Below are 72,089 nucleotides of genomic sequence, written 5' to 3'. Positions count from 1 at the left end.
GTTGTTGGAATTTTTTTTGATACATTGTATGTAAGTCAAGTGGGTTTTCATTGTATTGTGTATTAGGGATGATGGATGTTTGCACCACTTGAGGTTGTTGTTTTTGTGGTTGACATTGTTGTTGATATGTGGAATGTGTTTTAAGTGGATGTAGACTTGGTTGTGGGTTGGAAGCGTTAAGTCCTTGTACTACTATAGGTTGATGTTGTTGTGGGAGTTGACTAAGTCCTTGTGAATTGACCATCATGTTGTTATTGTTGCCTTGGAACCTTTGTGTGTTAGAGGTTTCTCCTTGGGACATCATGTTGATTTGACAATGATGTGCATTCCTTTTGGGAATAGGTGTAATGTCAATAAGACTTTTCCTTTGTGCATCAATAAGGATTTTTTTAGTTGATGTTTCACATAGTGTACTCATGGGAGACCCCATAACATTTGATTTCATAACACTTGGTAGGGTTAGGAGCAAAGGTGCACTTTGTTGATTTATCTCCAAAGGAGTTATGTCTAGTATGCCTACAGAACAATTCCCTTTAGGTGCATCTTTTTGTTGCATCATGTGACTAAAATCAAGTCTTAATGTCCTCTTGGGATATTTAGGGAGAGTCTTGTTTCCATTCATTGGTTGTAGTTCATCAAACAATGGATTAATGTTGATGTGTTCAAACATAATTTGGAGGATTTCAATTATTGGTTCTTAATGGGACCTTATAGGTGTCATTATTGTATTTGAAAACTCCAAAGATTGTTTTCCCTTATCTAAGTCCAAATTGATCATGGGTTGTATGTTTTCAATTATTGTGTTGGTTTGATTTTTGGACTTAGGTCCCTCCACATTTGGGTTAAATTTGACAATTTCTTGGGCTACCAAATATTTGAAGTTCTTGCAAATTTTTTTGTCTTGACATGCCCTAGCCATTTCTTCATCAGTGATGCCATAGTTAGTGTTAGAGTCATCACTTAGGTGTATAGTACCTTGTTGTATGTTTGATGTGTTATAGTCAAAGGTACTTGCATTGGGTTTGTTGAATTCAAAGGAATGTGTTTGTTCATCCTCAGGTTTGGTTAGTACACCTCCACCTCCAGGTGGTATTAGCACAAATATAGGTTCAAATTTAGGACTCCATTGAGCCATCCCATGTGTGGGGGAAGTATTTGGAGGAAATCTCATGGTAGGTACATTGTTCAAGATTTGTTGCATTGTCTCTTGATTGTGGTGATCTTGTGGATACATGTTTAAGGGGTCCACAAGTAAAGGTTGTGATGCCTCAATTTGATCTTCATCAATTTTTTTTGGGTTTTCTTTCTCTTCTTTTTTCTTGGATGAGGTTTTGGTTGCATTGGTGCCTCAGAAAACAAATGTTGGTAAATTTGTTAAGGTCTCTGAGCTGATTGTGTCCTAGTGAGTGCTGGCATGATACCTAAGGATGTAAATATGAGTGTTTTTTTGGATTTTTAGGTGTTTAAGGATGTTATGCATTCTAGGAAAATGCCAAATGAAGTGGGGTTTTGACATGAACTATGAAAATGTCCTAGGGAAACTATGCAAATGCAAATGCAAAGTAAAGTTTTGGAGATTGACTAAAGGAGATGAAAATGACCCTATAGTATGAAAAATGAAGGTTAGGGTTGGATTTTTGACTTGGTAATGATGGTAGGGGTTGATGTATGCAATGTGGATTATGTAAGAGATGGTGTCCTATGGTTGATAATGACATTTAGGCTATGTAAAATGAGGATAAGTGATCAAGAAGACAATTTGGTTGATAGACAAGATGATAGGGTTTTATAGTGAGAATGATGCTAAGGTTTTGAAAAATGCAAGATGAGGGGGGATATACTATTAAGGTGAGTCAAAATTACATTTAGGGACACTAGTAATATGATTATGTTAATGAAAAAGGTATATACAAGGTTTTGAACTTAGGTGAAATATTTAGAAAGTATTTTGTCTAGGAGTTCAACCTTGTGATAATGGACTTTGGATCTTGACCAAAAAGTGATAAAAGAAAAAAATATCAAAATGATAAAGATGAAAAGGTCAAATATATCAAGACATATATATATTTTGACCAAATAAAAGGATAAGATAAGATAAAAATTCTAGTCAAGATCCATCATCCATCAACACTAGGAGACACCCTAAGACTCATACTTTGTTTTGAATTTTGACTAAATTCAAAGGTTTTGGGGTTCAAAATGATGTTTATGGACTTAAAATGGTGGTGATGCTGAGTGGATATGTGATATGCAAAGGTCCTAAGGTGTAAAATGATATTTTGGGTGCAAGATGCAATTTTGGGTCAAACGCAAAATGAAGATGTACATAGGCTTTTGGATGCAGTTTTAGGGTCCCAAAATGTAGATTGGAGGCCCAAAATGGTCATGCAGGTGCCCAAGTGCACCCTAAAAGTGCCAAGTGTGCTCCAAAAATACTAACTATGCCTATGGTGTAGTTGGAGCTAGTTTGGGTGTAGTTGGTAGTTTTTGGGCGCAGTTGGGAAGCTGGGTTAAAGGTTTGCTGATTTTGAGTAGTGTGGTTGCCAAATTCATATGCCAGAAAGCTAAGATGTGGGTCCCAAAATGGTCATGCAAGTTCCCAAGTGTGCCCTGTCAGTGCCAAGTGTGCTCCAATGGTACCAACTATGCCTATGGTGTAGTTGGGGCCAATTTGGGCACAATTGGTAGTTTCTGGGCATAGTTGGGAAGCTAGGTTAAAGGTTTGTTGATTTTGAGTAGTGTGGTTACCAAATTGATATGCCAGGAAGCTAAGATTTTGGGGTTGATGTTATGGTGGGATTTGAGGTTTAGAATAAGGGTTATGGGATAAGGAATGATGTCCTAAGTGAAGGCAATGAAAATTAGGAAATGCAGAATGCAAATTAGGGCATGCTGAGACTAGGGGACCTATCCAGGTACCTAAGGACACTGTTGAAGCCACAAAATGTTATCTGGAATCCAAAAATAGGTCCTTAGACAAAAAAAATGTTCTTATATAGTACCAAATATTTCTATGGTGCAATTGGGGCCAGTTTGAGCATAGTTGGTAGTTTCAGGGTGCAATTGGTAAACTAGGCTGAAACTAAGGCAATTCAAGGTGCTATATTTTTTAGATTATTGCCACAGTGAGCTAGATAGAAAAGGGAAAGACTAAGACTACAATGAAGGTTCAAAATTATGTGTATGACACCCATAATGATGGTTAAAGTGGTCAAGATGAGGGTTGGCTATGCAAAGATGCAAGGTGGGAGATGCAAAGTGTTGAATTTGAGGTTAAAATGCAAAAACCAAGGGATGTACACTAAAACATAATGAATGAAATATGAAAGGTAAGGGATACTAAATGAGGAATAAATGGTGCAAGATGAAGCTTATATGATGCAAGTATGAAGCCTAGACTGGGTTGAATGCAAGTGGATTCTATGCAAGGATGAAATCTATGTTTTTCCAAGCACATTTAGGATCACAAGTTGCCATGTTTTCCAAGATTTATATGTGTTGAACCAAAGTTTGTAAAGTTTTGACAAGGTTTTGACAATGTTTGATGTTTGAAAAGGTTTTGCAAGTTCCATGATGTAAATTTTAAATTGGATTTTATCTCAATTAATGTTTTACAATCATGCAAGACACATTAAGAGAAGAATAGTTTTTGTTAGAAGTGAACAGTCACACCAAAACCTAGGCCTTAGGATTTTATCCTTTGAAGTCCTACTTGAACTGAAGTTTAGCTACACTTATCTAGAGTAGACAACTTAGGACCTTGGCACCACAGGTTCCCCATTACAGCACACTCACTTCTCGAGGCTACCAAGATCTGGTTCCCAAGGGGCATGACTTCCCAAGGGACTGTTGTCTCTACTAAGGACCGTGAGAATGTAGGATGTCTTCACGGGCATGGGTGACCCCTTAAGCTAGTGGATAGAAAGAATTTTGGACACTAAAACATGGTATTTAGTAAGGGAATTTTGTTTAGCAAGTGAATGATAAACTTTCTTAGAAGGTCTCCCATCCTCGAGAATCGAGGTTTGACACACAAAAAGGGTACTAGAGGAGAGCTATCACTCAGGAATACCGCCGTTGTGACTATCACCGTAATTGAGTTTTATATAGTGGTAGGAATGTTGACCTGGCTTTTGGCTTGTTACTACTATGAAGTCATCCCCTGGAATACCCCATATCAAGTATCTTGGTCCAAGGCATGCTTCCTATAGAAGTTACACAAATTTCTCTTACTCCCAAGATCCATGAATTGCAAGGGGAGATGATACGTCCAATGTAACCCCTAGGGTTTTAAACACCATAGACACACCAAGCAGAAAAGAAAAAGTTCATTTTAAGCACCAAACAAAGTCTTGTTTAATCTAAGAAATCCACACACATGGTTTTGATAGACACACAAAGAAATTCACATCAGGTTCACCAATTGTAGTACCTAGAAAATGGACTAAATGCATAATATACTATGAGAAAATCACAAACCCAATCAACATATGCTAGCACTCACTAGTCTACCATGAAAGCTAAACTAATAAAGAAAGCAACACAAGGTTAGAAACCCCCTCTTTCATTTGTAGCTCCCATGTCCTTCTTTCTTCTCCAAATGATGTAGCTCCAAAATTGCCTATAGTGCACACAAAGTTGAAGCAAAGTCTATGATAATGGTGATGCTATGAGAATACAAGAAGTTGTGATTTTAGTGTGAGAGATGAAGCAAAAAGACTTCAAAACTAGGGACCAAAAATGAGAGAAACAATGCTCATTTTATAATTAACACATAAAGTGAGAGCATTGGATTTGTCACCTTGGATTTGAGATGTAGTAAGAGATTCCTTTGAGAATCCATGATACATATGACACCAGATGCCATGTATAATATTCTATGATGCATGGGAGTCAAACTTGGTTAAATGTGGGAGAGAATCTATGATGTGTCATAAGACACCTCAAGCCCACTTAAAGCCAAGAATCTATGACAAAGGGAGCTAAAGATAGACATGCATAAGGAAATAAGAATATTGGATTATGACATATCTTAGCCAAATGTCAAAGGAAAATCCATGATGTGTCATAACCAAGAGTCATGATGATGTCAATACTTCATGGAATATTTGAATTAAAAATCCTTTATTCCACAAAAAAGAAATTAGTAAAAATGGAATTAATGGAGGAAAATGTGACTTAGGAAATTGAGAATTTCCATGGTTTATGAACGATGAACCAATTAATTAATAAAATTAACTAATTGAGATGGTTAGTTAAGAAGAATAATTAGTGAAATGACATAGGATTAAATTATGGGTTATTTAATCCTATAGAGAAAATTAATAGATGATTGGCCTGTTCGATTTGATAAGTGTTAGAGTATCCTTTGACAAAAATGTGATGATGATATGAATTGAATAGGATGATGATAGGTAGACCAAAGCCATGGTCAAATTGATTGATTGATCAAAATTGATAACATGCCAAGGACACATGACATGAACTAAAGATATGTAACATTTAACTAACATTGTCAAATGCTACAGGATTGAGATTGGTTGATTTGGTTGATCATAATAATATCGATAGACACAAACAATATTATTAAAGTGGTTTGATAATGTCATGATCTAACACTGAGAGCCTTGCCAATGTCAAATGTCAAATGACATGAATGATAGTTTGACCTAGCAATGAGAGTCATGATAGTACTAAGCCCAAATTCATAAGATTCGATAGATTGATAGGTTTCCAAGACACTAAAAGCCACAACAATACCTAGGAATAGACAAATGATGATTGGTTTTGGATATTTAACATGTTTTGTGATAATTTAGACTAATTTTGGGTGATTCTAAGTTGAGCTGGGGTGATTTTGAGTTGATATGAAATGGTTTTGATTTGATTTAATATGATTTTTGACGATGTTGGATGATGTGAAATTGATGTGAAAGAGGATACCAATATTGAAATATGATCAGTTTGGCCAAAAGATTAGAGTTAGTGAAATAAGAAAATGGGACAAATTAGTACGAAAGAATTCATGAAATCATAGATGCGATCCATTTTTGAGCGTCTACACATGCAAGGTTGCCTTGTCCCTTGCTTAATTGTTTGAAGACTACTCCATGTGTCACTATATTTCTTGGAAAGAAATTATTTTTGAACATCAAACTTGTTATGCTATCAACTATTGTTAGACTTTGTCAACCAAGTCAAAGTATCAAGTCTTTTTGTTGTGTTGCTTGCTAAGGGGAGTCTCATCATTTGATTTTACTTTTTGTTATTGAATAGATTGTCCTCCAAAGAAAAATATACAAATTAACCCAAAAGCCCAAATAGGAAGACTAAATATACACTAACAGTTGGGCCATTTCACTTTTGAAAATTGTAAATGGCCTCTAAATTTATCGAGGTACAACTCCCCATACATGATTTACAATGAATTCAAATATAACCAGAAAGCACAAAAGGTTTACAAACATCTACTTGTAAACAAAAAATTGATGCAAAAAGATAAACTAACTGAAATGAAATAAATAGCAAATGACACCAAGTTCATTTGCTCAATCCTTACACTATTCAAGAAATATAGAGAGAGAGACAAATTGTCATTCTCAAATACACAAATAATCAAAAGCTCAAAGTCTGAAGGATAATCATGGTAATACTTATATGCATCAAAGCTATATTTAGAGGCAATAAAAATAACTCAAAGGTTGACATTGATCAGAAAACTAACATTCAAATTGTTGCCACAGTGAGCTAGATAGTAGAAGGCAAGGCTAAGACTGCAATGAAGGTTCAAAATGATGTGTAGGAGACCCAGAATGATGGTTAAAGTGGTCAAGATGAGGGTTGGGTATGCAAAGATGCAACGTGGGAGATGCAAAGTGCTAAATTTGAGGTTAAAATGCAAAAAAAACCAAGGGATGTACACTAAAACCTAATGAATGCAATATGAAAGGTAAGGGATACTAAATGAGGACTACAGGGTGCAAGATGAAGCCTATATGATGCAAGTATGAAGCCTAGACTAGGTTGAATGCAAGTGGATTCTATGCAAGGATGAAATCTATGTTTTGCCAAGCACATTTAGGATCACAAGTTGCCATGTTTTCCAAGATTTGTATGTGTTGAACCAAAGTTTGTAAAGTTTTGAAAATGATTTGACAATGTTTGATGTTTTGACAAGGTTTTGAAAATTCCATGATGTAAATTGGCTTTTATCTTGATTAATGTTTTACACTCACACAAGACACATTAAAACAAGAATAGTTGTTGTTAGAAGTGAATAGTCATACCACAACCTAGGCTTTAGGATTGTATCCACTAAATTCCTACATGAATCAAAGTTCAACAACACTTATCTAGAGTGGACAACTTAGGACCTTGGCACCATAGGCTCCCCCTTACAATGCAATTCTAGGTGCTATGTTTTTCATATTGTTACCACAGTGAGCTAGATAATAGAGGGAGGGGCTAAGACTACAATGAAGGTTCAAAATGATGTGTAGGACACCCAAAATGATGGTTAAAGTGGTCAAGATGAGGGTTGGGTATGCAAAGATGCAAGGTGGGAGATGCAAAGTGTTGAATTTGAGGTTAAAATACAAAAAACCAAGGGATGTATACTAAAACCTAATGAATGTAATATGAAAGGTATGGGATACTAAATGAGGACTAAAGGGTGCAAGATGAAGCCTATATGATGCAAGTATGAAGCCTAGACTAGGTTGAATGCAAGTGGATTCTATGCAAGGATGAAATCTATGTTTTGCCAAGCACGTTTAGGATCACAAGTTGCCATGTTTTCCAAGATTTGTATGTGTTGAACCAAATTTTGTAAAGTTTTGATAAGGTTTTGACAATATTTGATGTTTTGAAAAGATTTTACAAGTTCCACGATGTAAATTTGTAAATTTTCTTTTATCTTGATTAACATTTTACACTCACACAAGAAACATTAAGACAAGAATAGCTGTTCTTAGAAGTGAACAATCACACCACAACCTAGGCTTTAGGACTGTATCCACTGAATTCCTACTTGACCCAAAGTTCAATTGTGCCTATCTAGAGCAGACAACTTAGGACCTTGGCACCACATGCTCCCCCTTATAGTGCACTCACTTCTCAAGGCTACCAAGATTTGCTTCCCAAGGGGCATGACTTCCCAAGGGACTGTTGTCTCTACTAAGGACTGGAAGAATGTAGGATGTCTTCACGGGCATGGGTAACCCCTTGAGCAAATGGATAGAAAGGATTTTGGCCACTAAAACATGGTATTTTGTAAGGGCATTCTATTCAATAGGTGAATGATAAACTTCCTCAAAAGGTCTCCCAGCCCCGAGAATTGGGGTTTGATGCACCAAAAGCTTACTAGAGGAGAGCTATCACTCAACAATACCACCAACATAGCTTTCACTGTAATTGAGTTTTATATAGTAGCTGGAATGTTGACCTGGCTTTTGGCCTATTATCGTTCTAAAGTTATCCCTTGGCATACCCAATATCATGTATCTTGATCCAAGACAGGCTTCCTATAGATGTTACATGGATTTCTCTTACACGCAAGATCCATGAATGATGAGGGGAGAGGATATGTCCAATGTAACCCCTAGGGTTTTAAACACCACAGACATGCCAACCAAAAAAGAAAAAGTTCATTTAAAGCAACAAACAAAGTGTTATTTAATCTAAGAAATCCACACACATGGTTTTGATAAACACACAAAGAAATTCATGTCGGGTTCACCAATTGTAGTACCAAGAAAATGGGCTAAATGCATAACATACTATGAGTAAATCACAAACCCAATCAACATATGCTAGCACCCACTAGTTTGCCATGAGAGCCAAACTAATAAAGAAAGAAACACAAGGTTAGAAACCCCCTCTTTCATTTGTAGCTCCCATGTCCTTCTTTCTTCTCCAAATGATATAGCTCCAAAATTGCCTATAGTGCATACAAAGTTGAAGCAAAGTCTATGATAATGGTGATGTTATGTAACTAGAAGTTGTGATTTTAGTGTGGGAGATGAAGCAAAAAGACTTCAAAACTAGGGACTAGAAATGAGAGAAAGAATGCTCATTTTATAATCAACACATAAAGTGAGAGCATTGGATTTGTCACCTTGGATATGTGATGTGGCAAGAGATTCCTTTGAGAATCCATGATGCATATGACACAAGATGCCAAGTATAAGATTCTATGATGCATGGAAGTCAAACTTGGCTATATGTGGGAGAGAATCTATGAAGCATCATAAGACACCTCAAGCCCACTTAAAACCAAGAATCTATGGCAAAGGGAGCTAAAGATAGACATACATAAGGGAATATGAATATTGGATTATGACATATCTTAGCCAAATGTCAAAGGAGAATCCACAAGGTGTCATACTCGAGTGTTATGATGATGTCAATACTTCATGGAATATTTGAATTAAAAAGCCTTTATTCCACAAAATAGAAATTAGTAAAAATGGAATTAATGGAGGAAAATGTGACTTAGGAAATTGAGAATTTCCATGGTTTGTGAATGATGAACCAATTAATTAATAAGATTAATTAATTGAGATGGTTAGTTAAGAAGAATAATTAGTGAAATGACATAGGATTAAATTATGGGTTATTTAATCCTATAGAGAAAATTAGTAGATGATTGGCCAGTTTGATTTGATAAGTGTGATACTATCCTTTGATGAAAATGTGATGATGATATGGATTGAATAAGATGATGACAAGTAGACCAAAGCCATGGTCAAATTGATTGATTGATCAAAATTGTTAACATGCCAAGGACACATGACATGAACTAAAGATATGTAATATTTAATTGACATTATAAATTGCTACAAGATTGAGGTTGGGTACTATGGTTAATCTTAATGATATCGACGAGCATAGCCAATATTATTAAAGTGGTTTGATAATGTCATGATTTGACACTGAGAGCCTCAATAATGTCAAAGATCAAATGACATGAATGATAGTTTGACCTAGCACTAAGAGCCATGATAGTACTAAGGCCAGATTCATAAGATTTGATAGACTGATAGGTTTCCAAGGCACTGAAAGCCACAACAATACCTAGGAATGGAAAAATGATGATTGCTTTTGGATGTTTGACATGTTTTGTGATGATTGATACTGATTCTGGGTTATTCTGAGTTGATTTGGGGTGATTTTGAGTTGATATGAAATGGTTTTGAATTGATTTCATATGATTTCTGATGATGTTGGAATGGTTCCAAAATGATGTGAAATTGATGTGAAAGAGGATACCAATGATGAAATATGATTAGTTTGGCCAAAAGATCAAAGTTAGTGAAATAAGAAAATGGGATGAATTAGAATGAAAGAATTCATGAAACTGTAGATGCAAACCATTTTTTAGTGTCTACACATGGAAGGTTGCTTTGTCCCTTGCTTGATTGTCTAAAGACTACTCCATGTGTCACTATCTTTCTTGGAAAGAATTGTTTTTTGAACATAAAATTTGTTATGCTATCAACTATTGTCAAACTTTGTCAACCAAGTCAAAGCATGAAGTCTTTTTCTTGTGTTGCTTGCTAAGGGGAGTCTCATCCTTTGATTTTACTTTTTGTTAGTAAGTAGATTGTCCTCCAAAGAAAAATATACAAATTAACCCCAAAGCCCAAATAGGAAGCCTAAATATACACTAAAAGTTGGGTCATTTCACTATTGAAAAGTGTAAATGCCCTCTAAATTTATCTAGGTACAGCTCCCCATACATGACTTACAATGAATTCAAATATGAATGCTTTTAACTAGAAAGCACAAAAGGTTTACAAACATCTACTCATAAACATGAAATAGATGAGAAAAGATAAACTAACTGAAATGAAATAAACAACAAATGACACCAAGTTCATTTGCTCAATCCTTACACTATTGAAGAAATGGAGAAAGAGAGATGAATTTCTATTCTCAAATACACAAATAATAAAAAGATCAAAATTTGAATGATAATCATGGTAATAATTATATAAATCAAAATTATATTTAGAGACAATCAAAATAACTGAAAGGTTGACATTGATTAGAAAACTAACACACTAACTTAAAGTTTTGAAGTATTAAAACTTTCTTCCTCTAAACACAATGCAATACCAAAAAGATTTGTTTTTTGATATGTACAAATCATTATCTAGAAAATAATCTACTCTCCTATAGTATGAAGTCTACAAGAAGAGACAATCCCTCTCCTTTTTCTCTTTCTGCTATCTCAAGCTTTCCTTTTCAACCACAAATCTACAACCTCCAAGGAGAAAAGTGGAACCCTTTCCTTGTTATTGCTGGCTTATTTATCATCTTCTCTTTTCTTGTAGATTTTTAGTTACATAACTAATTCTTGGATATGCTCTTATTTTCATGTGCTCATATGATTTGTGAAAGAATATTACATATCCTGTTAATGACGGATGACAAAATATCATGGGTGATGATGATTACAATGTTTAAAATAAAACATTATAATGTTGTTTGTGTCTGCCTTTTGAGTATGATTAATATTTCCAAGTGAATCAAACTAATCATCATTCAATCTCTTCTTCTTAATTGAATTATCTCTAGAAACATTATAGATGTGGTGCTCATATAGCACTTTCCTTTATATACTGATAGGTGGAAGCTTTCTTTGCTTACATGTCCTCTTAGTCATAGAGCCATATCTTATATGGTGGTATGATTTTTGGTAGAAATGTTTAATTCTACATTATGTGAGAGAATTTTTGCATGCCACTTGTTCCTCCAGATCATTATTTCTATGAGACCCCCAAGTCCACATCTCGAGTTTTCCATCTTATGAAAATCCTCTTAGGTATCCTGTTGCACACTTAGTAATCACTCTCTATACTATGCCTTTTGTACATCCATCCTTGATATCTCAAAGAGTGGATGACTCTTGAATAACATACAAAGTCACTCTTTCACTTTAGAAAACTCGTGCCTACCCTTGTTTTTGAAGCACCATTGCATTCAATCAAACAAATCACACGTTTCATCACACTCTACATTGTAGTTCCTTTTTCATATCTAGGACTCCTTATCAACTCAAATTGTGAGTGTGAATGGTTTTGAAGCCTTTAAAAAATATCTTGATGACCTCAGTGCTTCCAACTAAAGTATTTTCTTTGTAATGATTGATTTCTGCTATGGGAGAGCCAGTGAGTTCCAACACCACTATCACCCCTTTTCCTTAGACATGATGTTTAGGTAGTGGCCACAAATCTATGGCACATGTTTAAGCATTTACCATTGGCTCAGGTGTCTTTGATATATGGCACTCCATTTTGTAATAAATCATTCATCTTCAATATTGAATGTTGTGGCTTCCACACACTTATCCATGATGGGACCCAATCACTACCATCTATAATGAGGTTTCTTTATTTTCTCAAAGGTTATTGATCTTCTTCCTTCAATTATTGGCGAGTACCAAATCAAAAGTATGAGTAGAAAGAGGATGTTTGCATTTTATCAAACAATTCACATTTGTTGTTGGTTCTTCCACCAAATTATTTATATACAATCATCGGTATCTTTGCAGTCGAGAGTTGATGAAACCTAATCTCTTTTTCTTCTCATTGTTATCATAGTGTAGAGGTTTGAAAGGTAGAACCAGCTTGCCTATCTTCATATTGATATGCAACACTCAATGTATTTATTTCATAGGCACCACTCTCTATGTTGAGCTACAAAAATGTTGATGATGCATAGGGGACATTGCCATTGATTTTGAGATTGCATGAAACATGATCTCTCTATGTTAACATATAGAATGCCAATATGAAACTCCAAGCACCAAGCCTTTGTATATGCATCATTCTAATAAATGGAGACATCAAAATTCATGACAGTTCTAATTTTTTTATAATCTTCTTAAAGGTTTACATACATTTCTATGCACTTATTGCTCATACGGATTTGCTATTCTATTGAAAAAGGCATGGTTTGAAAATTTGATCATTATAAGAGCTGAAAGTGTAACTCAGAAGAGTTGACATCCATATGGGGTTGACTTCTTGTGTTTAATGTGAGATGGTCCATTTGATGATTTCTTTACACACACACACACACACACACACACACACACACACACACACACACACACACACACACACACACACACACACACACACACACACACACACACACACACACACACACACACACACACACACACACACACACACACACACACACACACACACACACACACACACACACACACACACACACACACACACACACACACACACACACACACACACACACACACACACACACACATGTATGTATGTATGTATACATCTTTATTAAATTTCTATACCTTCAAACTACCAAAAATAATTTCCTAGTCCTTATTTTTGAAATGATATGAGCTACTTTGAATTGTAAAATTTGGACTATTTGACTATACATGTAGACTAATGGCATTTTACTTTGAATCATTGATTTGAAATAGGAGATTATCGAATGATTCATGTTCATTCTCTGTTCATGATATTCTGATCATATTTAGGAGTCGTGAGCATTCAAACTCCATTGGGGTCTCTTCTTTCATTTATGCACACCACATGCCCTTCAAATCCCTAAATCCCTAGATCAACATGTTGTGATTTTTGAATAAATTCTAGAACTTGAATGTGGAATTAGATGGCTAGAAATCTCACAATATTGAACTTCTACACTAAATTTTCAATTTCTTGAAACCATTGAGCTAACTAAATGTGAACCTAAATCATGAACCAAGATTGAATTTGGGTATTAAACTAAACATGGATTCTAAACTTTTACAAATTGAAAAGTCTACATTTTGAACCATGAAGCTAAAAGCTGCGTGCACTGAACCTGCAAAATGAACCATTTGAACCACTAAACCACTTTGAACTACCTTGAACCTTGGTTCAAAAAGATTTGAAACTACAAATTGAAAATTTGAATCACTAAGTCCATATAGGTAATAACATTTTTCTATGTCTCTAGTGCTTGAACATGTTTAAAGTGACTCTTTGGTCTTAGTGCTCTTGGTCTTTCTATCTTCATGGTCTATGACTACTTGCTAGTTATCTATTTTCTAAAATGGTTACCTTGATTTCTTGACTACACTTTTAGGTTGGGAAAGTTGTTCACTTGTCACCTTGATTGCTCCATCTACTTGGCAATTTGGCTTCTTTCCTAGATCTTGACTTGAGTCACTAGTGTTCTAAGTTTCTTGGACACTTTCTTGATAATTCACTTTACTCCATCTTTACTATTTTGGCAAGTGAGCACTCTACCTCTTTAGTTTGGACATCAAGTTATCTTGTGTCACCTTCTTATCTTCCTCTAGTCTCCTTCAGTCTTGATTATCTATCTAACACTATGGAATTCAAACCTTGTGCGACCAAACCTCAACCAAATCTAGATGATCATGATATCCTCCATGCCACTAAAGAGTTTCAAGATCTATACTCTCAATAGAAAGAACTAGAAGAGACAAACAATCTTTCTTACCTTCATCTCTCTAAGTGTATGATAGAAATAAACTCTAAACTTGAGAGAAGATTAGAGGAGAAGATTTTATTCTTAAATGAATCTCCCTTAAGATCTTTACATACATGGTTAATCTTATTTAATGTCTACATATTCTACTCCAAGACATCAAATGTGTTCATCTTGTAGATCTAAAGACCTCCTTAGAGAGAAAGAAAGTGATACCTCCTTTGAGCCTATTCCAAGCTATCATGGTGGACCTGTCTTGGACCAAGACAATGATGAATACATGGATGCATACCATTCACTTGAGAAACAACAAAAGGACTCTATATATACTTTTTTATAACTTTTTCTCCCTTGGAAGATTCTTATGATGACACTTTGCGAACACTTCTTGGCACCAAGCTCTTCATGTTACCTAAGTCTAGCTCATCTGGAAATCCTTTATTGGATATCTATTGTGCTTATCATCAACATAATGAGTGTAGTACTTCATATTGTACTAAGCTGAAACATAAAATCCAAGATCTTATTGATAATGGGATTATTGATACCTCTAATGACTCATGTTATGAGGATACTTTTCTTGAGAAAGATCATATTAATGAACCTATGTCTAGTGATGGTTTCCTTGATACCTCCACTTCTTCCAACACTCATGAACCTATCAATACTTCAAATCTTTCCAAAATTTATCTATAAAATAAAGAACCTAATTCTTTTCAAGTACACTATGCCTATCCTCAAGGGTTACCTCTAAAAGAAACTCAAGCTAACCTTCACTTGGCTACAAACCTTTTTCATGCTACTAAGCCTAAAGATCCAAGCACTACTCCATTCACTCCTCATTCTCCCTTGTCCTTTGAAGTGGGTCCATGTCAAGAGTAATCTCAAAAAGAAAAAGCTATAAATGTCAAGAAAGATCAAGATCAAGCACCCTTTCATCTCCTTCAAAATTTCACCCCTTTGTATCCTATGTCTTTCCATCCCCAAATTATGATGAAGATACCACTTTCGTTATCTCCCTTGAGCTTATTGAAAATTATGAGAATGTTTTCTTCCTATGCTATCCAAAGCTAATTGTGAAGATCAAAGTATCCCCTCATGTTCTACTTCTCCATATCCACTTCAAAATTGTGCTCAAGCTTCAAGTGTTCCTATTAAATATGTTGTTCCTATCAAAGCTACTCATGAGTTTATTGATGGCTTTTACTAATGTTTCTCACTCTAGAGATGTTGATATCCCTATTCACTATCCATTTTCGTATCAAAATTCTATCCTTGTTCCTTATCCATCAAATCTAAAGCCTTCAAACATTCCATCTATATTGGGATCTTATGTTCCTTCATCTGCTACATTTTCCACTCCTAGCTCTCCCATTATACGTCAAAATCAACAAAGATACTCATCCTTGATGAATTTTCACCCATCTATCCATCAAAACTAGTCATATCATCCTTATTCATCCACAAATCCCATGTTTTTAAAAGCGAGAATAAACATAAGAATCCATTGAAAAATAAAGATCACTATGTCCCATCTAATCAACATGTGAATGCAAAGAATAAATTCAAGAGACTACAAAGGTCCACTACTAAAAAAGCTAAATCAAAGCAAATATGGTTTCCTAAACCCATTATTGAAGAAATGTGTTTTGAAGTATCCAAAGGAAAATCTAAAGCTATATGGATTCTCAAGTCTCTCTTGAAAGACTTGAATGTTGAAAAGAAATCAAAGTTGAAATTCAAGCTTCCAAAGGCTTCCATTCCATCTTCTTCCAAAAGTCTTCCTAAAAAAATTCCAAAGCCTTCCACTCCAATTTTTTCCAAATCTCTTCTACCACCTCATACATCTAATCCTCAAGCTATTTCATCCATGATTCCTCCATCATTTTGATACCTTTCAAGGTGTGTGTCAATGTTGATCTTGCCCAATATTTCAGCTAGCCTCATGAAATCCTCTAAAAATTACACTTGTTATCCATGCTTGTTCATTTCTTTCAAGACATGAACCCTTATCCTTTATATACTCCTCTTACTATCATCTCCCTTCCATCACCCTATTAGCATCTTTGAGCATACTTATCTATGGTCTTAGCTTATTATGACTTATCCTTCCTATAAGAGCATTATCTAAATTTAAAAAAAAAAGCTTGACTGATTTCAATAAATTCCAAAAAAGAAAAAGAAAAATAGAATTACATGAAAAAATGAAAATGTGCCTTGGTGAAAACCACTTCTTGTGGCACCTTAGTAGCAAAAGTAAAGATAGATAAATTTGTCCTTTGGTGAAAACCACTTATTATGGTGTTGTGGATTAGTACCATAATGAACACTTGGCAAATAGGAATCATGTGTAATTATTTCATAATCCATCCATTCCCTCTTCCTCTTTGATCTTGACAATGTTGAGCTATCCTTGTGTATTGGCTATTTTATCTATTAGATTCTCTATTGTGTTTTTTTCATTCATAGCCTTCATATCTAGCTTCATTATTATTTGTCTATCCCATTGTTATCCTATCTATTTGACCCATTGATCTTGATAACCACAAAGAAAAACATGGTTCTTATAGGTCTCTTGGCAAGCCTACTCTTTTGGACTACATGCTTTCATGCTATTGGCTTCCATGACTTATCTTATATGCTATTGCACTTATTGGCTTCCACTACTTATCCTACATCCTATCTCCTTTCATGGATTTCTCAGCTTATCTAAAACCTACTTCATATGGATAGCTTGGATACTCTTGAGGAGTTAGTCCTTGAGGATCACTTTCACTTGCTTCATACTCCTTTCTTATCCATCTCTACTTATCCACCAGCTTGTTGCTCTATCATGTCTTACACCTTGCTAGACATTGGGAGAAAATGATGTGATCTTGCTTGAGTACTAGTAATCTCTAAATCATTCTAAAAATAAAAATAAAAATAAATCATATATGATGCTGGAAAATCCTAAAAATAAGAAAATGTCCAGAAAAAATGATAATCTTAGTGAAAACCTAGCAATAGGGACTTTGATGTATCACTAAATTAATCAAAAAAATTCAAAATTTTTTTTTAAATTAAAAAAGTCCTAACTAAATTTTTTCCAAGTGGTGAAAACCTAGAAATAGGTGCTACATGAGACCCTTGAACCTATGTCTATGAGTCTCAATCACACACTTTGCAACACATTTCCTAGCTTGGAATTGTTTCTTGTCCTCATCTCAGGGGAACAACTACTTAGTCTATTGAGGTTTCCTTTTGCATTAGGGTTTCCTTAGCAACTCACACAATAGTGTTTCTCAACACTACCCCCAACTTGACATCAAGTGTTTCTCAAATTTTTTCAAATAGTTTACCTACAATCTCTGATGTTGCAATATTTCTCATTATCAGATTCAAGTCTTGAAGAAATGGCCAAGTGACTTACACACATGCACTTAAACATCTAAAAAAAAGAGCTATGATGAACTTTATCTTCTTTGGGTGTTGTCTATGATGATTTCTTTTCTATGTGTTCTTTCCCTAATAAGTACTTTGAGGATGTCATGGACTAGAAGACTAGGGGCATGGGGCATGTTTTACTTGCTTTCTGCTTGTGGGTATACTTTGTTAGTCTAAGGTGTTTAGAGAATTCATGCTTTTCCTACTTGACACTTTGGACCTACAACGTATCATCCTTGTCTATTTTTGCAAGACCGCGCTCAAGGGTTATCCTAACACTTATGCCTTGATACAGGTGTAATCTTGCTATATTGAACTTAGCAAATCTAATTGTATTAGTCATCTTGACTTACATGTCTTTGATGCTTAGGTTGGATTCCTACATTTATATCTGACATAGATCATATTCATATCCTCATAATTTTACTAGTGATGATTGTATGATCTTATGATGTCCCTAATAAGGCTTGATGATAAAAAGTAGGACCTACTTATGTGACCCTTGCAATTACACCTTTTCATACTAGCTTGTCTTCTAAGGTTCATTCTATATTAGCTTTTCATTTTACATTTTGAGAGATCTCTCTTCTTTATCTTTCATGGACTTGTCAACTAATTGTGTTCATCCTTCTCTTGTGTCTTCTCGATCTTATCTTATCTCTCCTTTCCTATTTCTTGCTTCTTTTCTATCTTACTGACTCATCTATGGTTTTGACCTATCCTTGCTAATCTTGACATCCTGGATCCATTTTTGGGATTGAAATCCAAATTTGGGTTCATCTTGCTACTTAAAGTTTCTTCCTTCTTCTATGTAGTTGACTGACCTATTAAGGCTTAATCTTTGAATCTTGTTGGGGAAATCATCATTTGTTCATTTTTTCATCATTTCTACTCTCTTCCACTCTTTTCTTTCATTTCTACTTTATTTCATTTCTTCTTTCTTATTTCTTTGACCTAATTCTTATGATTTATCTTTCTTGATCAAAGTTAGTCAAACTAGATCATATCTTCATTGCTAGGTGGTCATTCTTTGGTCTTAATCTCTTAACTATCATCATGAACTTTTCTTTGTTCTAAATTGATCAAATCTAGCTTATTTATGCATCTCCTCTATCTCATTTTGATTTCAATCCTGAGGGTCCATGAATATTCTATCATTGTTGCAAATTTTTTTCTTCTACAACTATATATTTTCTCTTAATCTATCTTCTTTTCTTGGTGTTATTACTCTTCTTGAGTTCTGATATTGTCTCTATCCTAGAGTTCAAAACTATCACTATCAAACTATAAATTCAGGACTTGCTATCTCTTTTTGCATTTCATTCTTCATTATCAAATCTCTCTATCAGCTTAGCTTCTTCATTTTTTGACATAATGTGTTCCCAGATTGATCACACATTAGTCAAAGAGGTAAAAGTTTAATCAACTAAAAATGGTCATCTAGACTATGAACCCCCTTTCTAGCATTTTTCCATAATTTATCTAACGGTTATTTTTTATGAAATCCTCAAAAATCTATTTATTTGATTATAACCTATGATATGACCACTTTATCCCAAGTACATATTTAATTAAAAGAACATGTCCCCCTTTTAATTAAATAAAATTACCCACTCATCTCTTATCCTAAGTGTGCACACATAAAGCATTATTCCTATTTTAGAAATAAAAGAAAAAGCATTTTTGTCTACACATGAATGCAAAATTTCCTATATGAGATGAATCTTCTATTTTTAAAATAACTTTAATTCTCCTCCACAAATTTCAAACCCTCTCAAAAGTCAATAATTAATGTTGATTGGTTGGGATGCTTGTGCACATGGATCACTCAAGATGTATTCTCTTCCCTTGATTATTCCTCTTTTGCCTCTTAATCTCTACTATCCATTTTTCTTTAAAAGGAATGACTCTCTCCTCATTCAAAAAATTTTAGTCTCTCATGCTATTTTTATGTTGTGGGTTTTCTTGGTGATTTTTGAGACTTGGAGTTCATTTTTGTATTTTAGCTTAGTTCTCATTCTACTTACATTATGACATACTTTTTAGCTTAGTTTCATTTATGCTTTAGCGTTGTTCTCTTTGTTAGCTTGCATTTGCATTTCATTTTATTCTAGATTCTTGTATATTGCCACTCTTGCCTCTACTCTTTGAATCTCTCATTCTATGGTTCACCTTGCAAGGGTTTCATAGTTTGGTTCATTTGAGAGATGCCATCTCATAGCCTTTGCATGTCATAGATTGAGAGCTATAAGATATCTCTTGAGACTCCCTCGTCCATGGGTTCTCTCAAGAAAAATAGTTTATAGAAGTGTGATACTTTTTGTACACTCACCTTTGACTCTAAATGGGATTAGTGTCCCTTAGAAGAATACAACTCCCCTTGCCCATTTTTTGACAAGGGTTCAACATTGGTAAGGAAAGAGTTTGTGCATGTCAAAGCACTACAAAATCACTAGATGAATGCAATAGATGACTATGATGTTGATATAAGGGATTAATATAAGATGAGCCTATATCTAGCAAAAAGTATGGTGAAAATGAAGATTCCTCTAAAGGCCATAGATAAGGATGCCCTAGAAGTCATGGATTCTTTGTACAATAGAGATAAAATCTATGATAGGGAAATCATGAACATTGAGATAGGACAAGACAAAAATGGTGACATGGATCATTAGGCTAGACATATGGTCAAGCTAATAAGGGAATGGATCTGGAAGCCATTTTGAATGGATCTAGTTCCTAAGGCCATACCTCTACAAGAAAATATCAAGCCTTAGAAAGATAAAGGTGCAAAGCTCACCATACAAGCCTACCCTACTCAATCCCCAGTAAGACCAAGAATGGTACATTATCATGAGTGGGAGGTTGAGTACTTCAAGGAAGATAATGGTAAGAAAAGGAAGAGGGTACCCCCTAGGGAAATAAGACAAGTGGCTCAAGTCCAAACAACACTAGCTCAATAGAAGCAATGGGAAGTTGAACCTCAAGCTAAGCAAGAACAACCTCTAGGGAAGGCATAGCCAAAAGAGCAAGAGGGGGAGAAAATAGAGGAATAAAGGGCCCCACCACCAATAACTACAAGGAAGAAGCCTCCCTCTTAGCTCCAAAGAGAGTGAGAATAGAAACAACCATGGTGAGTAATCAAAGAAAAAGATTAAAGAAGAAAAATACTTCATCCCCACATGTTCCAAAAACCCTCCTATAAACCAAGGATGAGGAAGAAGGGGAACAAATAGAGTTTTTGACTTTAAGCTAGAGAGTCCACTTGGCCAAAGCGATAGAGGAAGAGAGAAGAATAAGCTCTACATAAAAACCTCCATTTTCTCCAAGAGAGCCTATCCAAGTATCAACTTTAGAAGATAAATTTAAAAAGTGGATAACAAAGATGGAAAGTGAAGGAATTGATGTCCTCAACATCTTAGACTTTTATTTTATACCAGTGGGCATGGAGATGGTGAGAGAGAAGATTAGAGACACTCCCATGAGAAATCCTTTAGCATAGGATTGTACTCAATTGCCTCCTCTACCTCAAGGACTTCTGGGAATTCCACCACCATCATCACTAGATGTAGTTATTCTAGATAAAGGTTCAATAACTCCACCTCCTCTAGTCATTCAAGTAGAATCATAACAATAACAAACTAAGGAATTCCAATAGCTTCATGCTGATGAAGTATCTAAGGAGGGACAAGTACCAAAAGAAATGGAGAAAAATTCTTAAGATACAAAAGCTAGATCCTTAGGTCATCAAAGCACAAAATATCCTTCCAAATATTTTCCTCGACATGAGAAGACTCTAGAAGAAAGTGATAATGGAAAGGAGCCTTTTGCAGAACCAACATCTTCAGCTAAGTATATCTCACCTATGGGAACCATGACACCATGGCTAAAGAGGGAGGTTATGTTTCAACATAAGAGGTAGCTGGAGTTGATAGTAAAGGAAGGGATGAAGGAATTGATCAAAATAAGTAAAGAAGCTTGAGCCACCTAAGGATGATTCTAGAACTCTTGCCTTCATAATGAAGAATCAAGAATAAGACCTTCTAGTACATATCAAAATTCCTCCTCCCCATACCAACACTAAAGAATTGACTCCAAAAGATTAGAGATCATGTTGGTTAAGACTATAATGGAGATAGCCAAAGTGTTGATTACCATAGACTTAAAGGAGGTATTCCAACACATGGATCAGGATGAATCAAAACTTCTAACAATGCACACATACAATGAGCTATTAAGATGCTACTTAGATTAAGTAGTAGGGCCTATTGACTTGGAAAATCTAAAGGTCACCCTTGCTTGCACTAGGAAGAAAGTAGTTAGGAACATAGATGGACTCATTTTTGAAGGCATGTCAACAATAACATGATAGTTTTGAGGAGAAAGGAGTGTAGATAATACAAGGCAATTTGAACCTATTGCACCACATCTAGTCAAGTGTCGACAAGTTGGTTTGTATAGTAAACAAATATTTTGGGTTGATGGATGAAGTATGTACATGGGCCAAGGATTTAGAGGCATTAAGATCAATAAAGGGTCAAAGGTATTGGATGCTCATGGAGGTATATGTTGTAGAGGAGCTTTATAAGCTTGATGGTTGGATTGAAAAGATATTGGTAGGAAATAAAGTAATGGAGGGATTGCATGAACAAATCCAAGGGATTAAAGAAAAATTTCAAGAGCAATTTTTGGGAAGAGAGGTGCTATAACACCACTTTCCTTGAGGTTTTTGAAGCTAAGTCTAATTTTCGCAATGTGATTAGTCATCCAAAAATTCAAAGGAATATTTGAAGATGCTTTTTCAAATGATGACATAAGACAAGCATACAAAACTAAAGAGGCATTGTTGGAGTTGGACACCAAGCTTGAGCATTTTGCAAAGACTTAGATAGAAGTTAGTAACTACTAATAGATAGTAAAGGATAAGTATAAGGCTTTATATTTATCGAAAGCTAATCAAGTAGCAAAGATGATAGAGAAATTTGAGAATAAATATCCAGACATCATTTTGGTGCAAGAGGGAAAAAACTAGTTGTTAGAATTTTTTTTTTTTGAAACTTAGATGATTTTATTGGATTTTTGGAACCTATCACCAAGGTGCATAGGTGTACTTTTCATAGAGGTGCATCAACTGTTAATAGCTAATTCCTAATTTAGAGCATTTTATTCATTAGAAATGCATTTCGACAATAGATCAACTCTCAAAAATGTTATAGAAGGTTGAGATCCCATTTTTAGAGCTTCTAGAGACTTCTAGATCAAGTCACATCTTCCTTCTTCTTATCTTCTTATTCTTTTATTCTTTTATTTCATGTAAAGGATCGTGCACCCATTAATAGATATAAACAAGGGTGGAGACCTACTTAGCACCATTTAGAGAGTCACTTCGTATATAATTAGATTAAATTTTTAAAATTTTAAGCATAAGTTTGAATTTAAAGAGCTCTCACTCTCAACACAAATGGAGTAGATGATTTCTTATAAAAACATGGATGTAATATGTACTCTAGGCCATTAATTTGATGCAAAAATATATACTATTGATGTTCTCATTCTAAGTGTAGTTATTCTTTCTAGAGTGCATTATTTTTGTGAATGCATGTTCATGAAAAATAATGGATCTAGTAGTTTTATTGTGTTGTTATGATTGTGTGATCTTTTAGTTTTGGTATTTGCATTGTGTTAAAATTTTTTGTTGTTGTGACAAATTGGAGAAAGGATCATCTTTGTTCTTGCATAGTGTCTTGTCTCATGTAAGTGCACTTTTTGTGGCCTCGCAATTTGATGAAACATGAAACATTATTTGGTTATTATTGAGTTCCCATCAACGATTGCATTAGTGGAGTTGAGGAAGTGTTGCTCCTAATTTCATTGGTTTCCTACCTAATCCTTTTGATAATTTAATTTGTAGACATTTTTTTACCTTGGATTATGTCTATTAGGAATTTCCCTTTCAACTCTTTTCTTTAATATATTGTTACTCTATTTTTTTAGTTTCTTTTCAAACACTTCATTAAAATTAGAATTCATATAGTTGCATTGATAAATTGAATTCATAATAAAATATAAAATACAAAAATATATCTCTTTTGTGTTTATATTTCAAACAATAACATATTGTCTAAATTGGTTCAAACCAACAAAGCCCTCCTCATGAACATAAACATTTATCTTTAGATTGAGTTACCCAGTCAATTGAAAAACTCACCCAGAACCTTGGAGTTGGTCCTTGATTAGATTTTCAAGAGATAAATTGCATTCATCATAAAATATAAAATACAAAAATATATCTCTTTTTTGTTTATATTTCAAACAATAATAGATTGTCTAGATTGGTTTGAACCAAAAAAGGCCTCCCCATGAACATACACATTTATCTTTAGATTGAGTTACCCAGTTAGTTGAAAAACCCACCCAGAACCTTGGAGTTGGTCCTTGATTAGATTTTCAAGAGAGGGTTAAAAAAGATCCCTATCATTCAGCATTGTGTAAAATGATAACTAAACACATGCCAACTTCAATTCACATCTTCCACTTCTAATTCATCTTTCTACTCGATTTGACCTAATTTTCATGCTACATCCTTCTTGGTCAAATATAGTTAGATTGGGGCACTCTAACACTTCCTTATGGCCAATCTTTGGTTCTAGTCACATATCTATTATCATGGACTTTTAATATCTTGATTTTCTCATATTTGGCTTATTTCTACATTCCCTTTACCTTGTTTCAATTTTGATCCTAAGGGGGTAGAAATACTCTACATTGCTTGCTTGCTACAACTATCTATTTCATAGGAGCATATGCTTGATTTGTTCTTGATCTATCTACTTTTCTTGATTTTAGTACTCTTCTTGAGTTCTAATATCATCTCTTTCCTAGTGTTCAGTACTATCACTACCAGGATGCACATTCAAGACTTTCTATCTTATCCTACATCTCATTTTTTAGAATCAAATGTCTTTATCTATTGTTGCCTACTTGATGATGTATTCTTTGACATAATTTCTTCCTAGATTTATTAGACATTAGTCAAAGAGGGGAAAATTTAATCCCCTAAAAATGGTCATCTAGACTATTAGCCCCCTTCTTAGCATTTTGGCTAAATTAAATAATTAATTGCCTAGGCCAAATTGCTAAAATCAATTTATTTGATTTTAACCTATAGTTTGACTATAATATCCTAAGTCCATATTTGTTTAAAAGAACATGTGCCCCTTTTAATTAAATAAAAACCCCATTCAATGTACACACATAAAGTATTTTTCCTAATTACAAATTAAAAGAAAAGGCTTTTATTTCACATGAAAAGTCAATTCTTTTTCATTAGTTGACTTTCTCTTACACATGTATCATGCTAAAAGTCATCCCCCACCCTTGATTATCTATTTCTTGATCTTGATCTCAATCATTCTTCTACCTTTAAAAGAGAGATCTCTCTCCTTCTCTAAGGATCTCATTTTGAGCTAATATTATGTTGTAGGTTTCTTGATAGATTTCTTGGAGCACTTGTTGAGAATTTCTAGTCTTCTCATGTCATTCTTGCATCCTTCATCTTAGCACTAGATTCATTTAGAATAGTTTGATTTTCTATGGCATAGTATAAGTTCACATAGTCTAATAAGAAATGGTTGTAATATGCTCATCTTGCCTAATCTAGTTGTATTGTGCACTTCAGTCTAGCTTAGCTCATTTCTTGCATTACATGTTTGAGAGTTCTTTTGGACACTTGCATTGTTTCTCTTATCTAAAGAATCTCCCATTGCATGGTTTACTAGAAAGGGTTGTGTCTCTAAGGCTTAGCTGAGAGCTCTTCATATGCTTCAAAACACACATTTGCACTCCATGGATAGGGAGCTCTAAGTCAATATTTGAGTGTTCCAATATATGGGATATCTTGGATAAAATGGTTTAGAAATGTACACAATTATAGTGTACATGTTGTACCAGCAGTATTGGAACCAAAGAATTATGGAGGATAGAGGATCTGTACAGGTTCTCCAACTATCAACAAGATCACAATCAAGGAAATATTTTGATTTCCACTAATGGATGATATTTTGGATTATTTTAGTAGAGCTACATATTTCACAAAAATATATCTAAAGAGTGGGTACCATTAGGTTTGCATTACAGAAGGACATGAGTGGAACACTACCTTCAAAATAAGGGAAGGACTATACGAGTGGTTAGTCATGCCTTTTGCGCTAACCAATGCACCAAGCACTTGCATGTAGCTCATGAATGAGGTACTGAATATTTTTTTGGGTAAGTTTTTCATTGTTTACCTAGATGATTTGTTGATCTTTAGTAAAACATTGAAAGAAAATTTGATGCATTCATAGGGAGTTTGATAAGTTGAGGGAAGAAATGTTGTAGATCAATCTAAAGAAGTATAGTTTGGTGAAAAATAAGTTTGTGTGCTTGGGATTTATAGTTTTAGCATAAGGTCTAAAAATGGACTTTGAGAAAGTGAAGGCTATCCTTGAATGATCTACACCAAGGAGTGCAACAGAGGTAAGATCTTTCCATGGACTAGCTAGTTCTTGCAGAAATTATATCAAAGGTTTTATCACTATTTGTGGGCTCTTGACTGAAATGGTGAGAGGGGATAGAAAAGAATTTATGTGGACTGTGGGAGTAGATAAAAGTTTTAATATATTGAAATATAAAGTTATAGATCAATTTGTTTTATCACTTCCACATTTTAACAACGTACTTCAAGTAGATTGTGATGCTAGTGGTACTGCAATAGGAGTTGTTTTGAGCCAAGAAGGTGTACTTGTTTCTTATTTCAAGGAGAAGTTGAATGATACCAAAAGAAAATATTATGTTTATGATTTAAAAAATTATGATATAGTTTAGGCATTGAAGAATTGGAGACAATATATTCTTCCTAAGGAGTTTGTTTTGTATACTAGTCATCAAGATTTGCAATATTTGAATAGTCAAGGAAAATTGAACCAAAGGTATTTAAAATGGCTTGGATTTTATAGAGTTTTTTGGTTTTTGAAACACAAGAGTGGGAAGTCTAAGAGATTTGAAAATGTACTTAGTTGGAGACAAATTCATTAACAAATATATAGATGGAGGTGGTTGGGATCAAGGAACTCAAAAAGTTATATCCAAAGGATCCCAATTTTGGTAAAATTGGGAAAGCTTGTACAGAACATGTTACAATTGATAAGACAAAGTGGTTGGATTTTATAATCCAAGATGGAATGTTGTTTAACAAAAGTCAATTTTCCATTCCCAAAATTTCTATGAGAGATAATCTCATCAAGAAGAAGCATGGTGGGGATTGGTTGGACATTTTGGTAGAAACAAAACCATTGCTTTGGTTGCTAACAATTCTTACTAGCCATAGTTGTAGGAAGATGTCAAGAAATTTGTATAGAGTTGTACAAATTATGTCAGCTGGCAAAAGGAGTGAAGTAGAATGCAAGGTTGTATCAGCCATTACTTATACTAGATAATTCATGGGAAGATGTTAGCATGGATTTTTTTCTTGGTTTACCATAGAATCAACAAGGACATGATTCAAATTTTGTAGTGGTTGACATATTTTCAAAGATGGCACATTTCATTCCCTACAAGAAGATTAGTGATGTTGTTCATGTGGCGAAGTTATTTTTCAAAGAAGTGGTAAGACTACATGGTTTTCTAAAGAGTATAGTTTCAAATCGGGATACCAAGTTTATTGGGTATTTCTGGCATACATTATGGAAGAATTTGAAGACATATTTGAAGTTTATCTCATTACATTATCCAAAAACTAATAGACAAACAAAGGAGGTGAATAGGATTTTGGGGAATTCACTAAGATGTTTGGTTGGAGATAATCCAAAAGGTTGAGATTTGATTTTACCATTGGCATAATTTGCATATAACAATTCTATCACCAAGAGTACTGGTGAATTGCCATCCTAGATTGTATATGGGAGCATTCCTAGAAATCATTTTGAATTGAGGCAGATAGATAAAGGAGAAATATGTAGTGTTCGAGCAAAAGATTTTGCTTAACATTTGAAGAACAACCATGAGGAGGTAAAGAACCACATTATAAAGATGAATACATAGTAGAAGGCTATAGAAGATGTTAAAAAGAGGTATAAGTAATTTTAGATTAAAAATGAAGTCATGTTTCATTTAAGAAATGAGCATTTTCAGTGGGTACATATAATAAGATAAAAATTAAGAAGTTTGGACTGTATAAAATAGTGAAAAATCATGATTTAGGAAATGCCTACAAAGTGGAGTTTCCTACTAAACTAAATAATTGACCAGTATTTAACATTTCAGATTTAACAAAGAATCATGATCAATGTCATGGAGATGAAGTTGTAGAAGTGTAATGGATTATTCTAGAAGCTACTTCAACTACAAAGGAGATTGAGAAGATACTCAATAGTTTTATTGGAAGGAGCTCAAGGACCAAAATATAAGAAGTGTACTTGATCAAGTGGAAATGAAGACTAGTAGAAGATTCATCATGGTTGGCAAAGGAAGATGTTGACTATCTTGGTTTTCATCTAAACATCTAAACATGATGGGGTCACTCCTCAAACTACCTCAGGTGCTTGATGCAGGAGCTATTGGTAATTTGGCTAGGGTAGATGATTAAAGTTGTCATCTATGGAAATATATATTTAGGTTTAAGTGAGAAAATCATGAAGATGAAATTTTGATAGGACTTAGAATATTATTATAGTATCACAAAACTTATATGTCAACACAGGCACTATTTTGATTGACACAATTAATAGAGATAATTTTGGCACATGTGCACTTGAAGACAATTAGAATAGAGTATGAAGATTCTACATCTGAGAGTGTGTGGTTGTACGAGCAGTAAGAAGAAAGATGTAGAAGTATTCTAGTTACAACATTGAATAGAAAAAACATAATAAAGATAAAGAATTGGATATTTTAGGTTGAGGAATTATTATTTTATCAAAATGATTACTTGACTAATTAGGGATGACATACTAGATATTACCCTGACTAAGAAAAATATAGTTTTGCATTTTGAGACACGTGTGAAGAACAAAATAACTTGGTATAAAGGATAGAACTTTAGATGTGAAGTGTTTGTGATGTATATGACATTGAAATGCTATTCTTTTGAGATGTGAATTCTAATGTTAGATCATAGCAATACAAACATATGATCAATTTTATGAAGAGAAGAGAAGGCAAATCATATATTGAAGATATCAGTAGTAGTAGGAGGTTTTTTACTTATCTCTTGTATTGAAGAACATTATTGTATATTTCATGTTTAGGAAGTGGGATCATCTTGCATACTTTCTATTATTTTAATAACAACTTCTAATAGGGTTGAGGCTTCTAAAAAGGCCTAGTCCTCTAACAAGGATTGAGACACTATGTGGGTTTAATAGAATCCTAACAAGGTCTATATCTTTAACAAGATATTTTTGACTAGTGGATCATTTTGTGGGTACCATCATCATTGGGGTTTTCCCTTGGCTAGGGTTTCCCTAGTTAACAAAATATGGTGTTATGTGTTGTATTACTTAATGGTATGTTTAATATTTAGCTAAATCAGTCTATTTTCATATGCAAGTTATAAGATTGTTAACAATATCCATAATTGCAAAAAAATTTGTAAACTACTTATTCCCCCTTCCCCTTGCCCCCCCACAATATTTCCTATTGCTAAAAATTGGTACTTGAGCATAGTTACTAGAGGAGGCCTAACAACTTGAGTAAGATCTCTATGAATATGGATCAATTATAGAAGAAGCTCTTTAATAGCTTGATGTACTTATGAAAGAAAGAGATACTTTGAAAAATATGTATGAAGATGCCAAGGACTATATTAAGAAACTGAAGGACAAGATTGAACATATTAGATCTAAGAAGGAGTCTAAAGATCGAACCAATCAAGGATTAAAATGAAGTTTCAAGGCTTAAGAAAGTGAGTGAGAACCTAAAATATAAGCAATATATTACAAATCTAACGCTGAGCTTAAAGGTGTCAAAAAGAAGATTGAATCATATTTGAGATATGAGAATGCAGATCTGAGATCTAAACTTGCAAAGATGACATTTGAAATTGAATCATCAAAATTGTAGTATGCAAAACTTGCAAATAATAATGCAATTGTGAAAGGAGGGTGAACTCACTCTAAGAAACATCTTGAGAAGTTGTATTCCAATAGTGAAAATTTTGATGATAAAATCTATATACAGAGACCTTCTTATGATAAGACTATTCTTGGATATTTTAAAGGAGAATAATCTAAGAAAAATGAGGTTACAAAGGAATTAGATATTGTGACTCATTAGCCTAAGCATGAAAAAGAAGATCTAAACAAGGTTCAGCAAAATCAATTTGAAGTTGTACCTAAGAAACCTTAACAAGATAAATCACCTAACGAAGTAAGGAACCAATTCAAAGGAAGATATTATACATGTAATGAATTCGGCCACATGAAGAATGATTGTACAAATAATTCTTTTAAATCCCTTTATGGTTATTGTTATAATTGTCATGGTTTTGGTCATACAGGTATTGAATGTAAGAAACCTATATTCAATAATGGTAATAGTATAATTTTTAGAAGCACTAACCCTTTAGCTAATAGACCTATTGGAGGAACCAATTTTATAAGGAATGGCATTATGTGTTATAAGTGCAACAATTTTGGGCTTATAGCTAGAGATTGCAAATCATAGATCAATTATTTAGGACCTAGATAAGGAAACAATGTTATAGTTTTTAATATTTGTAGCAACTTGGGGCATACAACAAGATATTGTAGGATGAACAATATGATAATTCCTAAAAAATTAATGAAAAACATAAGGAACCTTAATCCTAGAAGGAATATGAACAATAATAGAAGGAATGAGAATAAAAGTAGCAGTCAAAGACAACATATGAAAGACCTTGTAGGAAACATTGATGAATCATTTGTTAAAGCTAAGGATCTAGCAAGTGCACATGTGGTGTTGTAAAGTCAATCAAGTGAAGCATCTAAAAAATATTGAAGTCATTAATAGTTGCCAACCAATAACAATCTGATTTACTAGTTTATTTCATCAATTAATATAACAAAATTAGCATCAAAATAGAATAGAACACCTTAGGGAATGGATGAGACTTTAAAATTTAGTATGAAATATAGAGTGCATGAGATTTAGATTTATATGCAAGTGCATGAAGCAAAAGAAGTTCACTGGTAAATAGAAATAACTTGTTATTTCATGTATACTTATGCAATTAATACAGAAGTTAATTGAAAGATATTTAAAGGTTGGAATCAAATTTTTGAGCCATTTGATCATGCAATAAGTTAAGGAGTCCTTGGAGAGAATTTAAGATAAAAGTTAAAGTGTCTTGAAGCATTTTGAAAGAAAATTTAGTAAACCCTAAATTTCATGAATTTGAGGTATTTATTGCTTGTCAGTCATAATTTGAAGTTTAATTTGAAAAGAATGGAAACCCCAACTATATATGATGTTGATGAGAGGCCTATATATAAATTTAAGAAGTGTCTATATACTTCACTAAGAGATGACCCATCGTGAACATTTTCAAAAGTACCTAATAGGGTTTTACACATAGAATACATTTGTGGTTCCATTCACTATAAGAGTGAGTCAATTGGAGATAGTGAGATTCATGAAGACATAAACCTAGTATACTATAATGACCTAAAACTAAAACAAGAGTTTGAATATTCAAGAGATCTAAACATCACTAAGCATATGTTCTATTTCAAATTTGATAACCATGATTGGACACGGATAATTATGAGTCATATACATGAAGATATGTTCTGGGTAGGAGACATACCTATTATGATTGACAATGACAAGGTTCACAAGCTAACTAGATTAAGAAATGAAGTAAGTAGCTCTATAAATGTGAAGAATGTTAAGAAATCAGTTGAAAAAAACCTAAAAATAGTGTTAGATGGAAGAAAAATGAAGTTAGACATGATCAAGGAAGTTGGTGTTAGAATTGTTAGCAAAATAATTGGTTATAAGATGAATTATATAGTTCTATATTAAACACTGTACCCATAGGATTTATCCATGCAGAATATATAATGATAGTCAAAAGAGAGAAAGTTAATATGTGTGAAAGTCTAAGACAACAACTACTAGAGAACATAGACAGACTCAAGAAAACCAAGAATGCAACATTTATATTTGAATATTTATTGACATATTTGTTCTTCCAAGTAGTAAGAAAGTTTCCTAGTATGCCTAATAATGAGTGGAACCATAAAAATGTACAATGGACCCAATTGGACACTATTATGGAAAAAAAAAAGATATAATGACAGAAGATATTTCATGGATAAATAAAATATTTCAAGCATAAATGAAGCAAAAATTTAGGATTCCACCATCCCTAGTTGAGAAGTACAAAGATGAAATTTTTTTTATGGTAGAAACTGATGTCACATGCATGGAGGTAGTAGAACCTAGAGTAAAGTTCATTGATCCAATGAGATATGAAATAAGAGAGGAACTAATTGAAGGATATAAAAAGATATTCCTAGAATAAAAAAAGGATAAGAACTATCTTGGATGGGGCACCTGTGAACAGAAAGTCAAAGAAGTTGATAGCCAACTAAATGGTAAGGACGTTAAGTAAAAATTTGACAACAAAATAGATAGTATCTTGAAGGAATCAAGTATGAACAAAGAAGAATTTAGAGAATCCATGGTAATAGAAATGGAAATGAAAGAAAGTGGACAATATGATATTCTTATTGCTAGTCCATTAGCCATTGACACTGGATCGAAGGGAGTATCAGTAGAAATTCTATCTACATAGATGCCAATAGCACCATATGCAATAGGTGCACCTTTGTGACCATAGTTTGTTCCACTTGTTTAGATAAAGGATTAAGAAGATGTTAGTATCATAAAGGTTCAAACAACTACTCCACCAATTATTAGAATATTTACAAGATTTGCAAAAGTGGGACAAGAACTAGTTGAGCCACCTAAACATAGAAAAGTGAAAAAAATGCCACTGGTCCTAGAAACAAGAGAAAACACTAGAAATTCATATGGGATAGAAAAAAAAAGAGCATTGAAAAAGAGATAAAGAAATCAAATTCATAGAAAGAGAGTGTAGAATAAGAGTCTAAGAAAGAAACAAAGAAAATAAAATTGTAAATTTCTAAATGGAAACCAAAGGTTGAAAGGTTAAAGTGAATGATAATCAATAATGGAAACTTTACATAGTTAAAAAAATATTACCACTCATACAAAAATCTTGAATAATTTCAGTTGGAGAACATAATTATTAGACACATGATCTTGTCTAATAATAAATTTCAAGGCATTCAAGGTGAAATTACCAAAGATCTATATGTGAAGTTAATTAACAGAAACAAGAGAGTTGCTGAAGAGGACAAGGATATAAGGGAAAGATTGATAAGAAAACTATGTGAAGTAGAAAATGATGAGCACCTTGACATAATAATGAAGAGTATTGACCCTTTACTTGGAAAAAAGACAAGAGCCATATTAATAGTAGGAGGAACTGTGAAGAAGTCAACAAAGAGACTAAAGAGGCTATTGTAAATGTCATGAATTCTACTGAGGCAAGCACAAGAAAGGAAATTAAAGTAATAGATGGAGAAATACCTACTCAATCTATAGTAGAATTACAAGAATAAGAAAAGGATAGATCGATATCTATAGCAGTAAAAAAACCATCAACAACCACAAAAGACACAAAGGTGGAAGAGACAATAGCTAGTAAATCTTCAAAATCATCAAAAATGTCACAAGTAATGATTGGCACATATACAATGCATGTGGACAACATGAACATCACAATGGACATAGCATAAAATCCTTTTAAATATTGTGGCCCCTCTATTGTTGACAATTTGGTAGATTACACAAACTTCAAAGATGAAGGGAAGGAGGAAAAAGAAATGAAGAAGAGAGAAGAAGAAAAGAAGCAGGAAGAAGAGGATAAAAAAGCATTTGAGAAAATGAAAAATAGTTGAAAAATCATAGTTCAAGAGACTTCCAACTTCAAACATCACCTAAAGAATGTTTAAATAGAGGAAGCACCCATGTCAATAGAGGCAAGAAGGCATGAAGAAATATCAGTGCACCTAATTAGCATACTCCAAAAAAGGTAACTGAACAAGTTCTTCAATGTCACCACTTGAATCAGTCATGGAAACTTTATTTGGAGATAATAATAATCAAATTGAGTTGATATCATCTCTAATCAAGATTATTGAGAAGAAAAAAAGAGTAAATAATCTACAAAGTTCATTTATGGAAGTCATTAAGAAATTGTAGAGTATCATATCAGCTAGAGTTATTGAATTAGACCCTAAAATAAGAGAAAAGGAAGTGATCAAGGATTTTGATAACAAGTTCACACAGTTATCAAAAGTTGCAGCTACAAAATCTCTTACCCTTCATGATGCTAAAATGTTCAAAAAGGTTTGTAAGAACATTAGAGAAGACTTGAAGAGTCTTGATGTATGCATCAAGGAACTAAGGAGATGTTTGACTAAAGCAAAAGCATTATATGGAAAATTTATTTTATCACATGAATTTGTCAAAGATATCTTAGATGAGCTAACAATCAAATTAATAAAGTTGAAGACCTTTGTAACTAAGATACAGGGTCCTAATGTACATATCATGGATTCAAAAAATAGAATTGGTGATGACATTGGGCTATTGGAGTTGGAAAGGCAAAGGATATTGAAAAGAATTTTTCTATTGAAAGAGAATCTTACCTTACAAATTGACTACATGCAGAAATAGTTGGATCAATGTCTTTCAACGAAGGCATCATATGAAAAAATTGTATACATAGACTTGAATGCAATAGAGATTGCATCATATGGGCTATGTGCATTAATCAACATATCTAAAGCAATCAAGCATAGGTTTGAAAAGGAATTCACTATCTTGAAGAAGAATTTTGTGAATTGTATCACACAGATATCCACCCGACAATCTTAAAGGTAGAAATTCTAAATTGTGATTTGTATATAAGTTTTGACATCACCTTTTCCATTAATGTCAAAGGGGGAGTAGACTAAGGAAAATTGTATATACATGAAAGGAAGTAAAGTAAATAATTGTATAAGGGAGTTATAAGTAAGAGCATATTTAAAGGGGGGGTATCCTTATGTAAAGATGGTATAAATAAGATAGTGATCCACATTTTGATTTTTTTAAAATTTCCATGTAACAAATATTACAGGTTTTCATAATTTTGTAATTTTGAGTTTTTGAGACAACTAATTTTCTCATATGTTGTCATCAATGCCAAAGGGGGAGATTGTTGGAAATTTAGCTTGGGTAGATGATATATGATTGTCATTTAGGGCACATATATTTAGGATTAAGTGAGAAAATTATGAAGATGTAGTTTTGATAGAAGGACTTACAAAATTATCGAAGTATCATAGAGATTATCTATCAACAAAAGCACTATTTTGATTGCTGTAGTTAATAGAGGTAATATTGGCACATGCATACTTAGAAAAACTAGGATGAAGTTTGGGGATTCCACATCTAATAGCTTGAGGTTGTAAAGGTAGTATGAAAAAAGACAGTAGTTTTTCAAATGTAGTGTTGAATAGATAAGACAAGATAAAAATAAGGAATTAGATATTTTAGGTTAAGGAATTATTATTTTTACCAAAACGATTACTTTACTAATTAGGTATGAAATCCTAGATGTTAACCTTAAGTGTGAAAAAAGAAGTTTTTCATTTTGGGACACATGTGAAGACATGAAGGTCGAAAGAACAAAATAACCTGGTATAAAGGACATAACTTTAGATGCAACATTTTGTGATGTCTATGAAAATGAAATGCTATTGTTTTGAGATGTAAATTCTAATGTTATATCATATCATTATAGACATATGATTAGTTTTTTTTAAACAGAAGAAAAGGAAAATTTGGTGTTAGAAAAGATGGTCACAAAGTTAAAATAGTTGATAGGCATATTGTACATGATGGGCATGTAAATACCTACATTGTAACAAATGATGGAGTGAAACATAAGCTGAATCCATTAAAGGATATAGATGAAAAGATAAATAGTGCTACTATAGTATGTGTTGTTGATGGAAATAAGTTCCTAGAGGTTGTGAGGTGTGAGCATATGTGTTATGCTATAATTCCAAAATATGGTAAAGAAGAAGTGGATTAGGTACCTAAAAAAATTATAGATTTGTTGGAAGAGTTTTTGGATGTTGTATTAGATAATTTGTTTGATGGGTTACCAGTGTGGAAGATTAGTTTCTAGATGGACTTGATTTCAAGAGTCAGTTTACCAAATAAGGTAGCACACATAATAACACTAGTAGAAAGTGAAGAGTTAAATAAACAAGTTCATAAATTGTTGTAGAAGGGGTTGATTTGAGAGAATCTAAGTCCATGTGGTGTACTAGTAGTATTGGCACCAAAGAAGAATGGAGATAGAGGATGTGTACATATTCTCAAGCTATCAACAAGATTACAATCAAGTACTAACAATTTGGTGTTAGAAAAGATGGTCACAAAGTTAAAATTGAAGAGCTAGAAATGCCTACATCCATTCTCTATTGCCTTGGTATAGGATGACCAAAAGGTCATGGTCAATAAGAAATGTTTAGTGAAGTTCAAGATTGGAAGCTACCAGGATGAGGTGTTGTGTTGTATCATACCTAAAGATATATGGCATATTTTGCTAGGTTGGACATGGCAGTTTGATAGGCATATTGTACATGATGGGTGTGTAAATACCTATATTGTAACAAATGATGGAGTGAAACATAGGCTGAATCCATTAAAGGATATAGATTAAAAGATAAATAGTGCTACTAGAGTATGTGTTGTTGATGGAAATAAGTTCCTAGAGGTTGTGAGGTGTGAGCATATGTGTTATGCTATAATTCTAAAATATGGTAAAGAAGAAGTAGATTAGGTACCTACAAAAATTATGGATTTTTTGGAAGAGTTTTTGGATATTGTATTAGATAATTTGTTTGATGGGTTACCAGTGTGGAAGATTAGGTTCTAGATGGACTTGATTTCAAGAGCCAGTTTACCAAATAAGGTAGCACACATAATAACACTAGTAGAAATTGAAGAGTTAAATAAACAAGTTCATAAATTATTGTAGCAGGGGTTGATTTGAGAGAATCTAAGTCCATGTGGTGTACTAGTAGTATTGGCACCAAAGAAGAATGGAGATAGAGGATGTGTACATATTCTCAAGCTATCAACAAGATTACAATCAAGTACCAATTTCTATTATTGTAGGTGGATGATATTATGAATTGTTTGAGTGGAGCTATGTATTTCTCAAAGATAGATTTGAAGAGTGGGTACCATCAGATTCATAATGGAGAAGGAGATGAGTAGAAGACTACCTTCAAGACAAGGGAAAGATTATACAAGTGGTTAGTCATGCCTTTTAGGCTAATAAATGCACCAAGAAGTCTCATGCAGCTCACGAATGAGGTGCTAAAGGAGTTTTTGGGTAATTTTGTCACTATTTACCTAGATGATAATTTGATTTTTTGTAAAACATTAGAGTTGCATTTGATGTATATTAGTAATGTGTTTGATCAGTTGAGGGAAGAAAAGTTGTTGATAAATTTAAAGAAGTGAAGTTTTGTGGAAAAGGAGTTGGTGTACATGGGATTTGTAGTTCCAACAGAAGGTCTACAATGGACCTTGAGAAAGTGAAGGTTATCCTTGAATGACCTAAACCAATAAGTGTGACTAAGGTAAGATATTTCCATGGACTAGATAGTTTTTAAAGAAATTTTATTAGAGGTTTTAGTAGTATTTGTGGGCCCTTGATTGAAACAATGAGAAGGGATATGAAAGAGTTTAAGTGGATTGTAGGAGTAGATAAGAGTTTTAATCTATTGAAATAGAAATTTATAGAACAACTTGTTTTAGCACTTCCAAATCTTAAAAAGGTGCTTCAAGTAGATGTTGATGCTAGTGGTACCATAATAGGAGTTATTTTGATCCAAGAGAGTATATATATTTCTTATTTCAGTGAGAAGTTGAATCACACCAAAAGAAAATATTATTTTTATGATCAATTTTATGATATAGTTCAAACATTAAAGAAGTGGAGATAATATCTTTTTCCTAAGCAATTAAATTTTTGTACTAATCATCAAGCTCTATAATATTTGAATATTCAAAGGAAATCGAACCAAAGGAATTCAAAATAGGTTTTTTTTTGTAGAGTTATACATTTGTTTTGAAAAACATGAGTGGGAAGACTATTAGAGTTGTAGATGCTCTTAGTAAGAGATAACTTTTGCTGACAAAGACGTAGATTCAAGTGGTTAGCTTTAAGGAACTCAAAAATTTATATTCAAAAGTATCATGATTTTGGTGAAGCTTGGAAAGCTTATACATAACCTATTACACTCTACAAGACAAATTGGTTTGATTTCATAATCCAAGATGGAGTGTTGTTCAAAGGTCAAATTTATTTGTGTATTCCCAAAATTCTATGAGAAAAAATCTCATCAAGCAGAAGCATAGTGGGGGATTGATTTGACATTTTGGTAGAGACAAAACCATTGCTTTAGTTGCTAAGAATTATTATTGGCCATAGTTGTAGGAAGAAGCCAAGAATATTGTAAAGATTTTTAGAGTATGTTAGATTGCAAAAGGAGTGAAGCAAAATATAGGGTTGTATCTATTGTTACATGTACCAAAGAAGTCATGGGAGGATGTTAGCATCAATTTTGTTCTTGGTTTACCAAGGACTCAACAAGGGCATGATTCAATATTTGTAGTGGTTGATAGATTTTTTAAGGTAGCACATTTTGTTCCCTACAAGAAGACTAGTAATGATATTCATGTAGCAAAGTTTTTTTTAAGAGAAGTGGTGAGACTACATGATCTACCAAGAGCATAGTTTCAAAATGGGATACCAAGTTTTTTGGGTATATCTAGCATACATTATGGAAGAAGTTAAGGATATTTTTTAAGTTCAGCTCATCACATCATCCAAAAATTTATTGATAAATAGAGGTGGTGAATAAGAGTTTAGAGAATTTACTAAGATGTTTGGTTAGAGATAAGCCAAAAGGTTGGAATCTAATTTTACCATAGACATAATTTGCATATAATAATTATGTCAAAAGGAGTATTTGTAAATCACCATATTAAATCTTATATGGGAGTATTCTTAGAAATTATTCTTAATTGAGGTAGTTGGATATAGGAAAAATAAGTAGTGTTCAAGTGGAAGATTTTGCTAAACATTTGAAGAACATCCATGGGCATGTAAGGAAGTACATTATAAACATGAATACATAGTACAAAACTAAGGAAGATATGAAAATAAGGTATAAAGAATTTCATATTTGAGATGAAGTCATGATTTATTTGAGGAATGATAATTTTCTAGTGGGTACATATAATAGGCTAAAAATGAAGAAATCTAGACCGTGCAAGATAGTAAAAAACATAATTCTGGAAATGACTTTAAAGTAGAGTTGCTTGTTGAACTGAATATTTTACTAGTATTTAACATTTTAAATTTTATAGAGTATCATAATGGAGGTGATGGAGATGAAGTTACAGAAGTGCAGTGAACTATTCCATTAGTTACTTCAACTATGAATGAGATTGAGGAGATACTAGATAGTCATATTGGAAGGAGTACAAGGAACATAATGTATGAAGAGTACCAAGTCAAGTGGAAAGTGAGATCAATAGAAGATTCATTATGGCTAACAAGGGAGGAGGTTGATCGTGTTGATCTTACTCTAAACACCTAAACATGACTGGGCCACTTCTCAAATTACCTCTAGTGTTTGATGTAGGAAAATCCTAGGTGTAAGGGAAATCTTGCATCACCCAAAAATATTTCCATTTTTTCATTATCAATAAGGGTTATTTCATAATAGAGTTAATATTTATTAAAACTTACTATCTTTACTAAGTGGGTCATATGATCTCAAAATATTTTGATTTCACAGATGTAGGTTCATCTTATTCATATCATGCTACCAATGGAGTTGCATTGTCATACCATATGTGTTGTAGAAGTTATTGAATTTTTTGGGTATAAAACATTTGAGCTCAAATTTGAAGGCCTTAGATGCTCTAGAATGATTTCGTTCCTAGGCTGACTGATGCTTACACATGTCAAGCATTGTAGTTCAGGAGCTAACAATTATGAAAATTACTTATAGTTGAAAATTAGAAGTACGGTTTGAAAGTTATGGCCTCCATAAGTTTGGGTGCCTAAAAACATAATTAGGTATGACCCTATGTAATAAATCAAGAAAAAATTTTTAATTGTATTTTTTTCAACCTTAGGGGATAGGTTTAATGTCTAGAACCTTCCCTAGTGGTAAAAATATACCTATATAAGAAACACATATAATAATGTTTAGGTAGTTTTTGGTGGTAGTTCATGGCTCTATGTTGAAGAATATTGTAACAAATTTGCCCATGTGGATTTACATATTGTATTTCAAAACTTTATAATTCTATATTTGCAGTGATAATAAGAAGCCCATATTTTGTTCTGTCCAATTTTTGTTATTTCTTAGTTTCTATTATATATTTTTGGTATTAAGGGGATCACCCTTCATTAACTGTTATTAGAGAAGGAGTTCCAAAGTGTGTAAACAAATCACCAACTTTGAGGTAGTTGTACCATGACCATGGTTTGGGCTGAGCGTGTAGATAGATCATCGATTGTGAGGTAGTTGTACTAAGGTTTCATCAAAAGTGAAAAAATGCCTCCACAAAGAGAGTGTCATGGAAGATTCATAGGTGTTACACCTAAGAGTTTTAGAGCCCTCTAGAGATAGATGAAAGCATTGGAAGAAAAAATGTGCAGAGGAATAAATCTTGTCATAAGAGATGAAAGTGAGGATAAAGGAGTAGAAGAAGAAAATGTTGAAGAAGAGACAGTTGTGAACATAGAAGAAGAGATAATTTTTAGGACCATCTCCAGGATTGGAAAAGGAACTAATTTTGAGGTTCCAACATTTTCCATAAATCTTAACCCAGAGGATTTGATTGATTGGATCAATGACTTGGAGGAATACTTTTTAGTATGAAGATATTGAGGATCTTTATAGGGTCAAGTTTGTGAAGGTTGAATTAAGGGGCCATGTGAAGATTAGGTGGAAGGAGATTTAGTTGCAGTGAAATGGAAGGTTCATATTATATCCTAGTGAGTTATCTTTCTCAAGATATAATACTTGAACTATGAAGGTGATATTTTAAAAAAAATCAACACATATAGGAAATCTAAGATGCATATAGGAAAGTGACATCACATGAGTCAAATATAGAGTAACTATGGTAGTCTCTAGACCTAAGCCCCCTAGTGACACTATGCAACATCAATAACCTATCATATAGGCAAGGGTACTAACTATGCAATACTTCAATCAAGAATATTCTCCAACTCCATCCTAGCCTTTACTATTATTTAAAGAATAGAAAGGAAATAGACATTTTATTAATTGATTTTAAACCCCTTAATGTATTATGTTATCACAAGTTACTTATAATGATTTTCCTTGACAACTAATTAGGGCCTTGGGCCCCCACTGTAAGCCACTTCCCCCTCTATATACATAGATAACCTACCATAATGCTCCAACCCAAAAGGGAAAAAAGAGAAGACAAATTCAAAGCCACACAATATCCTCATAAATCATAAACTAGGATAATCAACAAACTAAAATAGTGGAGCATATAAAGAACAAAATTTCCTATAGAAGGATCAAACTATCCATCTCATATTAGATGTTTTCATAAATAATACAACACATAATGGATGTATTAAAAAAAATAACAATCATCATAGTATCATATCACAAGATCTATGATAACCAAAATATAAATGAAATCCATCTATGAACATTAAGTAACTAATCCATACAGATAATCTCTCAGAATGTAAAATAATTGTAGTAAAATAAATAAGGTGATTAAGTAAACTAGACTCAACATGATTATTGTTATCATATTTTATGGTCAAATTAAATAAAGAACAAAACTCTCTAAAGCACATGAACTCACTCATAGATAGAATAGAACCAAACATGATCCAATCGATACTTTAAAAATGGTTATGAAGATTCTCAAAATAAAACCAAAGAGAAAAAAGATATAAAAATATGATGATCATCTAGTTTCATAAGAGGCATTTGGAACACATACTAGTCCTCAAACCATAACATCATACATTCACTCTCAAAGAGTTCTCATCACATGGGTTTACAAAATAATGTTAGATATAATGATCATTGACCAAGTCAACAACACATATATACATTAAAAATAGACATGTCAACAAAAAGATCAACCTCCAAGTCTTTGGTATACTACTCCTAAAGCCAACATAAATTCCTTAATATATGCCATCAAATAATGCAATAAAATACACCAAGCATCCAAATCACAATACAAGTCTTAGATGTATAAGAATAATTTAAAGTTTGTATTGACTATAAAAACATTCATATAAAAATCTCATGCATATATAGCTATTTGATAAATAAGTTTCTAAGTAAAATCTTCATGCATGTCAACACACCATGTGTTTAATAATAAAACAACGATATTAATTTCTAATAAATAAATATCATTTCTAGTTATATAAATTTGAATAGTTAAATATTCAATATAAAAATTGTTTATTTTAATAAGTGCCAATTTCATTAATATTAACTAACCAAAATCATTTAAATCTAGTAAAAATAAATATTTAATATTTATACAAATATTATAATTTACAACTCATTAAATTAATAAATCTTCACATTGATTCATTATTAAAAATAAACTTTTTAAAAAAATTACTTAAATTAAATTTATTTTAATATTTTTTAAAACATTTTTAAATTAAAAATATATATTAAATGTTACATGTGAGGGAAAGGGGGTTGGGGTGATACCATAGACTTCTAGAATACCTTCAAAAAGTGGAGAAAAAAACTCTCCAACATTTCAATGTTGTATTGTTGGGCAAAATGATCTTACTCCTCTTGATCCTTATCTTCATGCTCAGAAGCAAGCATGACTAGGGGCAACCTATAGATCCTTTGGAGAGCTAGATGTTTGATGAGGCATCTTCTTGAAGTTGGTGAGCCCAATCAAATGGCCTTAATATCACTACTATGTTCTACTATTTCCATAGCTTCTGACCATCAAGGTTTGTCTCTAATGACAATACTAATGGCACTATGATCTCCTTTTATTGTTTTTGCAACTCGTGGTTCTCTAGTTTAGGATTTGGTGGCTTAATATCAATGGATAAGAAATATACTTCTAGATATTAAAATAAGATTATTTATAACTCTCTTCTTTATGTTTAATGTCTATAATAGTTTGTTGCAATATAACCTTTTCAATATCCTCTTTTAGTATCTTTGATTCCTCCTCTTTTGGAGCATGTGAAGTACCATAAAAAGAAGCTTGTACCTCCTCCCCCCATAGCTTATGAGAACCATAAACTCTCCATGCAATAGATATTCCCTTAAAGAGTCAAATGGTATTAGGGAAAGGGAGTTGAATAAGTAAGGAATTTTGCAAATGGGGTGGAGGAGTTGAGTAGTAGTTAGACATCCTTTTTAAACTTGGAATTTCAACTTTCAAAGGATGACTTTATATGAAAGCAGGTAATAGGAATCTCTTTCTCAAAGAATGAGGTTAGAAAGTTGATAAATGGATGATCCTTATCCTTTTTTTCAAGTTCATGTGGTGAAGGAGGGCTCGAAAAACTTGGGATATCAATCTAAGAAGATGGGGTTCATTGGTCTTCTAATTTATATTTAGGATAGAAAAAGTTCCATGTGCTTCACTATTCTACCCACTTTCCTTCCAACCTCCTCATATTTTCTTTGTTGTGCCTCTAACTCTTGGTCCTATAGATATGCATGATAGTATATATCCTCCTAGCATACATGTAAAACTCTTATTACCTCTTGGTTTCATTCAATTATTTGGTCTAGTCTAGAAATAGGTTATTTGAATTCCTTATGCTCATAACATATATAATTTTGATTGGATGGATGGAATAAGTGTTGGCCTTCTTAATTAGACTAATAGCTAGGATAATTTAACATACTTATGGATTTTACATCCTATTAAGAAGCTATAGGACTTTTAAAAGTTTCATTTACTTGACAAACCTAGGGACATAATCTTGAAATGCTACAAAAAAATATATGCACTAAAATACTATTCAGATCATACTCATTTTAGATAGTCGAGGGTCTAATCTAAGGAAATTATAGGATCTTCTCATTTTTTTATAGGCATCCCAATCGGAGGGGGATGCTTACTAGTTTGTCTTGCTACTTATATTACTCTGGGTTTGGTTGGATAGGTGCATTCATAGTCATTAGAATAGTATTTGAAAATGAATGTTAAAGAAGTAAAGTACTAGAAAGAAATTATATTCTATCTGAAATCTAAAGAAAGATTTATTAAAGGAACCAAACATATTCATTTTTAAAGTTATGATCTAATCTTCTTACCTTTCTTGCAAGAATAGTCATAAGTTCTATTTCCTAGTGTTTGCAAGAGTAGTAAAGGGTTGAATAACTTCTATGAAATAGGAAATATGCATGTTCACTTACCATGTACACCCCCTTGGATGATTGAATAAAAACTTTCTACTCCTATCTTTCAAAACTGAAATATTTATATCTTAATTCATATTTGAAAAAATGATTGCATGTGTTCAACTTGAAAACTAGTAACTCTATTTCTTAATAGTACATATTACAAATTGTACTGAAACCAATATCTTTCTATCTTATTTTGTCTACTCTAACCTTAGTGGTGGTTTCAAAAAGCTATTTATAGAATACTATAAACTAACTCCTATAATAGATAAATATTCCTAACTGGTCAATTATAATAGTTAATTACATTAAATTCATGTTGGAGAAATTCTCTCAACTACAAAAGAACAAGTTTTCACATTCAAATTGAGAAAGAGTTGGCCATCAACCAAATATTTTGTGAATTGAAACATCTTCCTGTTGGCTCATCCAATAATTGTGATGATTTGGTTGATCTGTATGATTGGCATTACTCCTCCATTCTCTCAATCACTTGAATACCTCTAGTGGGTGCTAAAATTTTGGTTGAGCTTGTGTTGAACATCTTCCTCTTTTATTGACTTGTCTCTAAATGATTGACTTGGTATTGCAGTATTGGTTAATAGAACAATAAATCACCCCATTCATTATAGATATAATTTATCGATTTTACCTTAGAGAAAATTTGTATGCATTCAACCCATAGTAGGAGGAAAAGAACTTCTTTGGTTGTTGGAAATTAATCACACTTCAACTATTCACATATATGGAATAATATAATGATAACTAGTTTCAACACAATTTTTATTTGTAAAAAATCAAAGTTCTTCTAGCTGGCCATACATAACATAAATATATATACTTAAGTAGTTGGACCTATAATATATTAAAAGAATATTTGGGAAACCATAATAAAAAAGAGCCAAGTCCTAAGCTATTTAACATAAAAGCACATAAGCACTAAGCCATGAAATGGCCTCATCATCTCTCCAAATTAATTTCTTGGTGGTCCTCCAACAAATGAGAAGTTTCTTATCTTGGAATTCATTTATAAATCAATAGTACAACTCTAAACAACCCCTCCTTTGTAAAGACTCCAATTATAACCATCATTGCCCCTCAACTTTTTGTAGCCCTAAATCTATTCTTCCACATCATGAATGTTTACATTGTTTGTAGTATCAAGTTGTGGCCAAAATAAGAGAAGTGGTTGGGATTTCAAAGGTAACCAATATTTTTGTCTAGATATCCTTAACATGATGTACAATGGATCTCTCCGAGATGCCACAATATAGTTTTGGGGTGAATGGGGCTCTACCCTTTTTAAATCATCTCACAAACTATTCCACCTCTAAATTATTGAACCCAATGCCACTTTCCCTTCATTAGGTTACATTTATTCATGTTCATGGTAGGTTTCCTTTCTAAGTGGATTAATATTTTTCCTTGTCTCTCTCTTAATATCAAGCTTTAACCAATCATAGTATAACTTCTTAGGGTCCTTGCATTCTTCTTTTTATGGTAGAGGTGTATCAACCTCCTCATATATGTAAGGTTGTTCTTGAACTTCTCTGCTAATTTTATTTTAAATCCATGACATGAAGGCTCTAATTTGAATTTCATCTACATATGGAAGTGGGTACCAATTAGTATCTTGTGGAACAATATAATTATGGAGGTACAATTCAATCAAACAAAAATTAATAGAAGGAAGAGAATTCTAAAATGCATCATAAAATTCATGGAAATTTTTTATTGAAGGATTAAGGTCCTATACTACCCTTGTAGCTAAAAATTTCTTCTTAATACAAGAGGTGTATGCCCTTTCAAGTGGGTGACATCACATTAGTTAGTGCAATGTAGTGGTGAATTGGAAATCCCTTTCTTTAACATAATGAAATATTCTTCCATCTCTTTCAACTCTTGATAGTACTCATCAATTAATTGTTGCAATCTCCTCTTACACATCTCCCATAAGGCCTTTTTCAACAACATGTCCATGTGTATTTTAAGCTTGTACCTAGTGTGATTGAAAAATTAGGAGGGAAATATGGACCTTCATCATCGATTGGTGGATTCTCTAGATATGACTTATTTAATGGTTTTCATTTCCACACTACTATGGTAGATTTAGTATTAGCCTCTCCTAATTCTTTTTAAAAAAAATTCCCAACTAATATAAACCAGCCCCATCTTGGACAATGGAATTTTTTTATTCAATAATATGTTTTTCTTCTTGAACAATGTTTATTGAATTATTATTTTCCAAAAACTCCTCCTAGGGAGGTTCTTATTCTCTATTTCCATAGTCACCCATGGGTACTTCTTCAATCCCTATTACATTCTCAAAAATAAACAAGTAGCCCTCTACAACATTATCCCTCATGATCACATCCCCCTATTTTTGTTTAGGTAACTCTTCCTATTCTTGTACATTCATTTTTTTGATCTATAGACTTAGAGGACTCGACATTCAACACTAGGTTTTGTTGAAGAGGTATTTTCTTGATTGTCTTATTAGTTAGTCTCGCACTTCTCCTAGTAGGATTTTGGTGTTTCCTTGATTGGGAGCTTAGATAAATTAACCTAATAAACTCACTACGTTGACTAAATATTTTTTAAATTTTAGATAATATTTTATAATAGAGCTTGGAAGCAATGCAAAAATAACATATCATAACATAGATTATATTTCTCAAGGGCTTCTTAACAAATAATCAGATTTATTTAGTTTCAATTAAGTTAAGCATCTGAGTTAATTACAAGAATATTGTTATAGAACCATTAGGATTATAAATCATCATATTACAATATAATTGCATAATTAAATTGATTCCATAGAATAAGCTCAATATATAACATCGACTTCTCAAATAGCATGGTATATCGTAATAATTCAAGTATGCATAGAAATATAAAATACAGAAGGGTCTTGATTATACACTATACATGAATTATACATAATGATAATATAAATATGTCTCCATGTATGATGAGCATGCTTATACAAATATATCATGGAATACTCTAGCACTAGTAAAAATCCATCATAAAATCATAGTGTAAGAAAATACACTACCACCCAACCACATGAACCTAAATGGTCCACTCCCTCCATGTTAAGCAGATAATATGAGGTCCCTTTTGTATTTTAGTCTACAAGATACATCAAGGTAACTAAGTATGAGAAACCTGGTAGATTTCTACACAATGGTTCCTACAAAAATAATAAAGATAATAACTCTAATTTTCAAGAGGTAACAACACATGTAGGAAACCTAAGCTTCATATGGGGAAATGTCATCACATAATTCAACACTAAGTTAACCCAATAGTCCCTTTATACCCACACCCTTAATGAATTTATGTGGCATTAGTAACCTTGTGTATGGACAAGATTAGTAATAATGTGAGACCTTGGTCAAACATATTCTCCCACTCCCATCCTAGAACTTACAAGTGCCCAGGACATTGGCAAGGAAAATATCTTTTAAATTCATTTTATAAACCATTAATATTTTGTGTTATCAGTTGGTTAAGTAACTTATAATAAGATTTCATGGTTTTCCACTTAGTGGGTCAACCCTTATTATAGATCACTCCTCCTCTATACACCTAGATTATCTATCATAAGTTCAAGAATAAAAAATATATAGAAATTTCATAAAGCTCAAAGGAGACTTTGAATCCCTAAAAAAATATTCTAGCCCTATTAGGAGTTTCTTCAGCCTTGTTAGGAGCTAATAATCACTATTCAAATTACTTGAGAAATATCTTCACAAAATAATTCTTAGGATAAAAAATCCTAGGGTGATCATGCCAAAACGTCAACTTCCTTGCCAATAAAATTATTTTTGAAGTGCTCAATACATCATCAACATTATATTTTACTCTTATCTCATCAAATTTGTATCCATATACCAATTACAATTCACATATTACATAACCATAACCACGATGATGTCTTACAAAAAAGGAAAACATATTTCATCTATACCAAGTTCTAATAACTTATTGAATTATCCTATGAGTGATTTTCCAATTCACAATAAATAATATAGGACATCACTAAGGTATTACAATGTGCATTACATTACAACTACAACTTCCAAAATAATCATATCACGTTATCCTTTAGCAATCATCACAATATGATTTTAGATTATGCTACCACAAATATACCATCATGAACATGTCTTCAACAACTACCGAAGATCACTTTACTCAATTCCATCTCACCTAAAAGATATTCCTAAAGTATCAGCATCATATTTCCTACACACTTCCCTGTGACTACTCTTTACTAAATCATATGTAACTCATCCAATTCTTCATATTAATTTTTGTGAACATAGATGTAGAATTTGAACACAATCCTCAACAGGGTAAACTTTAAGAAACCCCCCTCCAGAAAAAGATATAAAATATTAGTAAATCTTTCATTATTTTGAAAAACCAAATTATATATATCGACAAATCTCTCAATTTTTTAATTTTAAATATTATTTATATTGGCAATTATTTTGGAATCATAATTTTTGAGTAGAAAATATTTGTGAATCTCAATAATAATAGGAAGCTCGCTACTCATCATGGAATACTACAAATCAAAATTGAACATGTTTTATGTCATGGAAATTATGAGGATAATTACATTATATTTTAATTCAATAGTGAAAACTAAATATTGGTGATATATCCCTAAAGTAACTAATAAATATGATAATTATTGGTGAATTAGTTTTAATATCTTTGATAATATATATATTTAGGTGAATCAAATATAATCATGTATCAAATATTGTGGTGAATCTTTGAGTTTAAATTTTTAAATAAAATAAATTATTGAGCAATTTTAAATACCTTAGAACTAAATTTAGTAAAAATGAGGCAATTTAGGTTGCATTAAATCTTAATTATTTTCCAAATTACTAGTAATAAAATTCTAAAATTATCCAATTTATGAATATTAACGACTAAAAAATACCTTGATCCTCAATTCTAATTTTAAAACTGCAAGAAAATACCTCTCTAATATCTAGCCTTGTTGAGTATATCTTTGTGTTGTTTTGCAACATTATCTGATTTATACCAAAATACATATGTATTGGCATTAATGATAAATCAAATCATGAATGCAACACAAAATAAATAAATCCAAGTGTCAACCACTTAATCACCACCAACAATCTCCCTCTTTGGTGTTGATATTCATGCTAACAATCTTCCCCTTTAGCATTGATGACAACTTATGATAAAAAACCATAAATGTCAAAACATCAATATGAATACTCTCCTATAGATATTACTCTCTCATCTGTATAATGTTGGAAACTACAATTGGAATTTTTTTTTTTTTTTTATTGACATTAAACCTTATTGATAATATATTTTGTTATCTAATTTGAGTGTCATTCTAGATGATTGATGAAGAGGATTTGAGAGAAGACATAACAAAAGCACCTAGAAGAAAGGTTAAGTTATGAGAAAACTGGTTAAGTTATGAGAAAACTACAATGGGCACTTGATTAGTTAGACTTTGACAAGATAAAGTGATTTTTTAATCATGCTACAAGTAAATAATACATTTGCATTGAAGCCTTGAATAAGTAACCAAAGAATGACTAGATGCATATGCTTGACTGAGTAAAAGAACAGAAGATTAAGGAACTTGAGGTATATGTCAAGTAATGCTAGTGTTGACCGAGAATTAGTATGTGCTGAGAAGAAGTAGTGTCAACCAAGCATCAGTATATGTGTCAAATATAAATGTTAGTAGCAACCAAGTAACCTAGTGATGACTGAGTGTCAAAACATAGTATTGGTTGAGGGACATCATTTAACATTTTATGAGAAAATAATGATTTCCAACTGACATAGTTAATCCCTTGGAACATGTAAAGTGTCTTGAAGATAAGGAATGATGTGTTGGATCATTTAAATCAAGGGAAATCATGTTTGTTCATTTGGACATAAGGATTCAAGGAGAATTTTAGTTTCTAGAGGAGAAAAGAGTAGACTAAATGATGGAAGGATTCAATGAATCTAACCTAACCCTAAGATCTATGGTGATGTTTAAGAGGCAAAAGATTAAAAATACCTATTTAAGGAGGTACAAGGGATAATCTAATGTGGTTGTAAAAATTGTTCATTCTATTGATTGGTGAACTTGAGTAGGAGGCTAAGAAGTATTGTGAAGAGGCGACAAGTGATTTCTTGAAGGGTTGCCAAGAAGATCAGAGAAAAATATGACAATGGGGGCCAATCAATGGATCAACATGTGAGGAAAATTATGATTTGTATTTTCAAAGTGAGTTGTATTAGTCAGATTAAACCTAGTGTTACTTTCTAACCATTGTATCAATATTGAAATCTAGTAAACAAGGTTGACCTAATAGTCATATATAATTCCTTTAATCAAGGTGACAGTCTAATAGAATGTTCTAAAGTCCTCTAACAAGGCCACTTTTACTAGGCTGATTAAATCCATTAATAAGGTCACATTTAATAGTGTGTTTTGTAACCTTTAATAGGGTTGGCTCCTAACAGAGCTCACCTCTAAAGAGTGAAACAATTGGTGGCATGTTACCGATGGTTTTTTCCAAATTGGGTTTCCACATTAAAGTCTAGTTTCAACTTGTGTGGATGTTATTTATAATAATTTATTGTTAATGTTTTACATTTTTCAAGTATGTTATTATTAGGGTGGTGGACTACTAGTTGATGTTGTTGACAATCTGCCATGGAGGCCAAGCTAATGGATGCTTAGATCTAAAGTAGTTGAACTATTTTATTGTTGATTTGGTACATCTCAACCTTGGATAACGGATTCACCCCCACCCCCCCAGTTATTCTAAACATTCTAAAATTTTTTTTTAAAGCTTTGGTGCTTGTAGAGAAATGTATGAGGTCAAGATGTACAAAAAAGAGATGCTAGGGTTGATGATGCAAGTATGGAGTTGTTCACCAAGTTCTTCTTATCAACTCTCATCACTACGCTTCTTCCAAGCTTACCAAACATATTATCAACCCCTTAGGACTCTTCCAAGGCTAGAGACCAAGAGGTTTGCCTTTTCCTCATCCACACACACCTCTTCCAAATATCTCCACCTAAATCTTCACAATTCCAAACAACTATCTCTCACACCGCACAACACCTCCACTCCCTTACACCCTCTAGGATCTTTCATAAACTCCACACCCCAAAATTATTTCAAAGGCTTAATTCATTACCAATAAAATAAATTCAAATAGTCATAAGGTTTCATACACCTTAGTGGGCTCCAAACACCAATCTTAGCAAACTAACTTAATGAGGGCTCTTCCTTATAGCCCTATCTTGTGATTTAGGCAAGAAATCAAAATATTTCAAAAATCTACCAAAACTAAAGGGAGATTTAGATAGCCAATACTAAACTCTATTAAATTCCAAAATCTTAGGTTCCACACTATTCATTAAAATATACAACTCACAAACCCTAATCTATGCTAATAGGCCTAAAAAAAAAATCAAACTATAAACTCTCAAAAAATTCACAATGAACTTGAAAAAAAAACTTTATTACACCATTACCTTATTAAAAAATTTCAAACTACTAACTTTCTGGCTCCTAGTCATTGAGTAGATAACCAAACCTTCAAACCCCTGCCTCAATGAGGGTTTCATTTGCTGAATATAGAGACTAGTTTCCAAACTCTAGTATCTCACCTATTCTACTCCTTTAAAGGTCTCTCCAACATCTCATGAATGCATACCAACCTTCAAAAACACATGTAAACCATAGCCAAGCCTCTGTCACATTTTTCCAAAATGTTGATCTATTGTATTTACTTGCAACAACATGTACTTGTTGATTCTTGGTTCATATCTTTATGGGAATCAAGGTTATGGTGTAGCGTCATGAGAGGGTACTCTCCAACAACACAAAAACATTTAATACCTTCTACTATCTCCACGAAATGAGAACATGCAAAAACTATGACACCTTTCTCTTAAAATATGCAGAATTTACTGTCTAAATAGAAAATAGTGAATTCTTATCAATAACATAATGATACTAGAAAAAATTTAAAAATCAATAAAAATATTATACTTCATTACCATCTATCTATGAATATTGAAGATCATTGCATTCAAGGACTAAGGAATAAATGTTAAAATTATGGTCAAATATCACTACACCAGTAGATTTCACAAACAAAACACTGATTTCTTATTCAAAAACCATACACCATACCCTTGATTTCTCTTCTCCACATCTCATATCTATTATTATACATGATATTTTATTGTTTATATAATAACATGATCTTACACTTCCTTAAGAGCTTGTCCAAGATGGTTCACCTTCCATCTTCCAAAAACTTGTCATGTTGAAAAACGTTGTCACCAACATTTTTTTGGCAACATAGAAACATTTACACTTTTTCTAGCATTTTTGCATTTTATGGTCTTACATGCTTTCTTGGAACCTTAAATAGGTCCAAAAGATTATAATGACATTTTAACACTCAATCTATGGCCTTACATGGCATTTTCTGCTTTTAGGGACTTTGACTCACTTTGACCCACAATGATTTAAAACATAACCTTAATTGAACAGCTAATTACATGAATTGAAATAACTAATTACCTAATCTATCATGAATCAAAACATACTAACTGTGCCTCAAAATTCAATGGAGATGGTTAGGGTGCCTTGCCCCATACTCTCCTTGTTGAAAAAACTCAAGTCCCTTGAGTTTCTTGTAGGGACGTTGTCTGATGTTGATGTTGTCTCCTCATTCAATTGCTTGCCACCTTGTCCAACCATTGTCATTTTTCTTCTTCATAATCAAATTGTTCCAAATGATTCTAATCTTTGCTATCTTTCTTGGAGGCCAAATTGTGATCTTCTTTTCTTCAACTCTGTCTTGGACTATAGGAATGATTAGCATTGTGCCAATGTTTGGTGGCTCTTTTATTTGAGATATCTTGGCTCCACGTGAACCAATATTTTTCATCTTTACCCAAGGTTTTCCATGCCTTTCTTACATAAATATATTACTTTAAATATTCAACATATCAATTGCCATAAATAATGGCTTTGTTAGCAACTTTAACCTTGCTATTTTCACAACTTCATTCCTTTTCTTGCCTCCTATTTGATTCCAATATTTCTTGCCAATAACAAAAAAATTAGCCTCTCCAAGTGTTGTGTTCCTATTCTCTACATAAATTGAGGTCTTCTCTACCTCTTTCACTAATCCAATCTTCAACTACCCTTTCTTTTTGCTAATGTCATCACTATTTAAAATCATAGTGTTGATTGTATGCCCCATGTTTCTTTCATGTTGCAGGGTGTTTACTACCACATCATATTCCAAGTATTCTTGTATTTCCTCTCCACCATTACTGTCCATTGTTTTGGACATTGTTCTCCCTTTGGCTTTGTCATTTGCTCTAACTCAATGACCACTCCTTTTCCATCTACCTGATCCTCTTTCTTAATAGGTTCCTCAATATGTTTATCCTCTTTATTGTCAAATTTTTGCTTAGCTTCATCCTCTACCTAATACCTTAGCAATATCTATATTCTCCTTCCTCTTTCTTCATTCTTGGCTAGTCCCTCCTTCAAATTTTTAATCTCCTATAACATTCTTTCATCCTCTTCTCTCTGTCTTCTCTTTCTCTTTTCATCTTCCTTTTTTCTTCTCAAGACATCTTTGTAGCATACCCATTCTCTCCAAAATTCTTCATGTGGTGTCATCCTTATAAAAGAAGCTACAAAATGTTCTTAAAATGTCACAAATAACCAACCCCAATCAATAAATTCAAACTATCCTTTATCCTACTATAAATCAAAATCTTTCCCACGACAATCAAACTTATGCAACTAGCACAACTGTGCTCTCCAATATGATATAATCCTACTCTAGTACCAATTATGATGCAAGTATGGAGGTGTTCACCAAGTTCTTCTTACCAAATCTCATCACTAGGATTCTTCCAATCCTACCAAACATATTACCATCATCCCCTCCTGACTCTTCCAAGGCTAGAGATGAAGTGGTTGGCCTTTTCCTCATGCCATATTCACCTCTTCCAAATATCTCCACCTAAATCTTCACAATCCCAGAAAACTATTTCTCAAACCACACAACACCTCCACTCCCTTACATCCTCTAGGATCTTTCACAAACTCTACATCCCAAATTTCTTTCAAAGGCTTAATTCATTACCAATAAAGTGAATTCAAATAGTCATAAGGTTCCATATATCTTAGTGGGCTCCAAACACCAATATTAGAAAATTGGCCTAATGAGGGCTCTTCCTTGTAGGCCTATCTTAGGATTTAGGTAGGAAATCAAAATCTTTCAAACACCTACCAAAACTAAAGGGAGATTTAGATACCCAATACTAAACTTCAATAAATTCCAAAATCTTAGGTTCTAAATTGTTCATTAAGGCATACAACTCATAGGCCTTAGCCTTAAAAACATTATCAAACTATAAGCTCTCAAAATCTAGAAACAACTTGAACAAAAAATTTTTATTACACCATTATCTTATCAAAAACTTTCAAACTACTGACTTTTGGGCTCCTAGTCACTGAGGAGATAACCAAACCTTCAAACCCCTACCTCAATGAGGGTTTCATTACTGAATATAGAGATTGGCTTCCAAAATCTAGTACCTTGCCAATTCTACTTCTCTAAAGGGCTATCCAACATCTAATGAATGCATGCCAACCCTCAAACACACATGCAAACCATAGCCAAGACTCAATCACATTTTTCCATAATGTTGATTCACTATATTTACTTGCAATAATAGGTACTTTTTGATTCTTGGTTCATATCTTTATGGGGATTGGAGTTATGGTGTAGCCTCATGAGAGGGTAGTCTCCAACAACACAAAAAACTTTAATACCTTTCACTATATCCATGAAAGAAGAACATGCAATCACTATGACACCTTCTCTGAAAATATGTAGAATTTACTATCTAAACATTGAATTGTGAATTCTTGTCAATAACATAATTATACCAGAAAAACTTTAAACATCAATAGTTCATTATCATCTATCTAGGAAGCTTGAGGATCACCAAATTCAATGAATAAGGAGGAAATATTAAAACTACAGTCAAATATCAGTACACCAACAGATTTCACAAATAAAATGCTAATTTCTTATTCAAAAACCATACACCATACCCTTCATTTCTGTTCTCCACATCTCATCTCTATATTGTATTTTGTTTTATAATAATATTACCTTTCACCTCCCCTAAGAGCTTTTCCAAGATGGTTGACCTTCCATCTTCCAAAAACTTGTCATGTTGCAAAATGTTGTCACCAACAATTTTGACAACATAGAAACATTCACACTTTTTCTTGCATGTTTGCATTTTATGGTCTTACATGATTTATTGGAACCTTAAATAGGTCCAAAAGAATATAATGACATTCCAACACTCCATCTATGGCTTACATGGCATTCTCCACTTTTAGGGACTTTGACTCACTTTGACCTACATTGATTTGAAACATAACCTTGGTCAACATGACCTTAATTGAATGCCTAATTACATGAATTGAAATAACTAATTCCCTAATATATAATTACTCAAAAAATACTAACTATGCCTCAAAATTCCATGGAGATGGTCAAAGCACTCCTATACCAGTTCAACAAAGAGAATTTCCTCGTATAGCAAAGTTTGATTAAGTTGCATCTAGTGGGAATTAGAGATGGTACAAGACACTTTGTGGATAATGCATATGTGGAGATAAGAGTTCTTCCTTTGATAGCACAACATTTGAAAGAGAAGAAAGAACAAAACCAAGTTATGTTGGAGATTGCATCTTCCCTAAACTATGTCGAGTTTAATGACATAAAAGACTGAAAAAATAGCAAGGAAATGTGGGATACACTACAGACCATTTATGGAGGAGACACTATAATGCCCTGCCCAGAGATCCTTGGAAACAAGGATTCAAATCAAGCCAAGATATATATTTTTTTACAAGTATGAATGCACAAGACAACATCATACAGGGATCACAAAGATCGCAACGGAAGACTTCAACACAATCTCGACAACCAACGAATCTCCGAACGCCACTACCCAACTAACACACCCAAAAAAAAGCCAACGACCACCACAACAAGATGAGGGCACAAGAAATGACCACTCATCAAAAAAACACCAAGCTGGGGGAAAATGCAGAATCCTGAAATTTGGCTAAGCCTGAAATCTTGAAGCCCTAAAAATTGGCTAAGTCTGGATTTCTGAAGCCTTGAAATTTCCTAGAATCCATAACTTATCTCTGAGAGTTCTGAAACCTATCTCAAATGATTTGTCGCATATATTAAAATATATCTTAAGTATAAACTTATACTTAAACGATATATTTTAAACCCCGAAGGACTACAACAGAAACCCAAAAATTGAATTTCAAAAGAAACCTCCTGAATTCAAAATGCAACAACATAGGCTTGAAGAACGCCCAAAAGGGTATCTAGATCAACTCACAAAAAGATCGGATCACAAAGAAAAGTTCCCGCTAATGGCACGCGCAGGTTTTTCACAAAAATTGTGCGAAACTTTTTACTAAGGGAGGGCGACACTTCTCCCTTACTGAGTGCGTCACTTCTCAAGAAGGCGTGTGATACTGGAAAAGTATCGCGCGACATTTCTCATAAAGCCATGCGACACTCTTCCAGTGTCATATGACACTTCTCCAGTAATGCATGCGACACTTTATAGTATCCTACGACATTCTTTCTATGGGTGTGCGATACTTTATCAGTGTCACACAATGCTGAAAAAATGTCGCCCATAGAAAGTAAAAACACTTCCAAAACTCAAAAACGGGGAAAAATTGACAAAAGAACCTCCACACCGGGGAGTACTGGATCCACAAAGGCTCGAGGAATGAACACTCGAGTGCAAGAACAACACGGAATGAAGGACATCTATCCATCTAAACTATAGCAGCAAAGAACACACTGAAATAAACATCACAGAGAACAAAAGTAACATCGCAATGAACATAAATACATCTTAGGAACAAAACAACCAAACTAAGTACATGGTTCCTCCCAACCGTCAATAGCATCATAAGACCATCGTGGGTCCTAGCCATCCCTCGCGCGTAACATCCCAAGCCACTGACCAGATCGTCAGTACTGTCGTAATAGGGATGTCACTACTAAAACATGCAACAATATAAGCATAAGGAAATCTAACATGCTAGTAGTAAAGCATAAGATAATCCTACAATAGATAACATCTCCTATTACATGCTAAATAGCAATAAGCAACAGATGTACTACTAAATCAAATAACATCATCTAATCATATGTTAAACATCATGATAAGGGAATGCGTCAAGTAAACTAACATCATCTAAACATGATATCCAAGCATTCCAATGAAAGCATAAATCACAAGAAAGCATACTTCGGAACCCGAAGTACCAAGTGAAGACATCCAGCAATGGTCGCACTAGGACAAAGATCATCTCTGTACACCGATCCCTAACAGTGGTGAAGGTAGCTATGCCTCCCAACCACGTGGCACCCATAGGTCCACACCCGCTGTGCTGATGGAGATAATGATCCAACCACAAACACACAAAAGCACAACATCCAAGGCTAACACTCACACCAGACAGTATGATGGCTAAACCAAGAACCTAAGACAATGCAAGGAGTAAAGGTCCTGGTCAGACACTCAAAAGGCTACTAAGTAGGGGCTGACATCATGGAGAGTCACTTGGCATCGACAAGCCCAAGCTCGGATTTGTGTAGCTCAACTCCCTCAATGGAAGGCCAATACACTATGTAGCTCAACTCCCTCAATGGAAGGCCAATACACAAAAGTACCATTTTATTATCTTAAGTTTTATTACCAGTCACACATTTTCTTTAATTATCACTTATTCAAGCTCCTCTCAGCCATACCCGTGGCGTCATGATCGCCGGGCTGCGAGATAGAAGCCCCCTCCATATGCTACCCTACCCTACCCATGCTCATCCTACGAAAAGTGCCCGTGGGCATGCATACTCCCATCCCAACCCTAATGATCATAACTTCTGGCAAATCCACGGAAGATCAGGCCTCGCAAGTCACCCAAAAAATGTCATAACGAAGATCATAACACAAGGACAGGAATGAGAACACAATGCAAGGAAAACACCCAACTAAAAGCAACATGGGAAGGATGAACTCTACATGAATCCCAAAGCCAATAAAATCATACATCATGAAATCACTCAACCGGCCTCAATCTGAGAGTATGGATTCTACACGAATCCCAATGATGAACAAGACAAAAAGACACAAACTTACTCAACCAACCTCAATCCAAGAGTATGGATTCTACATGAATCCCAATGTCCATGAAACAAGGCAAAGGTCCAAAAGAAAACCATAACGAGTATAAAATCACTCAACCGAACACAACGTCGGGAGTACGGATGCAACACGCATCTCAATGCAACATAAAAGTGCAAAAGTGGTCTGACTGATATCCAAATGGATCATCCAAGTCCACGAACCACATTGTGCCAAGAAAATCCGAGAAAATAGGACAACACGCAAAATGAGGTAAAAATCCCAAATTTTAGAAAAACTTCAAAATTAAAACCCATTTAGCCTTTGGGTTCAAAAACCCCAAAAATCCAAAAATAAATGAAATTGGACACCATATGCAAAAATGGCCAGCATAACGGTGCAAAACTCCTAACCCTCATCCCAAAAACAAGGAAATGTTCATACCCGCCCAACCGAGTAGAACTAACATACACAAACGGAGGGGAACACTAGTTCTCAGCCTCCAAACAAACGGCTACCAAAAATAGAAGCAAAAACGGAGCAGAAACAATAAAATAGGAAATCCCTACCTCATAGCCAAAAGGGCAAAACGGGAATCTGAACCATAAAATAAATATCTCGTAGAAGTAGTTGAAAATCGCGACAATCCAAGGTTTCCCCGAGCTGGATCGAATGAGCCCAACCTTGCGATGATCCCACGCCCGTAGCTCCCACAACGAACAAAACAGTAAATCCTCATGAAGAGGATTTTGGGTTTTACTCTCCAACTTTTCAATTTGAAAGTGAGAAGTGAGGAACTAAATTCCTCTTTGGATACTTATTCACTTTTTGGGTGAATAATCGATTAGGGCATTTAACCAGCCAATTTAGTTAAACCCCGAATCGACCCAAACAAAAATAGGCCATTCCTATAAATAGGAATTCATCTATGGAAAAGCTGCCAGAAATTAAAATAAAACAATTAAAAAACCCAAAAATCCAAAAACACATAAATCTCCTGAACAACTTTCGCGATAAAGCAAAACTCTAAATGCACAGACACGCTTACTAGTCTAATCACATAATGCAAATGAGTTCAGATTTAATAATCACCGAAAGGTTTAAATTAAACATTTAATTAAGGATATGTCGACTATACAAAGGCGACATTGGTAAAATATGAATGGCTAAATCACTAACTCCATGTGCCACTACCAAGGATATAAATCTTGCACACTAAACAACACGATCAAGTGCAATTGCATATAATAACATAGCCAAAGCAATAAATACATTAAATCACGTAATTTAACCATTTATTTAATTATATTAAAATAATCTATTTACATCACTCACGTTCGCATAAAGCATAACAACGTAGGAATGAAGTAAATAACCATAGCATTAAATCCATCACATAATATAATCAGAGGTATGTCCAAATACCAAATAACCATATATCATCATAAAACACACTGTCATCTCAAAATGGCATCATCATGCAATATGATTAACTGAACAACATAGTAGTCTAAAATCCATGATACTGGAATCAAAGAGTAACATTTGACCCTCAGGTCATCTCAAATGTAAACATAACATGAGTAACAAATATCTATCTAATTAGAAATATAACAAGGTAAATGCCTCAGCACATAACCCAATAAATCAACATGGACAATCCATTTCTAATCATTAATGCATTTAATAAAGATTGATTACTCTGCATTAAAAAGGCATTTAAAACACATAAGCAAACACAGTCATAAACATGACTAACCACTACTACAGGAACCTAGTCCAGTGCAACATGGTAAAAGAACATAGTGCAATATTTGCACACATCTCAAGGTAATCACGAAACAACCTCATGATACCACATCGATCCTGGTAACCATTGACACAAACCTTAGTGAAAAAAAATCACATCATAATCTCATAGATCAATCAAAAGCATAAATAAAGCAACTGATACAAAAATATAAATCCAAACACCTCGACAATGTAGACCACTCAGGGTCACAATCATGATCCCATCACAACAAAAGATCATCAAGGTTGCATCCATCAGGACGACTTACAAAAGTCAAATGGGAGAGGCACTACAAATACAAATGTCTTGAGGGAGAAATAAAAAATCTTGAGAGGTAAGTTTGATAAAATGAGAATGATGAAAATTGATACTATTGTCCAGTGTTGTGAAAGAATCAAAGAGGTTGTTAATTCTATAAGAGGAGAAAATGGAAAGATTGTGATGTGATTTTCACAACACACACCAGATTTCTACTAAGAAATGGGGACCCCCTAGTTTAATTTTTTCTTTTCAAAACCCCTATTTTGGAGTCTAGGTATTTTCAAAGCTCTAGTTGGTGTCTAAGTCAACCTTGACCTTTTGCTTAAGAAACCCAAATCCTAAAAATTCAAAATTTTGGAGAAAAGTGTGATTTTGAATGTTAAAAGAGCACACTATCACACCTAGTGCACCTAGCACACCGCTCAAGGTGTGTCAGTATGCTAGCTGCACTAGTGTAGAACACTTCCTCTTAGAAGTGTCCACAAGTGCAAGTGCACACCTCCAAAAAATGTGCTCCATCCTAGGCCTATATAAGCTAGGACCCCTCTCCTTTTTTACACCCATTCTATGCTTTCAACTACCCTGGCAGTGCACCTTCACACCTTGTAAGGTGCACTATAATCCTTAACCTCCACACACAAGCACTAAGTTAAAAAGAATAAAGGTGCACACCTTGCACACCTATCCAAGGTGCACAAGGTGCGCACCTTTATTTCATAAATTAGAAAAACCTAAAAAATTAAGCACTACCCTAAGATGAAAGGTGCGCACCTTTGTACAGAAACAGACCTAAAAGCAAAGATATCATAAGGAGGATGCAAAGTTGCACACCTTTCCAATGTGTGCAACTACACACCATTTTTTATACTTGAAGGTCAAGTCTTCAAGAAATTAGGGTGCACACATGTACAACCCACAAGGTGTGCATGTGTGCGCCCTATTTCTATTTGCTTAAGGTGCCTTTACAATATAAGGGTATGCACATTGCACACCCTGCAAGGTGCACACCTTTTTAGTGAAAGCATTTTCAAATATGAAGGGTACTCCTAACGCATCTTCAAGGTGTACAGGGTGCACCAAAAACTTGCATGATAGGGCCTTAAAGAGGTGTTTAGGTGTTTTAACAAGATTTTGGGTTTTGGGTCATTTTTTTAGCATTTAGGGTTTGTTTAAAATTGATTTTTCCACCTCCTAGAATAATAGGCTTTTTTTTTTTAGTAGATATAATGGCTTCTTTTTTTTCCTCCCTCATAGCAAAGATTGCTCCTAAGCTAGTGGTTTTCAAGTTCCAAGGTGTATTTTCCAAATCACATTTTCAAGATGCGCATTCAAAGATCCTAGATATAGAAATGGGTCACATTGACTGGAATGCATTATTGGTTTTATGCAACAAACAAAATGAGAGCCCCTAATGGTGTTTGCACTTATAATATTGGGATTAGTAAATGCAGCTTCACACTTGGTTTTAGTACAATCTTCTAAGTTGATCATGGCTTTGGCTGAGAACTATGTTTTAGAAGACAGGGTGATCAAAAGCATAACTAGAGAAATCATTCTCAATCTAAGACCAAGAATATAGAGAAAGTATATAATCTTCTCAGGACAAATCAGTATATAAGACTGAAATACCATCAAGCAGAAAAGTGGTATAGAGATCATCAACAAGAAGCCATAGAAATTATTTAATCTTTGTATCTCATTTATAGAACACCTTCGAGAAGAAAATCTAGAAAAGTAGATATGAAAAGAGGTTACATAAAGGATGATATCAGACATTCCATAGTGCTCCTAAGTAGAATCATGGGATTACTAGCAATAGGATAGTTAAATATATGGATGCTACACTTAATTGAAACCACTTGAATGGAAAAGATGCCAATTGACTAGGCCACAATTTTGAGTGAGAATTTAGAATAGCCAGTGGTAGTGAAAAATGATCTAAGGTTTTATATGACATCTTATTGTTGGAAATATTCAAGACTAGGCTAAGTTACTGAGAGGGGAGGGGTGAATTAGTAACTTCTAAGACTTTAACAATTTCAATAAACCAATTAGCATTCAATTCATCACATCTAATCTAATTACATGCATGAAAAATTGAAAATATGAAAGCATCCATAACACTTGAACACAAAGATTTGGTGACCTAGAAGCCTTCCAAATAGAAAGTAAAACTGGGGTAGGGATGATGCCCACAAAATTTAGTACTACAGCATAAAGTTGGCATGTTAAGGCTTACATTGATCACTTCTGATGATCTACCCTATTAGGAGCAAATAGGACTGCTAGGTCCACCTTGTGAGAGGATTTAAAAACATACAATGAAGTATGCACTCGGTAAAGAGATTTAGAAAAGACTATTGGCTCTACCTTTTTAGAGGATTTTAACTAGTTTACCTATTAGGATGAAGCAGTAGATCTCTGATTTGCAACTAAGTTTTTTGATAGAGATTACTTAGTGTGCTAATCACCTTTCTATGATATATTTTTCATTGTTGCTCCTTCTACTAATATGGGCTTTATAATTCATCTGCTGCATTCACAATACATATGCTTACACATTGGCATTCTTGCACTTTCTTGCTCTTACTTTTTTTCATACATTGGATATGATACAATACATCACATATATATACCAATCCAATTAAAAAAATTACAAAGTCAGCCATGACACAAGTTAACACAAATAGTACAAAGTTGGCCCACATGAAGATACTCGAGTTCTGAAGATTGACTCGGTTAGGTTCTAGTATTCGACATCCACTATCACTGCTTGGCATCATCATGCTCTTAGTAGATGTAGAAGCTCAGCTCATACTGATCACTTTTAAGTAATCTTGAACTTTGTCTACACTGGTGACTTGATAGATATTGTGCAACTAGGAAAACATTGAATCACTTGGTTACCATGAAGTAGCTCAATTAACACTGGCTTCACATCACCTGAATTATGAACTCGGCAACCACTGATAAACTTGGTGTACACTAAAATGCATGGTTTGAACTGCTGGACTTCACACTAACTAAAACTACTTGGTAACCACTAAGATTAGTCCAAAAGACTCAGTAGCAACTATAGAACTCAGTGGCTACTGAATTACATTGCAAACACTGTAAACTATTCAATGAGCTTAGTAGCTATACAAAATCTGAATAAGTGTGTATCACTAGTAAAAAAATTGATTGATATGTCAGAAATATCCCCCTTTGGCATTAGTGATAAAAACACTTATTACCCCAAAACTAAATACCTTGTATTCATCACGATGTGATACTAGCTCAATCTATTTTGAGATTTTTCAAAATTGATCTTTGTAAGGTATATACAGAGTATTTCTTCCCATAGCATATTTCTCCCCCATACTATGTGATCCACTATGTGATCCACTATGTACATATAACTTTTCTCTCATATAATAACATATCTCCCCCTGTAGCTTTACTCCCATATCTCATCTCCCCCTTTTTGATAGTAATGCCAAAGATTTATTCTAACATATTTACATGGAGACACCAAAATGAGATAAGAATTCAAAGTGTACATTGAGAGTAATTGCCAAGGTTATATCCCATTTTTCTTGTAGTACTTTGCTTGTATGAATGGAAATTTTCACTTCTACTAACAATTCAATCATGTGGTCAGCAACATAGAAGATGTTATTATGGATTAGAGTCTTTGAATATATAATGTGTTTCTATATAGCATCCATGACCAGAAGGATCATATTTGTATATCAATCAATGTTGAATGGATCCTTGCTTCTTTTCTTAATAATTTAGCTTGCATGTTTGACCAAAATCTAATCTTCTTGAAATGTGTAGAGCTTGAACTAGGGTCAAGTTGCAGTTGTTGAGGACTTGGTTTAAGATCTATATCAATTTTGGACAATTTAACCTTTACTTCCTTAGTATACTTAGTGTCATCATAGAGTTTTGCAAAAAGTGATGACACATTTGAACAAGATGCCTCAAGATTGACCAAAATTGTTGAAAGCTCAACTTGATGAATGGCTATTTTCTGAGCAATATGATCCAACACTTTATTATTGAATTTATTTTTAGCCTTTTCAGCTAGCTCATCTTAACCTTCAGTTTCCTCATTGAACTTTTGGATTGCCTCTCCAAGCTGAAAAAAAATAGGTTGAGAAGAATCAACCTCAATTCCAATAGCCTCACTCAAAATATTCTTGTCATCATCTATAATCTTATATTCTTTGTCTCTTTCCTCTTTCAATCTTTTTTGTTTGGCCTTTTTTTGGAGTTCACCAAATATGTGCATTTGGTCTACAAAAAGATTGTAGATATCCCATTTGGGAATTTCTATTTCCTCATCCAAATCTATATCTTCTTCTATCTACTTTCCTTTTAAAAATTTCATACTCGATTGAACCTTAGGCTCAAATGTCCTTGCACTTATTGCTTTTGTACCTGGAATGGAAACAATAGTGGACATACTCGGGCTTGCAGTAAAAATTGATATAGTAGTGACTAATGGAATACTTACAAAAATGCTTGAAGAATCTAAAATTGATGAAGTCAAAATTGTAGAATCAAAAACTAATGTAGAAAAAATTGGAGAGCTTACCATGGATGCACTCAAAACTAAAGAAGTCAAAATTGGAGAAGTGAAGACTGAAGAACTTAACTCGGTAGATGAATAAGGAGTCTACAACTCAATTGATGAAGTAGAAGTCACTTCTATCAATGATGTGCTAAGTTGAGTTGAGGCAAAGAGTGATTAGACATTTGATGTATCTATAGTAGTCATAAGCAAACTTGTTGAAGCTATCTTGACTAGGTCAGTCTCCTCATCATCTTGATTATCTTCCTTGGTAGCCTCTTCACCTTGATCCTCTTCATCTTCTTCATTATCAAAATGAGTCACTTCTTCAACATTTTCCTCCTCATCTTTCTCCTTATCTTCTTCTTCATCAACATCATTTACTTCAATTGGAAATTCACTTGGTTTATGAAGATGATAAATGTTCTTCCAAGTGTTTTTAGCATTCTTAACAATATGCTCTATATCCTTAATCAAAACTAAACAAGTATTAAACCTTAGAGTCAATTTTTCTTCATTTTTCTTTAAAGACTCTTTCACCTCAACATCTAAAATGCTCGATAGTAACTACGTCAAGGTTTGTGCATATATTTCTTTGACTATTTGCATGGAAAAATCCCATCTTGGCTTTATTTTCTCTAGCAATTCACTAGAGACTTGAGAGGCAATCTGGTTTGGTGTGTACTTCCATTTATCCATTTTTCTCAGCACCAGTTCTTCAACTTATTTCTGCTCTACCTCTATCCTGATCTCATATTTCAAATATTTGAAATTTTTTACTCCATCTCCTTCTTGCATTTGCTTTAATTTTTCTTGAAAGGTGGTTGGAGGTTTGCTAAAAATAATGTCACTTCCTTTCTTCTTTGACCTCCTTGTGAAGATTGTAGTGGATGACTTTCTAGGCTTGGTGATGATCACGTTGCCCTTTTTCTTCAAAGGTTCTTCCTTATTTTTAGATTCTTCTTCATCCTCTACCTATTCCTCATTCTCACCTTTTCCCTCAGTTAACAAGAGAGGTGCACTAGCTTTTAGTTTGGCTATCCTTCTCTTCCCTTTGTTAACATGTGGGAGCTTTATCTCTAACTCAATTTTGGCCTTAGCCTCTTTATAAGTACCAAAGTAAGGGGCCCTAGGATCAATAGGTTCATTGAAAAGGGCTTCAATGATATCCTTGGTCTCATTAATGTTCACCTCATAGCCAAGAGGTTTAACCCATGCAACTCTAGGCTTAACTTCCTAGATATATACTTTATCACAGTCCATCATGAAGCACACATCATCCTTGTAGTCTTCAACTAACTTCTTTGGAATTTTGAACCTATTGTTCATTTTATCTTTGAACACATCAAATTAGTTATCCATGATGTTTCCATAGTTATCACCCATTTCTACAATATATTCATTTATTTGCTAAAGTATAGGAACATCTTTTCTCTAGATTATAATGCTTTTGGAAGGGAAGAACTTCTGGAAATAAAAGAAAAAATAGTTTAATAGAGAACCAAATTTGCACAAATTATTCTTTGAAGTTATAATACTTTCCATATTCTTGTTGAATTACCTCAATAATAGCTTGGCAAGGACATAAGATAAGTTGTTCTTGACCACTTTATATGCCAAATCCATAGCTTCACATGATAAACTATTATGACATCTTGAACTGTATATCTTATGATCAATAACATGAATACCAAACTTCAACTCTACATCAGTAACACTACTTATTTTCATACCTATATCATCCCAATTGGCTAGGGTTTTCTTCTCCAACTTTTCTTGACCTATGGTTTTAGTTGTTTTGGCTTTGGCAAGCATGGGAAGGCTAGTGATTTCAATGAATCATTTTCTTGGTTATCAAAATTGGTTTCTCTAACCAAAATTTTCCATTATGTACCCAGCTAAGGATATACCTAATTCATTTTATTTGAAATTCTCAGGGCATATGAGGAATATGTGTTAATCCTTTTGCTTCCAAATGTTGATGCTTGGGTTTTAGGGTTCCATCAACACATAACTAACCTAGCGCCAATTTCTTGAATTCCATATTTAAAATGAGTTTGAATGTCATTAACAAGAAGTACCTTAGGATGGATTTGGTAGTGAACTTCACTTGGGTCAAGGGTTTTAGCAACTACGGGCATGAGCTTGAAATCCAACACTTTCCATTCAACACCTTGAACCAACATGTCTAAACCTTTCTTGACCTTGTTGCTGTTGGATGCCATTTTTTCTTGGTAGCTTGAGAGAACTTCAATGATTTTTGTAGGAAATTTTCTCAAGTTTCTTGATCACGCAAAAAATAGCTCTTTGCAATAATAGTTGAATATTCACAGTAGGGAATGAATTCAATTCCATACATTTTGTTAAAACTTCACCATTAATGCTTGGTACAGAGGTAGATGAGTTAACATTATGCTTGGCAGTTTGTCATCCACTACTTACCATTGATCACTCGGTGACATCTCTACAATTCAGTAACCATAAGTGCCTTGTTACTTCCAAACTTTCTCAGTAGAGTCTATGACCCAACCTTACTCGGTAGAGAAGGTAACTTGATAATAACTTATACTAATCTTGCTCAATGATCCCTTTATATCTTGTATATGGATTTGGATCTTTCTCACCTTTCAATTGGAACTGATTTAGATGTATTCTTTGATAGCCTGGTTCTAGTTCTTCCAAGGGAACTTAATTATAAATGGTAGAGTCACCCAATTCTTGAGTGACTTGACCATCATTACTCAGACTAGTAGCCTTGGTAGACTTAGGAATCCATTTCGATTTCATCTGCTTTTAGATGTTATTAGCCTTTTCTTTCTTCTCATCTTCAATTTTACTAATATTCATACAATTCTTTACAAGATGACCAAGTTTTGTACAAATAAAAAATCTTTTAGTGGTACCTCTTTTCCTCATATGATGTTTAATGCAATTCATAGCAATGTGTCAAAATTCTCCACAATAATGACATTTACACCAGGTATTGTAGTCCCAACCAAATATTGCTTTCACAATTTGTTCTGTAGGATTCAATGTCTTTGTTTTGTATTCTGATGCCTTATGTCCATGTTTCTTACATTTATGATAGTTGCCTTCAAATTTTGGTTTCTATTTGCATTCATTAGCCTTATGACCATGTTGATTGCAATTGTAGCATTTTCCATTGAATTTTGCTTTTCCATTACTCCAACATTTGTTTGATGTACGACCTATCTTACCACAATGATTGCAAGTAGGTCTTTGATTCTTTTGAGCACATTGTTTGGATTTTTCACCTTCTTCTTTGTATCTAATTCCTATTTTTCCTTTTTTCCTATAGAGGTTTGTCTCATTTAGTTGATCCATGTCTCCTTGATATTTCATCATTCTTTCATTGATTTACTTCTCAGTGTTTAGGTCATTTCTTAATCTTTCACTAATTTTTTTTCCAGATCTCAGCTCATTTTTTATTCTTTCATTGATTTTTCTTTCAAAATTTAAATCATTACTTATTCTTTCATTTTCAAGTCTTAGGCTCATGATTTCCTCATTTGCATTGGAGAGCTAATCAATAAGGTCTACTTGCTGAAGGGATTGGTTTTGGATTTCATTGTTCCTTCTATCTGTCTCTTCTTTTATCTTGTTTCTTTGTTCCAAGACTTCACATAACCTTACTGACTGAATTTCTTATTCTCTTTTTAGCTTTCTTACTTCTTCTTATAGGGAACCATTCTTCTTTAGGAGTTCTTTGATTGCATCATTTGCTTCATTTGAACTACTTGAAGGGTGAAACTCTTTAATTCTTTCTTTAATGTAGAGATGATCATTAATTTTATTTGCAAGTTCCTTTCTTCTTTTCAGGGATTGGGAAAGTTACTCCTTAGCTTTCTTGAGTTGGGCAATGGCCATTTCCAGATCCAAATTTTCATTGTTAATAGCTTTGTCAAGTATAAATATCTCCATATCCTTGATCTTTGCTCAAGCTATTAAACTTTCTCCTAAGAACCACAAAGCTTTGATACCAATTATTGGAAATATTCATGACTATGCAAAGTTAATGATAGGGGAGGGGTGAATCAGTAACTTCTAAAACTTTAACAATTTCAATAAACCAATTAGCATTTAATTCATCACATATGATCTAATTGCATTTATAAGAAAATAAAAATATGAAAGCATCCATAACACTTGAAAAAAAAGATTTGGTGACTGAGAAACCTTCCAAGTAGAAAGTAAAATTAGGGTGGGGATGCTACTTACAAACTTTAGTACTGTAGCATAAAGTTGGCTTGTTAAGGCTTACATTGATCACTTATAATGATCTACCCTGTTAGGAGCAAATAGGACTGCTAGGTCCACCTTGTCAGAGGATTTAAAAACATACAATGAAGTATGCACTCGGTAAAGAGATTTAGAAAAGACTATTAGGTCTACCTTGTTAGAGGATTTTGACTGGTTCACCTATTAGGATGAAGAAGTAGATCTTTTATTTGCAACTAAGTTTGCTGAAAGAGATTCCTTAGTGTACTGATCACCTTTCTGTAATAGATTTGTCACTGCTACTCCTTGTACTGATATGGCCTTTATAATTCTTTATCTTCTGCATTCACAATACATATGCTTACACATTCGCATTCTTGCACTTTCTTGCTCTTACTTACTTTTTTCATACATTGGATATTGTATATGCAAAAACTTAACTTGTCAAGAGTCAACATAAACAAGAAAAAATTAGTAGCATGTGCATTCAAGATAACAAATAAGATTGAAAAACTACTAATTCTACTTGAGTTTTAAACACTATGCAACCAACATATTAGAGTCCTCACACAACCTCAAAGTAGTTCAACAAGGGTGCCCATAAGAGGCCTTGTTGGTGTGCTTAAGTGTGAAAGATGTAGATCTGCTCTCCCTAAAAACAACTATTGAACCCCTTGATGACAAAAATGTAATATGAAATGAATCTATACTAAGAATGTATGTGAAATATTTCAAGAAATATCTATGAGTAAGCCACCCTTAAAGGATTCCATGAATATGGAAATGAATGAAATGCAATGAAGAAAGAAACCTACAAAATCATACTACCATGAAACTAATGCAAAAACTAGAAATCTAAGTAATGACAACAACTACCAAAGGTTAGTTCTAAGCATAAAATCTCTAAAAATCTCTAGAACTATACTAGCATGATAACAATGCATATGGAGGAGATGGAAAATGATTGAGACAAGGGCTCTATTTATAGGTTTGAGAGAGGCCTTGGGGAGGTGGCATCTATATGGCATCCACATAGGTGCCACAAGGGAGACACATGAGCTAAAGGACAAGCCATGCAAAAGTCAAAAAGAGCCTTTTATGTTTGAGAGGCTCAAGGTGTGCTCACACATGTGTGAGTAACCTTGGGGGAAGGAGTGAGGGACAAAGGTGTAAGAGGTATAAGAGGTATAAATGAAGTGGAAGGTTTACTAGATCAAGAGCTTCTCACACATGTGTGAGAAAATACTTAGGAGCTAAAAGGTGATTAGAAAGGTGTTTAGGATAATAAAGTGGGGTTAACTAGTGGGTAGGCTTAGAAGGATGAGAGTGATGGGTGTAGACTAGGTTTTCAGATAGGATTAGGATTAAGTTAAATAATATTTAACATAATTATGGGATTAAAGAATTTAATAAAATGGAAGAGATTAAATAAATTTAATTTATTTAAAAGGGGATTTATGGAGCACTATGTATTAAATAAATTTAATACATTAGAGGGGTTGTATTCAAATTAAATTTAAATACATTAGGGACATGAACCTATTTAATTAAATAAGTTGAAGAATATGAAAAAATATAATTAATTAATTAATAAATAATTATAATGTCACAAAAAGTAAAATAAAAATTGATGGTGTGCAATTCTTAGTCTGCTGCTAGGGCCTATGTGCCCTAGCCTAACCTGCGACTGGTCTATGCTTCCCATTGTGCATCTTCTTTATGATTTTGAGGGTTGATGATTTCTTTAGCTAGGGTGGGCACTACTATTTTGGGTATTTTGGTCTTCCTCTAGCTGTTGGTGGGAGTCTACAACTCATTCTTAACCATTGTCACATCCTTGGTGGGGGTTTGTGGTGGTGTGTGGTTGAGGGGCTTCTGCCCCATCTTTTCCTCTTTTGTTTGCTAAATTTGGGTTTCAAGTGAATGGGGGATCTTGGTAATGTCTCCTCCCTACCTTCTAGTGGAGATTTAGACATGGGTGATTCGACTTCAATGGTGCATGCCAATATTAAGGTTTTGAATGGGAAACCCCAATTAGGGGAAGGTGAATCCTCTTCAAATGGGAAGATTTGATTATAGAAAATTAATGGATTTTTGCAAAAAGTCAAGGTCTGGCCAATTTTGGTTATTCAACCTGAACAAGTTTTAGAGGATGTCAAGTACTAGAGAAATCATGCTATTATTTGCAAATTTTTAGGACTTTTTCTTTCATTTCCCGTGTTGGATTCCTAGGCCTGTCGAGTGTGGAACCCAAAAGGAGATATGGAAATTCTGTTAGCAACTAATAATTATTTCATGGTTGTCTTCTCAAGAATGTTAGATAGGAATAGGGCTTTTGGAGGTGGCCCTTATTTATTAGTCAGGTGGGGCTCTTCATCAAGCCTTGGCACATGGGCTTTAACT

Source organism: Cupressus sempervirens, chromosome 1 (genome assembly GCF_028749045.1).
Source record: "Cupressus sempervirens isolate cs-2001-9-10 chromosome 1, ASM2874904v1, whole genome shotgun sequence".
NCBI lineage: Eukaryota > Viridiplantae > Streptophyta > Pinopsida > Cupressales > Cupressaceae > Cupressus > Cupressus sempervirens.
This window is presented reverse-complemented; position numbering follows the sequence as displayed.